The sequence below is a fragment of the Sapajus apella genome, unplaced genomic scaffold (assembly GCF_009761245.1).
Source record: "Sapajus apella isolate SASKATOON/1434 unplaced genomic scaffold, GSC_monkey_1.0 scaffold49, whole genome shotgun sequence".
NCBI lineage: Eukaryota > Metazoa > Chordata > Mammalia > Primates > Cebidae > Sapajus > Sapajus apella.
The window spans coordinates 17,771,998-17,844,086 of NW_022436989.1; the positions used below are offsets into that span (position 1 = coordinate 17,771,998).

General features: G+C 45.9%; 1 long non-coding RNA gene and 1 pseudogene across 1 annotated transcript; both read right to left on the minus strand.

The window, feature by feature from the left end:
* Positions 1-20,973: 20,973 nt before the first annotated feature.
* On the minus strand, positions 20,974-42,627 carry LOC116526186. Its single transcript, XR_004258007.1, has 3 exons — positions 42,598-42,627; positions 39,181-39,186; positions 20,974-21,102 (listed from the first exon to the last, which is right to left on the minus strand). It is a non-coding gene; the product is annotated as an uncharacterized LOC116526186 (long non-coding RNA).
* On the minus strand, positions 37,255-37,655 carry LOC116526185 (annotated as a pseudogene).
* Positions 42,628-72,089: the final 29,462 nt, after the last annotated feature.

Below are 72,089 nucleotides of genomic sequence, written 5' to 3' on the forward strand. Positions count from 1 at the left end.
ACGGAAAAGCTGGTACTTTCTCTGACCTGCTGCCTGAGCTGTCATCGGGATTTTGAGGACTGACTTAATGAAAAAAATATAAAGGCTTAGCATGAGCCTGGGATATGCATGGTGGAAAAGAATAAATAGCCCTTTGTACATCAAAGATACTTTCTGGGTAACCCAATCTGAGAAATAGCTACTTCAGCCACATCTGCTGGTAGGAAAGGCTGAGAAAATAGTGACTATAAAATGAAATGAGGCTTGTAGGTGAACCACATGAAATCCTGTGGACCGGGGAGAAATAACCAGCTATTATAATGGAGTCTAGCCAAGAAGGGGCACGTGGGGGTGGGGAGATCATGAACAATCAACAGTGCAGTTTGAAAATGTGGGTTTTCTCCTGGGAAGCTCTGCTCCCTGGGAAGGAAGAAGCTATAACCAAGGAGGAGCAGTGAAGCTTTGCCTGGAGAGGATGCCGCTAACATTTGCATGTTAAATGAACTGAGGCCTCAACTGGCATCTCTTGGAGGGCTCTTAGAGGAAGCTCTAGCCTCATATAGTCTCTTGCCCACATCTTACTCTGGTTCAGAGCCCACAGCCCCAAAGAGAGCCTTGCACACAGCAGGTGGTCAATAAATATTTGTATTAAATTGCATTTTGAAAGCCAATATCTTGAGTGATCCTTTCCCTGACCCACCTCCAAAGAGTGTCCTCAGATATCTCTTTGTGCGTATCCTGTATTTAAGCTACAAAGAGAGGCTTTGGCAAGAGAGAGAAAACCCAGTCTAAAAGCTTCATTTGTGTCAATTTCCATTTTATTTCTCGCCTCCACCAGCCTTTAGATGAACAGGTCCTAAAGAGCTATCCATGGAAACAGCACCATGGAAACAGCACAGTGAGTTTCAGACTTGTGTGGCTTGGCAGGGCAGCCTTGTTTTTAGTTGTGGTGACTTGCCAAAAAGGCTGGCTTTCCCTCAGCTAGCTCCCCTAGGCACTGTTACCTCTGGTACAGCCTCTTTACTCTGAGGGGTGGTCCCCCTAGGGAGGGTCCCTGCTTGGCAGCTTTGTCTGGCTCATATACCCAGTCTACCCCCAGGGATGCATGAGGCTCTTGGGTGGCCTTCATTTTTACACACCTGCGTACACCTGTGTCCAAGTACCACCATCTACACACTGCCCAGGCCTCTAAGTCCACATGCTCGGATTCTGGTTGCTTTTATTTATTCATTCATTCATTCATTCATTCATTTATTTACTGGACAGGGTCTGATGATGTCACCCGGGCTGGAGTGCAGTGGTGTGGTATAGTTCACTGCAGCCTCAACCTCCTGAGCTCAAGCAGTCCTCCCACCTCAGCCTCCTGAGTAGCTGAGCCCAACACCATACCTGGCTAATTCTAGTAGCTTCTGATAAATAAAATTCTCTTTCTGCTTACTCAAAATATAGATATAAAATGACTGGTCTGGGCCAAGCATTGTTCAGGTGCTGGGGATGCAGCAGGTATGAAACAGATAAAACCGTCTGTCTTTATGGGAGTGGTGGGGAGGGGCAGACAAACACAGGTGTAAGCCCCAGTGCCTGGCCAGGTGATATGTGTTTTGGATAAAAACAGAGCAGGATAAGGAGGGCAGGGGAAAGAATTGGGATGTAAAGGTCATTTTGGTAAGCTTTGGGTAACCTTTTGATAAACGTTGGGTAAGCCTTCAGTCTAAGGCAAGTTCACAGCTGTTATGGAAGGAGAGCTGTAAGGCATGAGGAAAAGAAAGGAACCCGGGTAGCTGCCCAGTAGCTGGGGACCCAAATATCTTTACTGAGATGGAGAACCTAGGGAAAGGCTAGATTGGGGCAGGGGCTGTTGGGGGAGCATAAATAATTTATTTTGGATGTTATTTATGCAAACTTCAAAAACAAATATTACGAGTGGGGAGGAAAGGCCAGGCATTGTGGCTTATGCCTGTATTCCCAGTATTTTGGGAGGCTGAGGCAAGAGGATCACTGAGGGTCAGGAGTTCAAGACCAGCCTGGGCAACATAGTGATATCCCATCTCTAATTTAAAAAAATTAATTTTAAAAAAGTGAGGAGGACAGTGAGTGAAGGGAATACAAGTGAGATGGGCAATGGAAGGTAGTCCTGCCCAGACACCGAGGAGAAAGGAACAGAATGATGCCTCTGTCCCCTCTCCTTCTGCCCCCAGATGGGACTCAGGCTCGAGTGGCCCAGAGCTTCTATGGCTCAGCTTGTGGACACTCTGGTGGGTACTGTGTTCTGATGGGGGTAAGGACTCCTCCCTAGGAAGGACCAGGGTGTCTCTTCACATCTCTGTCTACCCCCCAGGGGAAATGAAAGGGCATCTAACATTTATCTCTGGTTTGTCTGTCTCACAGGGGGTCTGGATCATAGTCAAGGTCACTGGATAGTTATTACCTGAGTGAATAAAGTCATCCAGTACTCACTGGCTCCGCTGGGTTCCAACTTGCTGGGCATGACAAGCCCACCAGGGAGCCCTGGATATCCCTCCTCTCTCCAAGCATCTGGAAGCTGGTTACCCTGGAAACCTACTTTAGATGGCAGCATCTTCCTCCAGGATGTCGAGGTGTCTCCTGGACCTTAGAGACTCCAGAATGCAGGACAAAGAGCTCTGAACTGTGGAGAGGAAACCTGGTTCCAGTCTCAGCCCAGGTTTCTCAGCCCAGTCCACAGTCATGGACTTGGCCAAATTGGTCACAAAACCCAAAGGGTGAGGGAAAGCTGGCCCTGCCTGCATGGCAGGGAGCTTTTGAGAAGCATGAAGAGAGTCAGGAAGTGCCTGGGGAATGAAGCCACCAAGCAGTGCAAGGCATTGCTCTCCCACTTCTGCACTGGGAAAAATAACCAAGACAAAGACAGTACAGAGAATACTGTAACAAATACTGCGGTAGTCACCACCCAGAATAACAGATACTAATGTAATAACTTGTGATTTTTGCTTCACATCTCTGTGGCATAAAACCATGACACATAAAGTTTATCCCTTTAACCATTTCTCCGTTCTAATCCCCTCCTCTCCCCCTCTCCCCAACGGCAACTACTGATATGTTCGCTTTATCCTATGTTTTTCATATTTTAGATATATCGTTTATGGGAACGATCATATATAAGAAATAAACTGTTTGTTTTAAAAGTTTGCATAAATAATATTAAAGGAAATGATTTAAGCTTCCCCAGCAGTCCCTCCCCAGCCATCTTTCCCTTGGTTCGCCTCCGTCACAGTAAAGATAATTCCCCAAGCCTGGTCACAGCCCCTGGACTCCCAAAGTGGCCTCAGTGATGAGGATCTCATTCCTTCTGTGCTCAAAGCTCTGGCCTCTCTCTCCGTCCCTGGCCCTGCCCAGCCTAGCCCCACCGTCTGTGATCGGAACCTGGAACCTGCTGTTCCCCACCTGGGGTGCTCTTCCCAATGGCTGGGCCCTCACCTGTCTCAGATTTCTGCTCTAATGACAGTAACTGGAGAGGCTTTGCCTGATGTCCTCTCCTCCTTCTTACCTCGCTTTTTGGTTACACATCCTCCTCCTAATTGCTGTATTTATTTATGTGTTTAATCACCATCCTCTTACTTTTCTAAGGCTCGTCCTGAGTTTTTTCACATCCTGGTATCTGAGCCAGCGGTGATTCTATACCTGGACGCAGCCTGTGCGGCAGACCTGCATGTAAAGCGGTCCATGGAGAGCCCTGGGAGAAGGAACAATAAAGGGGAAAAGGTTGACCTGATCTTTTCCATGTGGGGCTGGAAAGTGGACCAGAGCCCATCATTCCCACCTGCAGGTGCCTAAGGCCCATCAAAACATACACCAGGAAAGACCAAGAGAATTGGGGTGACCCTCCTACAGTATCGGTGGGAAGGGGAGTGGGGAGGAGAACAGCAGTGCAGACCGGCCCCACAGGTGCTCAGCCAGGCCTTCCGTTCTGCCAGGGAAAGGAGGGTGCCTTCCACACAGCTTGAAAACCATACCATGTTCCCATGTGTCTGGGACCTGCTGCCAGCCGGCCTGCACAGTAGTGGATGCCGCCGGGGTACAGCCTGTGCTGACTCCTGACCCTGGGCGGTGCAGCCCACACTGACTCCTGACTCAGGAGTGGGAGGGGGCTGGTCCGAGATGAAATCTCAAAGGTGGGTCAGGCTAGGTCCTGGAATCAGGTGAAGTGTGGGGTTCAGGCCAGGCCTGGGTTCTCTTTGAAGTGAGGCTGACTCTGAGCCTGCCTGGAAACCCCAAATGTCACAACAGTGCCCCAAAGGCAGGTGAGGCTCCGTTGCAGGGAACACGGAGGAAAAAGGGAACATTAGGAATTGGTCTGTCCTGAAGCCTGCACTCCCCTAAATTATATGCTGGTATGATTTGGGCTTGCCCTGGGGTTACTTCGACTTATTTGGGGTCCTTGGGGGAAACAGAGATGGACAGGGTTGATGTATATTTGGGGTTGTTTTGGACTCTAAAGCTCAGACCTTCCTCTCAGGAAAGAGGAGCCTGGCATCTGTCTGTTAACCCCTTGGCCCTGGGTATGGTCTGGGTGGGCAGAGTCACATGTGTGGCCCTGAGAGGCCCATCCTCTGGCCCTCTCCTCCCAAGACATTCTGGAGCTGTGACATGTCTCCCAGGAAGGGAGAATTATCTTTGCCCGTGGCATAAATAAGGCCAGGAATGAGTTCCGGTAATCACAAGCACATACCAGCGTGTGGCGGCCACTCTGACAGCGGCAGAAGGTTCTAGCACTGCCTGCCTTGCTGGTCCTGGCTGCAGGGAGGTGACCAGTATAGTCAGGGGCTGGGAGCAGGTGGGAGGCTCCAGGATTTTATTTAAAATGGTCAGGTTTTTCAAATAAATGGAAAAATAGAACAATCTTGAAAACAAATATTTTTTAAATGTACCCACTTCACTCTAGATCTTAAGAAATATAAATAAAACATGACTGTCCCTCTAGAAACCTGACCCATACCATACAAATCTCTTCCCAGAGGTCACTGCCAACGTCGATTTGTGTTTATTTTTCTCATGCTTGCTTTAATATTTCTACTATATATGTATGCATCTATAAATAAACTCTATGTGACATTGTTTTGTGTTTTAAAATCCTTTGACATTTTACTATACATATGATTCTGCAACTTGCTTTTTTTCTTAGAAAATTGGGGCAAAAAACCACATAGCATAGAACTCACCCTCCCAACAATTTCTACCTGTACAGTACAATATTGTTAACCACAGGCAAAGTTGCGCAACAGTTTCCTACCCTGCCCCCCCAATCCTGCGTGACTGAAACTCTATGCTGGCTGAAAAGCAACTCCTCAGCCCTACTTCCCTAGCCCCTGGCAGCCACCATTGTGTTTCTGTGAGTTTGATTACTCTAGACACCTCTTAGAAGTGGAATCATACACTTTTTGTCCTTCTGTAACTGGCATATTTTACATAGCATAATATCCTCAAGGTTCATCCATTGGGTAGCATGCAGCTGAATTTCCTTCCTTTTTAAGGATGAATAATATTCCTTTTTTTTTTTTTTCTTTTGTGATGGAGTCTTGCTCTATTGCCCAGGCTGGAGTGCAGTGGCATGATCTTAGCTCACTGCAACCTCTGCCTCCTGGGTTCAAGCAATTCTCCTGCCTCAGCCTCCTGAGTAGCTGGGATTACAGGTGGGTGCCGCCACACCAAGCTAATTTTTGTATTTTTAGTAGAGACGGGGTTTCACCATGTTGGCCAGGACAGTCTCGATCTCCTGACCTTGTGATCTGCCTGCCTTGACCTCCCAAAGTGCTGGGATTACAGGCGTGAGCCACTGCATCAGGCCAAGGATGAATAATATTCTATTGTGTGTACAGAGCACATTTTCTTTATCCATTCGCCCGCTGATGGACATTTAGGTTGCTTCCACCTCTAGACTCTTGTGAACAATTCTGCTGTAAACATGGGTGTACAAATACCTCTTAGAGATCCTGTTTTCAACTCTTTTGCGTACATACCAGGAAGTGGGATTGCTGGATCACATGGTAGTTTTATTTTGATTTTTTTGAAGACTCTCCCTACTGTTTTCCGCATCGACTGCACCATTTTGCATTCCAATGAACACTGCACAGGGTTCTAATTTTTCCACATCCTTGACAAAATTTATTATTTTCTGTTTGTTTTTTGTTTTTATAGTAGCCATCCCAATGGGTATGAAGTGATATTTCATTGTGGTTTTGACTGAATTCTCTAACGCTCAGTGATGTTGGACATCTTTTCATGTGTTTGTTGGCCATTTGTATATTTTCTTTGGAGAAATACCTATGTAAGTCCTTTGCCCATTTTTAGTTGGGTTATTTGGGTTTGTTGTTGTTGTTATTGAACTGTAGGAATTCTTTATATATTCTATTAACTTTTTATCTGATGTATCGTTTAAAAATATTTTCTTCCATTCCATAGGTTGTCTTTTCACTCTGTTGTTTCCTTTGCTGCAGAGTTTTTATGCTTGATGTCACTGCATTAGTCTATTTTTGCTTTCATTGCCTCTGCTTTTGGGGTCACATCCAAGAAATTCTTGCGAAATTCAATGTCATGGAGCTATGTTTCCCCCATGTTTTCTTCTATGACTTTTATATTATACTTTCAGGTCTTAACATTCAGGTTTTTAATTCATTTTGAGTTAATAACAGAAATTTATCTTCTCACAGTTCTGAATGCTGGAAGTCCAAGATCAAGGTGATGGCAAGCCAGGATCTGTGGCTCATGCCTGTAATCCTAGCACTTTGGGAGGCCAAAGTGGGAGGATCACTTGGGTCAGGGAGTTTGAGACCAACCTGGGCAACAAAGTGAGATCTGTCTCTACAAAAACAAATGGAAAAATTAAATGGGCATGGTGGTGTGTTCCTGTAGTCCCAGCTCATTAGGAGGCTGAGGTGGGAGGATAGACTGAGCCTGGGAGGTTGAGGCTACAGTAAGCTATGATCACACCTGAGAGAACAGTGAGACCGTGTCACAAGAAAGGGGAAAAAAAAAAAGGTGTTGGTAGGATTAGCTTCTCCTGAGGCCCCTTTCCTTGGCTTGCACCTGGCTATCTCCACCCTGTGTCCTCACAAGGTTTTTTTCTCTGTGCATGTGAATCTCTGCTGTCTCTTTCCTTGTGTTTTAATTTCCTCTTCTTATAAAAACATTCTGTGAGGCTGCCATTATTTCCGATTCTTATAAAAACACTAGCAGATTAGGTTAGGGTACATTTAAACTTTTTTTTTTTTTTTTTCTTTTTCTTTGGGACGGAGTTTCGCTCTTGTTATCCAGGCTGGAGTGCAATGGCGCGATCTCGGCTCACCGCAACCTCCGCCTCCTGGGTTCAGGTAATTCTCCTGCCTCAGCCTCCTGAGTAGCTGGGATTACAGGCACGCGCCACCATGCCCAGCTAATGTTTTGTATTTTTAGTAGAGACGGGGTTTCACCGTGTTGACCAGGATGGTCTCGATCTCTTGACCTCGTGATCCACCCGCCTCGGCCTCCCAAAGTGCTGGGATTACAGGCTTGAGCCACCGCGCCCGGCCTATTTAAACTTAACTACCTCTTTAAATGGCTCCATTTTAACTTTAAGGTCTTATCTTTAATGATCCTGTCTCCAAATATAGTCACATTCTGAGCTACTAGGATTTCAATGTATGAATTTTGAAGGCAGGAGGACATAAGTCAGCTCCTAACAGGGAGACTCAATATTATCAAGATGTCAGTTCTTTCCCATTAGGTCTATGTATTCAATGTAATCTCAGCCCAAATTACAGCAAGTTATTTTGTAGATATTGAAAAAGTGATTCTAAAGTTTATTCAAAGAGGCAGAAGACCTGAAGTTGGAAGACTGACTATAAGGCCACAATAATCACAACAGTGTGGCACTGGCACAGAAATAAACAAATAGATCAATGGAATAGAAAAAAAAGAGCCTAGAAATAGACCCACACAAATATAATCAACTGACCTTTGACAAAGGAGCAAAGGAAATTCAACAGAGAAAAGATAGCCTTTCCCACAGATGGTGTTGGAACAACTGGATATTCACATACTAATTAATGAATCCAGACAGGGATCTTTCGCCTTTCACAAAAATTAACTCAAAATGAATCATAGACCTAAATGTAAATCAAAAACCCATAAAACTCCTATAAGATGACACAGGAGAAAATGTAGGTGACTTTGGGTTTGGCAATCACTGTTCAGACACAACAGCAAAAGTGCCATTCATAACACAGAACATTGGTAGGTTGGATTTCACTAAAGTTAAACATTTCAGCTTTGTGAGAGACACGGTTAAAAAAATGAAACACGACCAGGCACAGTGGCTCACGCCTGTAATCCTAGCACTTTGGGAGGCCGAGGCGGGTGGATCACGAAGTCAAGAGATCGAGACCATCCTGGTCAACATGGTGAAACCCCGTCTCTACTAAAAATACAAAAAATCAGCTGGGCCTGGTGGCGCATGCCTGTAATCCCAGCTACTCAGGAGGCTGAGGCAGGAGAATTGCCTGAACCCAGGAGGCGGAGGTTGCGGTGAGCCGAGATCGCGCCATTGCACTCCAGCCTGGGTAACAAGAGCAAAACTCCGTCTCAAAAAAAAAAAAAGAAACACAACCCACAGATGGGGAAAAATATTTTCAAAACACAAAGCTGATAATGGTCTGGTATCCAAAATAGACACTGAACCCCTAAAACTCAACACTAAGAATATGAACAACTCAATTTAAGAATGGGCAAAAGACTCAGAGACCTCACCAAAGAAGGTGTACGGATGGCAAATAAACATATGAAAAGATGCTCTACATCATATATTAGGGAGTTGCAAATAAAGCAACAAGAGACTACTACACACCTATCAGAATGGCCAAAATCCAAAACACTGACAACACCAAATGCTGATGAGAATGTGGAGAAACAGGAACGTTCATTCATTGCTAGTGAACACAAAATGAAACAGCCAGTTTAGAGCATAGTTTGGCAGTTTCTTATAAAAGTAAGCAGTTGCCATATGATCCAGCAATTGCACTCCTAGGAATAAACCCAAATGAATTAAAAACTTACGTCCTCACAGAAAACTGCACATGAATGTTTATGGTGGTTTTCTTCACAATTGCCAAACCTGGGAGCAACCAAGATGTCCTGTAGTAGGTAAATGGATAAATAAACTGTGGAACATTCACACAATGGAATACTACTTATGATAAAAAGAAAGGAACTATTAAGTCATGAAAAGACTTGGAAGAACCTTAAATGCATAGCACCAGTAACAGAAGCCAATCTGTAAAGGCTGTGTCCTGTATGATTCCAACTGCATGACATTCTGGCAAAGGCACAACCATGGAGACAGTACAAAGATCAGTGGTTGCCAGAGGCTTAGACGGGGAGCGATGAACAGGCAGAGCAGGGAGGATTCTTAGGGTATGAAGCTACTCTGCATGACACTATAATAGCGGATACTGTCATTACACATTTGTCATGATTTGTACAGTGTAACACACAAAGAGTGAGCCCTAAAAATGTATCAATATGGGCTCACCAATTGTAACAAAAATGCACCACACTCATGCAAAATGGGAATGATGGGGAAAGTGGGGAGGGAGAAAATACACAGGACTCTGTATTTTCTGTTCAGTGTTTCTGTGAATCTAAAACTGCTCTTAAAATTAGAGTCTCTGGGTTTAAAAAAATGTAAGAAAAGCAGGTGGTACTGGGAGTCAAGAGGCAACCGAGCAGATGACTGAATCAGAATCCCAAGGCGGATGGGAAGACAAATGATGCAGGTATTGAAACGTCACACAGAGTTGAGCCTGAGGAACAAACATGCTGACAGCCAGGAGCTGGTAACTCATCCCGGCAATCAAACTGCTCAGGAAGGGATTTCTCCACCTGTACTTTCCCTGACCGGAGAAGTGCATTTCAGCGGCAACCACTGGACCACAAAATCATTAACTACACAGATCAAAAAGCTGGCCAGTCTCCGTGGCTCATGCCTTTAATCCCAGCACTTTGGGAGGCTGAGGGGAGAGAATCACTTGAGCTCAGGAATTGAAGGCTGCAGTGAGCCATAATCATGCCACTACACTCCAGCCTGGGCTACAAAGCAGGATCCTGTCTCTAAAAATGTCTTTTTTAAAAAAGAAAGAAAGGAAAGAAAGAAAGAAAGAAAGAGAGAGAGAGAGGGAGGGAGGGAGGGAAGGAAGGAAAGAAAGAAAAGAAGAGAAAGACAAAAAAAGAAAAGAAAGAGAAGGAGAAAGAGAAAGAAAGTCGAAGAGCCTATGAAATACTGTCTCCTAATTAAGTAAACTTTAACTCTGTAGCATTTTTGCCTTGCTACCTCTTTAGCAAAACTTTCCTTTCATAGATAGTTCTAAAGTAAAGTAAAAACAAGCCTCTTGGGGATTCCTGGAGTTCACAGGAGTGAGATTTTATCAGCTCTTCTATACGGAATTGTTCCTTTCCTTAATGATGACAGTTTCCTGTTTTTGAGCATTGTAGAGGACAGGAGAAAAATGAATATAAGCTCCACTAATTCAGCTCTGGGACCAGCCATTGGCCATCAGTAGAGCTTCATAGAGGTTGAAATTGTTTTGCAGGGATTTTGAAACCCTGCCTCTTGCCTCATTGTGCAATACCAAGAAGAAATACAACTAATCATTCTCTGCCACAGCTGGATGAACACAAGAAGGCAAACTTTTCAGCCCAACATGCTGGACCTCAGTGATCAGCCTCTGTGTTTGCTGCCAAAACCTAATATCCATTGGGCTTAAGACCCTTTTAACAATATCTGATAATGAGGTCAAAATACAGACTTACTAATTTTTTTTTGTTACAAAGAAAATGCACATGCATATGGATTTGAACTAAAATTAGCCTTGGAGATGCTCAATCTAGTTAAACTCTTCATTTAAAGAAGTAAATATTCTCAGAGTTTGACTTGTCTAGGACTCAACCAGCTAATATTAAGAATAATAATTGCAAACTTCTTTGTTAGAACGTCGATCTAATGAGGGCAGGACCTAATTCCTTTTTGTTCTTGGACACCCAGCACTTAGCACCTTCCACAAGATAGGTGGTCAATGAATATTTATTGAATGAACATTCAAATGAATGAATGTATGAGCCCATTAGTGGGGTTGAAATACATGCCTCCAGACAACCAGGCTGTTCTTTGCCATTTGCTTGTGTACTTTGAATCCACCAGCAGCTCTGGAGTACTTGCTTTGGTTGTCCAGCTAAGTCTTTGGTGTTGATTGGTATTTTGGGCTCATCTCTTTTACGATCTTTTAAAATCACTATGTTAAAAGAGTTTTTGAGTATGTTTGGCACCTTCTTGATGCTCAGTAAAAGTCTGTTAATACTTGTAAGAATGGATGATTTTCTGACTCCTAATCTTCGAATACTTACTGCTTGCTTGAAGGACAAGTTGGGAAGTTAAGGTAACTGCCACTGATCATTCAACCCCTTATAATTGAAGAACAGAGTCAGAACTGCGTGGTACTGACAATTTCAGGTTCTTCCAGCCAGGAGGAAACCTCCATTGTTTTGATTTATGTTTTGTTTAACATCCCTAGATCTGCCACCACTGGTCCCATCAAAAGTGAAAGTGCCTAGGCACAGTGGCTCACACTCACAATTCCAGCACTTTGGGAGGCTGGGTGACTCTTTCCGGATGGCCATGGGTGCTTACACCCCATGTGCCCATCACTGGGGTCAGCTCTTCCTCCTGTGATCTGAGATCTACTCTTGCTCAGAATAAAGCCACTGTCCTCCCAGCTCCTCCAGCCAGAAATGTCCTCTCCCTTCACTCCTCCCTCCTTCCCCTTCCACACCCAAATGTCTAGGATGTTCTTCACTTCCTTCTCCCTTCTTCTCCCTTCTAGAACAACCCTAGTCCATACCAGCCTTACCTCTCATTGCAGGTTCCTTTGCTAAATGCTGTCAATGAATCCTGTTCTTTTCCATTAGAAAACCGATCTCCATTTATAACAACGCATTCACTGTTGTCGTCAATTATTTTTGGGTCCCCCTTTGAATCGTAAGCTCCACAGAAACAGGAGTCTTTCCCCTTTTGCTCACTGTTTTATTTCTGGTACGTGTACAGGGCGTGGCACATGCTAGGCCCGGGTGTAGTTTATTGAAACAGCTCCTTAACTGCTCTCCTGCCTTTGCCCTTCTCCAGTATCATCTCCCCATGGCAGCAAATACGTATATCTGGTCATGATGTCATTTTATTGCAGAAAACATTTCAACAGCTTCTCATTGCCCTTGGATAGAATTCAGCGCTTGAGATGGCTTCAGATCTGGCCCTGCTGTCTTCTCTCATCACTCTGCAGCAGCACCCCTAGGTGCTGGGAGCCATTCTTGACTTTGTTCCCCTCCTGGCCACCTCCCTTATTTCCAAGCCTTCCTCTCAGATATTCCTGCTGCCTGGGATCCTTGCTCTTCTGTCTCCTTTAACCTGATGATTGTTTCTCATTTCAGCTTGGATGTCACCCAACCAGAATTGGACGCCATCCCTGACTCCCTCCAAAACATCAGCACTCCACACACCACAGAATTTCCTCTGTCCCTTGACTTAGCTTACCATATTTCCTTGGTGCGTGTAATTGCCTGATTTCTTTATTGTATGTACATCATCCGAGAGCAGGAACAGCGTCTATCCATGCACTGAGCTTAGGGCACAGTTCCTGGCTTGGCACAAACCCAGTAAATCTTTGTTGAATGAATGAATAAATACATAGCCCAAGGATAATGTGAATATTGGCTAATACTGCTAGGCTTTAGAAATGGAATGGGAGGTAGAGTACACCCAAGGTTTATTCAGTGAACATACACTGTGTCCTGAAAGTACAGACAGTGTGTGAGCTCAGAAGGGCACCCTGGCTGATGCTTCCGGGGGGGACTTCTTGGGCTCTCAGAAACACCAGGGGAATCTGGGTGTGTGCTACCATTCCCATCCCTCTGCCCTAGACCTGCTGAAAATTTTTTCTTGCTGTGCGTGATGGAAAATTCAATAATCAGAAAATAATGGGATGGGAAAGCCATTTGATTAGTCTGCTTGCAAAAAAGACTGCTCTTTGTTAAAGGCAGCGAGACAGAGGCCCATTGCGGCTTCCAGCAAGTCCAGAATTCAGCCAGCCTCGGTGCCAGGAAGTTTGCTCTTACAGGTGATCTCAATCTTCCCTGCTGCAATTTGAGTTTTTTCCTCTATTTCACCCTCTTGGTGACACACTCAGTCCCTCATTCATGCTGTCCTCTCTCCCTGTGGGACCTCCCTTCTCTCATGACTCTGCCTAGATGGTGTCCTCCCTGAGTACCAGCTACTCAGAGTGAGGACAAGGGACAGGGGACTTCTTGGATCTAAATGATCTTGGGGGAGATAAAAGGAATGAACTTAATTTCAGTTTTTCAACATTGACAGAACTTAAAAACATAACGCTGAACGAAGAAAGTTAAAGAATGAGGCAGACAGTCAATTATTTATGTAATCGAATAGATACAAAGCAATACTACACATTTGGTAGGCACACGTGCATTACACTTACACACAGACGGACATGGGAGGAGGGCAGGAGTTGCTGATCCACAGCAGGAGAGTGGGATGCTGGGAGGGCAGGCCGGGCAGGGATAAAGGGCACAGAGGAGAATGAACGTCTGCACGCGAAAGCCAGCCTCATCTGGCCAGATGATGGTCTTGTGCCACCAGCTGAGGAAATGGTAACTTAAGCTTCCTGAAGTCCAGCCACCCAGAGGAAAAGCCGACTAAAGTCCTGGCCACGACTCTCAGGTTGGCCTTCTCTTCGCTCCTCCCTCCTTCACCTTCCACACCAGACCGCAGTCAGGGTAAGTGAGGCCTGGCTAGAGAAGCACCCAGGTGAGGGGAACCCAGGGAGCTGCGAGAAATGCGGAGGCTCTGGGATTTCTGCGGCTTGGTGCCTCCCTCACAGAAGGAGAGAAAAAGGAAAACTGGGGACTCTAAGCAAGGAAAACGGATTCAAGCCTTCTGGGATTAGAAAAGATATACAGCATGTCCGCTGTAAAAGAACAGACAGGCCTAAAATGGATCTTTAGCTTCAAACACCAGAAATGATTACTTAAGCCATGACTTAGAGAGGGAGTGTTAGATTTAGCACATCTAAGGCAATGTCAGAACAGATTCACAACCCTTGGAAGAAGGACACCTTAGGATAAAACCCAGCCACCGGAGTGTGGCCTTGCCTGGTCGCCTCTGAGCTCCCTCTGCCCTGATGCGGGCTGGGGTGTCCACTCCTCTTCCTTACTCCTTCACACATGCTCTCTCCTGCCTGCAGGCCTGTTTTTTTCCTCTGAACGTTATGTATTTATAAACATTTTATATGATTATTATTAAACATACTAAAACATGATGTGATTATTTTATTTATTTATTTATTTTTTGATGTGGAGTCTCACTCTGTCACCCAGGATAGAGTGCAGTGGCACAGTCTCGGCTCACTGCAACCTCTTTCTCCTGGGTTCAAGTGATTCTCCTGCCTCAGCCTCCCAAGTAACTGAAATTACAGGCGTTCATCACCATGCCTGGCTGCTTTTTATATTTTTAGCAGGGTCCTTCCCCTCATGGGGAGGGTGGAGAACGTCTCCTCTCCTCCAGCTTAGGGAGATGGGCCTTAGGCAGACACAGTGGAGGACTAGTGAGGACACAGCGGACTGGTCTGCCCCTGCCTGTGGAATCTTGGGGGTTGCAGGTGAGGGACAGGGAGTGAGACTAAGGCTGCCCGTGGGAACTTGTCTAGCCTGGTAAGGGATGCACCTGTGTTTGCAGCAGAGCCGGCCTGGGCTCTCCTCCATGTCCTTGCCCTCGACGCTCCACAGAGAATGTCCCCCAGCCGCCCTGTGTGGAGGTGAGCCTCTGACAATCAGGGCTGAAAGGGAGTTGATGGCGGTGGCATGGACGGCGCATCACCCTCATCAAGAGAGCTGGGGTGTGAGGTTCCCAGGAATCAGGAGAGAGCTCCCCAAGGACCCAAGAAGACATTCTTGACAGAAAGACAGTTTTCCTATAGGCCACAGCTAGAGCATGCCACGCTGGATCTCAGGCCGACAAGCACAATCTCTCCCCGCCTGGTACAGCGCTGCCTGTCCCTGCTCTAGTCCTGGAGGTCAGAGTGAGGGAGAGGTGGGGGTGGAAATGACAGCAAAGAGAGAAGCTCCTCAGGCGTTAGGGCTGAATTGGGTTCCTGAAATTCACATGGTGAAGTCCTAACCCCAGCACCTCAGACTGCGACTTGAGACAAGGCCTTTAAAGACCTGATTAAGATAAAATGAGGTATTTAGGGTGGCCTTAATCCAATCTGACTGTTGTCCTTATAAGAAGAGATGAGGACACACACACACACGCGGAAGACCACGTGAGGAAGACAGCCCACGTGGGGTGACGGCCATCTGCAAACCAAGGAGAGATGCCTCAGGAAATCAACTCTGCCAAGGCCTGGCTCGCAGCCTTCCACTCAACCTGGGCCACTGTGCCAGGCAGCCCCAGCCGGCAAACCCACCAATCTCTGCCATTCTCTTTGCGTGCTTCTGGCCTGCAGCAGGTAAGCTTTCACTTTGAATGAAAGTCGCACAAGATATATGAGTACCTGAGCGGTCATCTATGGAGCTCCCATGACTGGAAAACTTCTCTGTCTCATAAGCTGCAGCCTGGCTTCCCAGACCCACGAAGAGCTAGCCCCAAAGCTGGATTTGCAAGAGGCTCCAGACAAACGCAGGGTTGCTTCATGGCCACCATTTAAGGGCTCTGCTCTTTTAGGGCCCTGCTGGCATCCTTCATGAAGGCAGCAGGCCCATCACCATCATCCTAAGCGGCTCTCCCACATTTGGCGGAGGAGTTTACCCTTCCTGGGTTAGATTTTGGCTGCACCGAGTATTCTTTGGAGAAAATGGAAGTTCTAAGTCCAAAGGAATGAAGTTACAGGGACGAAAGCATCCTGCAGGGACCAGGCTCCAACTCTGTTCCCCGCACCCCAAGTCTGTTGAGTGTATTCCACTCTAAAAGGACCTGGCTGCAGGGGCCTCTCCTTCAGATCTTTTTACCAGATTTCAGTCTGTCCGGGAGAATCTCCTTTATGATGTGTCTATTAAGGCTTGTCTTGAATTAAACCTGTTGAGCCAGGCTTGTTGCAGAAGTGACCCCGCAAACCTCTAGAGGTGCACTGTGTCCTCAGTAATGTGAAAGCTGACCAAACAGAGAGGAGGGATCGGTTTGGTCTTATTCTCCAGAGTTGCCAGAGAGAAGCATCAAGGACTCCACCTCCCTAGCAGAATGAAGCTGCAAAATGAATTTATTCATTCTGAAATGAGTGCATTCTTTTTGATCTATCTTAGATGTATTAGCCCCATTTCCTAGACACACTGAACAAACCGAGAACAGAAAACTGAGATCAAATCCCACCACTTCCCATTGACCAGTGCTGAAGTAGGAGCATTGCTTGAAGCCAGGAGTTTGAGATCAGACCTGGCAACAAAGTGAGACCCTATCTCTACAAAAAAATGTTTTAAAAAATTATCTGGGCATGGCGACGTGAATCCGTAGTCCCAGGTACTTGGGAGGCTGACGTGGGAGGATCGCTTGATCGCCCAGGAGTTGGAGGCTGCAGTGAACTATGATCACACCATTGCGCTTTGCCTGGGTGGCAAAATGAGACCTCATCTCTAAAAAAAATTAAAATAAAATAAAATTATAAAGTAATAGTAAAAAAGAGAAGGGGAACTCACACAGAGAGCAATTAATATCCAGAGAGTATGCACAGATCCTGGGGGTGCTATACGAGGCAGTTCGGTTAGACTTGCTTTAACTTTGTAGGCAGCCCAGCCTCTGCTCAGTCCTTGAAAGGGAGCTGCACACTCACCACGCTCAGTAAGCTGAGCAAGAGCAGGCCATGAGGCCACCAAGTCCCCCAAGGAGAAAGCATGGGCCTTGGGGCAGCTGGGCATGTGCTGGAGACAGCTGGCCCCATGTCCCTGAGCTGGCTCAAGGCCAGTGCCTCTTCAATGCTGGAGACTGTGAACTCAAGACTCATGCGTCACCCGGCCCTTGGGGGTGGACCAGGGATCATGACCCTGGCAAGCTCACAGAGTGTCTGAGATTGAAGCTACCATGCGTGGTGGCTGCTACATGTACCTGCAATAACTAACAGGGACCAAAGCCAAAAGCATCCTGTGTATGGGCTGAGGGTGGCTGGAAGTCTGAGGCTTCCACATTTGGAAGTCTGAACTTGGCCTTTTCAGAAACAAAACCAATCAAATAAAGCAACCCCTTGCCATCACCTGAGGACTCTTCACAAGCTTTCTGGTAGGTTCCAGGAGTTTCTGATCCCCCAGGCTGAGGCATTACTCAGTGGTTATTACCTCAGGCAGAGCAAAACTAAATGCAGACCCTGAGGTCCTTTAGGGGATTTAGAACCTCAGCCAAAGTTCCTGAGAGTGGCTCTCAGCCTTAGAAAGTGGGAGACATGCCTGGAGAACTTGTTAAAAGTTCAGATTCTACACACCTGACAGAATGGTGAAAATTCAGAACACTGGCAACACCCAATGCTGGTGAACATGTGGAGAAACAAGAATACATTCATTGCTGGTGGGAATGCACAGTGGTGCAGCCACTTTGGAAGACAGTTTGGTGGTTTCTTACAAAACTAAACATATTCTTCCCATATGATGCAGCAATCATGCTCCTTGGTATTTACCCAAATGAGCTAAAAACTTATGACCATACAAAAGGCTTCACACAGGTGTTATAGCAGCTTTATTCATAATTGCCAAACCTTGGAAGCAGCAAAGACCTATAGGTGAATGAATAAATAAATTGTGATACATCCGAACAATGGAATGCTATTCAACACCAAAATGAAGTGAGCTAACAAACCATAAAAAGATATGAAGAACACTTAAACAAATATGACTAATATGACTAAGTGAAAGAAGCCAATTTGAAACATTTACATATTATGCGATTCTAACTACATGACATTCTGGAAAAGGCAAAACCGTAGAGACAGTACAAAGATCAGCGGTCCCTAGGGGTTGGGGAGGGAAGGATGAGCAGGCGGAGCATAGAGGATGTTTAGGGCAGTGCAGCTCCTTTCTGTGATATTTTAGTGATGGATTCATGTCAGTACACATCTGTCAAGACCCATAGAATGTCCAACATCAAGAGTGACCCTTATGTAAACTCTGGACTTTGGGTGATAATGATGTGTCAATGTAGGTTCAGGGGTTGTAACAAACGTACCACTCAGTGGAGGGGGTGTTGATAGTTGGGGAGGTGGTATGTATGTGTGGCATATGGGAACTCTCTGCTCAGTTTTGCTGTGGGCCTAAAACTGCTTGCAATGGTTAATTTTATGTGTCAACTTGACTGGGTGATGAGGTGCCCAGACATTTGGTCAGACAGTATTCTGGGTGTGTCTATGAAGGTGTTTCTGAATGAGATTGACATTTAAATTGGTGGAGCGAGTGAAGCAGATTGCCCTCCCTAATGCGGGTGGGCCCATGCAATCAACCGAAGGCCTGAATAGAACAAAAAGACTGACCCTACTGCAAGTAAGAGGGATTCTTCCTGCCTGACTGCCTTGAGCTGGGACATCAGCTTTTTCCTGCCTTCAGGCTTGAATTGAAACACTGGCTCCTCTTAGGTCTTGAAGCTACAGCTTTCAGACTGGAGCTTAGACAGACCATCAGCTCTGCAGGTTCTCAGGCCTCTGGACTTGGACTAGAACTACACTACTGGCTGTCTTGAGTCTGCAGATCTTCTGAGCCTTCATAATCGTGTCAGTCAATTATTCTATCTATCTATCATCTATCTATCTTTCTCTCTGTCATCTATCTACCATCTGTCTATTATCTATGTCTGTATCTATTACCTATCTATCATCTATGTCTGTATTATCTATCCATCTATCTATGATCTATCTACTTATCATCTATTATCTATCATCTATCTATATTCTGTCTATCTCTCTATCTCCTATTGGCTCTGTTTCTCTGGTGAACCTTGACTAAAAACATTGCTCTAAAAAAAATCATGTTTTTTTTTTTAAGTTTATACGACTGGGATCTTCTCACCACCCACAAAAAATTTCAGTTCAGCAGTGCTGAAGCTGGGCCTGGAAATGTGCATTTTGTTGACTTTCCTCTGTTTTCTGATGCCAGTGACATGTGGGTCACCCTTAGAGAAGCAAAACCTCAGAGTTTCTCCCCGTAGCTGGCAGAGGCAGAAAGAGCTACAATGTGAGGTCCCCCTCCCATGGGCCTCGCACTTTCCCCCACCCCACCCCAGCCACTGAGATGGGCTGTGTACCCTGGCCTGGGGGGCAATGCAAGAGATTTTGGCTTCTCATGCTCCTAGCTATGGCCTTCCTCTCTTTTGCATCAGATAGATTGTGTTTGGAGTGTTTCACTACCTGGCGAGAGGCTTCCTCCTGGTGGAGGCTGGATGATTGCGATGACCTCCTCCTCCCCGGCTGCTCTCGGGACCACAGGCTTTTCCCCTCCGCTGCGCTTGTTTATACAACTGACCACACAGTCTTCCTCTCACCATTTCGTTACATCACCTCCTTCCTTAAGAACCCTCCCTGCCCCCTACTGCCTGTAAGGTCAAACCTGAATGCTGACCCCTGTGCGAGTCCCTTGCCTGTCCGCACGTGTCCCTCCTTCCAGCGCTCACGTGCCCCGGACCCCCACCGCTGTTTTCCGACACTCCTTGACCCTCGGGGCCCTCAGCACTCAGCTTCAACTTGCCTCTTTCCAGAGCTTCTCTGTCTGGTTCCCAGGTCTCCTCCAGCTTGGTCAGTGCCAGAGCATATTTCAGGATCACTACCAAGGAGTCCTTCTACTTGAATTTGTTCTAGAGTGTGCTCCTACCTGCTCTGCCCTGCCTCGGTGAAGGGGCCGGTGCTTATGCAAAGCAGGAAAGCAGAAAGACCAAGAGCACTGGACTCGGCAGACCTGGGTGCAAGGACACACGCAGCGCTTTAGGAGCTGTCAGACCAAGGACAAATTCCTCAGCTTCTCTGAGCTTTTGTTTCTTTACCATATACACAGGAATAATGATGCCTGTTTCCCAGGACTGTTGGGAAGAGCAAAGTACAGTGGTGCTGGAGGTGAACGTGTGGAAATTATAAGCCACTTCCCAGGGGACAGCAGCTGTCCTGCTCAGCTGCCCAAAGCTGGCTTCAACACTACTGGACGGGCTTGGCTGGTGTATGGGTGGCCAGAGAAGGGACAGAACAGACATGAGGGCCAGAGAAGGGACCACTGTTGTCCTGATGCACAGCCTGAAGGAGGACCTAGAAAACAGCACTCAAATAATGAAGTCAGTAGCGAGGGGAAGAGGTTGGCTTGGAGAGGTGCAGAAGCAGGGTCTGCAGAGCTGAACAGGGACAGAGGCCAGGGACAAGAAAGCAGACAAGGGGAAGAAGGAGGGATGAGGACAGAGAAGGCCACTCCGTGTGGCCTAGGGAAGAGCTTCTGGGACACTCTTAACCCACAGCCGATTCTGTAGCTTAAAACATCACCAGTACAGCCCAAGAATGTGTCCCGAGGTCAGGAGCCCTGGAGACTCCAGAGGCTGACAGCTCCTCTGTTCTGTCTGGGGGTGGTGTGTTCTTGCAGGATTTGAGGAGACTGAATTGTGTAATAATGTGGAGCTTTGGCTTTGAAATGCTTTCTGTGCCCTGGACAATGACATCTCAAATGTTACTGAAGTTCTTGAAGCCTCTGTTCCTCCTCTGTATGGCAAGAATCCTAGTGACCACTTCACAAGGGGGTGATAAGATTTCAGGGATACAGCACAGAAAGTGCTGAGGACAGGGCTGGCCACATAGGAGGTGATGTTTTTTATTTATTTTATTTTTATTTATTTATTTATTTGAGACGGAGTTTCACTTTTGTTGCCCAGTCTGGAGTACAATGGCACAATCTTGGCTCGCTGCAACCTCTGCCTCCCACATTCAAGGGATTCTCCTGCCTCAGCCTCCCAAGTAGCTGGGATTACAGGCATGTACCACCACGCCCAGCTAATTTTTTGTATTTTTGGTAGAGATGGGGTTTCTCCATGTTAGTCACGCTGGTCTCGGCCTCCCACTTAGCACCTGTTTTGGGAATAACATCACACAGCACATGTGGGCTTTTCTTTCAAAGGCTGTCACTTGGGGAGCAATCTGTGTGTCCTCCTACTACATAGTTTGATGTCTTGTTAAAGGAGAAAGATTTCAAAATTAGCATCAACATTTGGGGAGAAATCAAATCTCTTCCATATGCTACTTCACTTGGGTGGCACCAAGAAAAAGGCAGAGCTGAGCCCCAGAATGTGTCGTCATAGCCCCCGCCCCACGGCCCAAGCAGGTGTTTTCTCAGACACGCCGCCTCCACGGTGGCCTAATTTCAGCTTCCACGGCTCCTCCCAGCTCTTCATCCCCACTCTCTTTCTTCCCCCAGCGTCTGGCTCAGTTCCCCTTCTGCTCTTGCTTCCGTTGCTGATGCACCGTTGCTGAAGTGGTGGCATTGTAACTTGAGGGCCAGCCATTCAAGAGCCCCCTCCTCACTCCTGTGCTCTCTCTCCCTCATGCTGATTCTTATGCGGGGAAGGACCAGGAATTGGCCAGCTTGTCTCTGATCTGGCCATACCCTATTCTCCAGGGAGCCTTGCCAGGCCCTGCCTCCCCTAAACATAAAAATGAATGACACTGACCTCAATGTCAAGGCTTATATAGAACTCTTAGAGAGCAAAGATTCCCAGATCAAGGTAGGCACCACTCTTTTACGGACCACTCTTGGCAGTGAAGGATTCTGTTTCCTGACTCATTCATTGGAATCTTTGCAACCCGTCCATCTGCGTATCCTATAGACAGGTCTCTGGGCGTTTCATGGTGCCCTGTTGGCCAGAAAAAAACCTTAACCTTGATCTTTTTTTTGTTTTAACTGAATAATCTCCTGGGTCTCATCCAAGTAAATATTTTTCTTGTTCACAAAAGTTCCTGTGGTGAGCAGTGAATTCTCATACAAAAAATATTAAGCAAGAATTTCTTGCCTTCTAGGAAATCACCATTTTATCCAGGTTGATCTATCTTGGAAAATTACCAACTAGTCTTAACCATAAAACAAACCATGAAAATGCCTCCCTTTTGGCCTTTTGTGCTGCCAGAGCAGATACACTTCACTGTCCAGGGTCTAAGCACTGAGTACTGGCCTGGGGCCCCCCCTGCCTTTTTTTTTTTTTTTTTTTTTTTTTTTTTTTTTCGTACCTTGAGACCAAGGAACACAAAACGAATTTGAAATTAATAAAAATGATTTCATATATTATAATTTATCATATTAATAGGATGAAGTCAAAAATATGTTCTTTTTTACTATATACAGAAAGAAAGACAGTATTCAATATCGATGAGTTCTAAATCATTGGTAGCAAACTTGAAATAGGACAGAGCTTCTTTTTTGGGGCCCTTTGTCTTTGGCTTAGATTAATTCATTGAATCAAATAGCTGACACCTTGGAGACTGTGGAAGTCTGAGGGCAAGGGAATGTCAGTGGAGAGGGAAGATGGACAAAATAGGAGGGGCAGAGGCATGGGGGGTGTAAATGCCACGCTTCCCTTTGGGCTCTCAGGGGTCTCATTGGCATGAAGAAAATCAGATATTTCATTCCACAGTATATTTCTCTGACACATTTTGAGACGGCTGTTCACAGACAGGAGCAGCCCTGCAAGGCCGCTCTTCGTGGGGGAGACTTGCATCTGCAGAGAATCTGATTGACGCAGCCGTCTCGAAGGCCCCCCCTTGTCTGGATCTAGGAAAGATTAACTGGGATTTTGTTTTAAAGAACTGACACCTTTAAAGATCTGAAAGAAACATTCACCACGTTTGCTCTCTGAGGGCTGCTACCTGTGGGTTTCACGTATGTAACACGGCGACCTTTGTTCGCCAGGCCTCCTCTTCTCCCCCTTCCATAACCTGTCATGCCTCCGTAACCTGATGCATCATCATTACTTGTTTTTGGTCATATTCTGAGTCCTATTCTTTCTGTAACCTCAAGATGTACCTCACTGGACCGCTGGGGAATCCCTTTGTGGCTTTCTCCTATGGGCATGCTAGTAACTTTGCATGCCTTCTCTCTAACTGATCTGCCTCTTGTCAGTTGATTTTTCAGCATTTTCAGAGAGTGAAGGGGAATTTTTCCCTTGACCCCTACAAGGTTAAGGTGGCACCGAGACGCTGGCCAGTGAGGCAGCTCTCTTGGCCTCCTGCTTCTTCCCAGCTATCCCGACCTGCATGGTCCCACTCCTAGCTCCTGTTCCCAAACTAGTGGGACTGGGAGAGTGTGGGAGCAGCCTCAAGCCTGTTCGTCTCTCCTGTCCCGCATATGGGCGAGGGCTCCAGGACAGCCAGGCAGGATAGGCTTTGATATCTCTCTCACAGAACAGTCCAGAGTGGGGGGGTACCCGGCAGGCTGGCTGGATGCATGAGGCCATCCATATACTTAAAATATTTTTTCCAGATGAGGTTCTGCTATGCTGCCCAGGCTAGTCTTGAATTCCTGTTCTCAAGTGACCCTCCTGCCTCAGCTCCCCGTGTAGCTGGGATTGCAGGTGCCTGCCACTGCTGCAGCTTCTGTGTTTTGAACAAGCTCTCTTGGTGATGCAGATGCTGCCTATGGGAACTGTGATGGTTAATTTTATAAGTCAACTTGTCTGGGCCATGGTACCCAGATAGTTTGTCAACTATTATTATTATAATACAGCACTTAAAAATTTTATTTTTAATTTAATTTTTTTTGAGACAGGTCTTTGCTATGCTGCCTAGGCTGGAGTGCAGTGGTGTAATAATGGCTCACTGCAGCCTGGACCTCTCAGGCTCCAGGGATCCTCCCACATCAGCTCCCAAGTAGGTGGGACCACAGGCACGTGTATCACCACGCCCGGCTAATTTTTGTATTTTTGGTGAAGACGAGGTTTCACTATGTTGCTCATGCTGACCTCTACCTCCTGGGCTCAAGTTATCTTTCCACCCCGCCTCCCAACATGCTGGGATTACAGACATGAGCCGCCATGCCTGGACAGGTCAAATAAACATTTTTCTGTGAAGGTGTTTTAGATGAGATTAACATTTAAATCAGTAGACTTTAAGTACAGCAGATTATCCTGCATAACATAGGTGGGCCTCATGCAAACAGTTGAACATCTTATGAGAAAAAGACTGAAATTTCCCAAGGAAGATGGAATCCCTCCAGCAAACGGTCTTCAGTTTTGAACTGAAACTCTTCCCGGGGCCTCCAGCCTGTCTGCCTGCCCTACAGATTTTAGATTACCCCAGCATCTATCATCATGTAAATCCCTCTCTCTCTTTATGTGCACACACACATACACACAAACATACACATATACACATACACAAACACACAGAACACAGACACACACACATACACACACATACAAAGTTTSTCTTCCTCTCTATGCACACACACGCACACACATACACATACACATGATCGCACACATATATACACATACACAGAAACACAGACACACACACATGTACACATATACAGAAATACACAGACACACACATACACAGAAACATACAGACATACACACATACACATACACAGAAACACACATACACATGCATACACATATACACACAAACACACACATATAAACATACACAGGAACACACACACATACACACACACAGAAACACACACATGCAGACACACACACACACACACACACACACACACACATCCTGTGCATTCTGTTTATTTGGGTTCAAACTCCAGCTCTTCCACTTACAGTGAAATTTTAGACAGGCTATCTCAAATCTTTGCTTCTGTCTCTATAAAGTGGAGATTATACGTTTAGTCCAGTGCCTGGTGCTCAGGAAACTATTAATAAATTAGAACACTAACCTTCATCAGACCATGATTATCACAGTAGCGCTGGGAAAAACTGTAAGTAATTTTGCCCTTCCTGTTCTTCAAGAAATCTTGTCTCTATCCCTCATTCTAAGCAATGAAACCTCACCTTTTCTTGAAAATCTAAAGGAAATGAGATAGTAGAGGTCTTTGCCAGAAATCCAGCATCCCAAAGCTAACTGCCTACAGCTGTGTTTTTAGTCCAGCATCCTCTGCCGAGCACAGCAGCCCCACCCAGCACATGGGGCCCCAGTTCCACCTCTCCCCTCGCTGCCGGGCAGCAGGGAGGAAGCAGCAGAGAGTGTTTCCCAGTCATGACATGCTTGTTGTCAGCTCTTTCCCGGACACAGCCAGCTTTTCCTTCTTGTTTTACTTGGCATCAATCTGTGTATTATCTGTGCAGTTCTCTGGAAAGGAACAGAAAACCAACTTCCTACGTGAATAGCCAAGAGCACTGACCTCCCCTCTGCTCTTGTTATCTTCATGACTAACTCAGAATTCCTGGCTCCTCCTGCCCCTCGTTAGTGCATAGAAGTTAGTGCATAGAAGCCTCAGCTGGTATTGGGATGCTCTGCAGGACCAGGGGTGGTTCCAGGGTTTTTACATAAAAGGTGCTTGAAGGCAGGAGTTTTGTTGGAAGAGAAATTGTCCTATAATTCTATTTGCAGAGCAAACACACTGGTTTTATTTTAGATGATATATTATAGAGCATGAGGGTGACAAACTGGCCAGTGGGACAAATCTGGCCTGCCACCTGTTTTTGTGAATGAAGTCTTTTTGGAACGCCTCCACGCCCATACTATCTCCTACGATGTCTTTCGCATTGTAGCGGCAGAGCGAAGTGGTTGAAACAGAGGCTGTATGTGTGATCTGCAAAGGTCTAAAATACTTACAGTCTGGCCCTTTATGGGAAAAGTTTGCAAATCCTGTAACACGGCAATGAAACAGCACATTTTTTTAAAAAATGCTTCATTTATAACAATGTGCATAAAAATGAGAAAGCATCCTTCGCCCATTTCAAACCATATTTTGTGGATGTCTTAGTGGGTGGGATAGTGAGGACCCTGGCTGGGGAGGGGAGTGTAAATTTTCCTAAGGAATCCGTTTGTGCTGTGACCACAGAGACACTCCTTCCTGGGCCCAGGTCCTCTGAATCTCACGGAATGCCAGCCTGGGGTCCTGAGTTTCCGCTTGTTTTCAGGTTCTGGCCTCTGCCCAGCAGCACAGACTGTATTCTCACCCTGGGTTGTTCTTCAATTTTTTTCATATCACGGCAGCTACGGAAAAGGACATTCATTATTTGTAAAAGGATGCAGCTGCTCATGGCTGAGGAGACAGGAGCTATCCCAGACCCCATCCAGGGCCCCAGGACCGAAGCATTGGCCTCTACACGCAGGAATCCCATTAGCAGCCGGAAGACACTGCAGTGGAGGGCTGGGACGCTCCCGCTGGTGCGCTTCCCCTTGCTGCTGGTGACAGCGCTCTGCATCTGCCACTCCGGGTGTCAAGCAGAGTCGGCTGCACTTTCCTGTTCCTGCTTCAGTATGGGGCCTCCTGTCCCCCAGGGCCCCCAACCTTAACAAAGACCTGAAGGAGCATGCTAGGTCCTGGATGAGCTGTTTTCTCCTACGTTTCATTTAAGCCTAATTAAAGTTCTGGCATCAGGCCAGAGTATGATACTATTAGCTATGTTTTGTAATGGAGGAAATGGAACCTCAGAGCACTGCGGCAAGTTGCTGGAGTAAATGGGCTCGGAGCCAGAGAACCAAGTGCTGGTGGTGTGCTGGGAATGCCAACAACAGGCTCTCCTTGCACAGCAGGGGGTAGGGAAGCCTCATCCACAGCATCTGCCCCAGCCCTTGAATAAATCTCCCACCCGGGGGGCTCACCGCGCCTGGACTCAGATCCCTGCCCCTCTCTGGGCCTCTATTCCCTGACCTGTGGGTTGAGAGGGTGGAGTGCCTGGAGCTCCGGAGCAGACCTGCACAGGAAGTGCTGCAGAAACCTTTGAAGAGTCACAATCTTAGAAGGCATGGGTCGGTACAGCAGAGCAGGAGCCCCAAGCATGAAAAGATCCGGGACATCCCACCTCAGTCACCCGTGTGCGACTAAAAGCAGAGACGACACTAAGCCATATGTTTAAGAAGGCCAGTTTTTCTCATGATGCCTATATAAATCATCAAATTAAAAAAAGTGTTGGGCTCCCTACATTGCTATTGCCCTAAGTATGTTCTTGGCCTTCCCATTGGATGACCCAGCCTGGGGACGATATGTTTGAGAAAGATGGGTATCTTGTATCTTTCAGGGCCCAGCTGGAGATGTAAGGAGAATTAGGCAAATACAGTATCCAGCTTGGAGTAACTTCGATGGCCTGGGACTAAGTTTAGACAAATGGCCTGCAGAATTGTACCTAATTAGTTGTGTAATCACCCGTGAATTGGTTTCTGAGCACCTCTGGCAAGGTGCTGGGGGAATACAGGTGAGATGCACGTCTTCTCTGAGGCTGGGGATGGGGTGAAAAATGCCTGTGGCAGAGGCCGCTTGTAACGCAGGGAGTGCTGCTGCCATGATACCTGGGCAGCATGTGAGGCCCCATAATGGCCAGGTGTGCTGTAAGGGAGTCAAGAGATCTCTGTTGAAGTTGGCAGCTATGGGAGGCTTCCAGGATGGCAGATGGAGCTGGGCCTTGAAAGGCAGGTGGGATTCCAGTAGGTAAAGACAGAGGGAGGACCAGCACTCTCGGGGACCCACCAAGTGGTTTGTCCTTTCTGTCTTTCACTTGGATGCTCTTGATTCTCGCTTCCATTTTCTCTCCTGGTTTGGCCCCTGAATGACTTCCTCAGATGTCATTCAGAGGGCAGCCTTGACTCCACTGTTCTGGGGCTGGTTATCAGGCTTGGTGGGGGTGGAGAGGGGGGTGACTTCCTCCCAGAGGCAAGAGTAAGGTACCCAACCAACACTCCAACTCTCCTTAAAGGCATCTTCACATTCCTTTAATGAGTTTGTTTTTCCATTATGTAGCCTAGAGGTGTGTGATTGGCTAAAATTCAAAGAACTAGTATTTGGCCACCTTTAAGCACCTTTTAGCAATTATTTCAAGAATGTCCCTATAGAATGTGCAGGTGCTTGTTAAGTGTTCTTTTTAGCAAAGATCCTAGCACAACTGGAGAAGTCCTATGTCATATCCTGTTATGTTCTCTATGTTCACCTGACATCCTGCCTATATGACTGAACGTATTTCCAATGCAATTAAAAAATAGTATGCAACAACTCAGCGGGTGCCGATGTGCAGCTTCCTCAGTTGCCTGGCCCGTCATTTTCATCAGGTTACTCTTGGGGTGTTCCATGACCCATAACACTACGACTGTGTGACCCATAACATAAGACCAAGGCCTGCTGGCCTGTAGGGCAAGATGCTGTTACCAGCTTACTTGATGACCCTGGCACATCTCAGACTTGAGGTCTCTTAACTCCTTGCTTAGAACCCTTTCACAAGGTTCTTTTGTCCCCTAAAAATAAATAAATAAATAAATAAATAAAACAAAAAGCAACCCAAAACCAAAAGCCTTGAGACTCACTTTTTGATTTGGATTTTTAATTAACCTAATGTTCTTTCATCTCAACAGTTGGCTCTGGGACCCACTATGCGGCTGAATCCTCTTTCATCAACACTTGTGTATGTTGGTATAATTTGGTATAAAGGAAAATAAAAAACTCTCAGGACCCCTGAAGTCCTCATGCAAAAGGGAAGGTTAAGCCTGGAGACTCAGTCAGCCACACTCTCTTCCAAATGAATAGCTGTTTCTAGCATTAGGCCCTTCCCCACTGAAGGTGAAAGTCCTCAGGCATCTACAAAGGACCTTGCCACAGTACAGAGAGTCTTCAAAAAAATCAAAATAAAACTACCATATGATCCAGCAATCCCACTTCCTGGTATGTATGGAAAAGAGTTGAAAACAGGATCTCTAAGAGGTATTTGTAGACCCATGTTTACAGCAGAATTGTTCGCAAGAGCCTAGAGGTGGAAGCAACCTAAACGTCCATCAGTGGGTGAATGGATAAAGAAAATGTGCTCTGTACACACAATAGAATATTATTCATCCTTGGCCTGATGCAGTGGCTCGCGCCTGTAATCCCAGCACTTTGGGAGGTCAAGGCAGGCAGATCACAAGGTCAGGAGATCGAGACCATCCTGGCCAACATGGTGAAACCCCGTCTCTACTAAAAAATACAAAAATTAGCTTGGTGTGGCAGCACCCACCTGTAATCCCAGCTACTCGGGAGGCTGAGGCAGGAGAATTGCTTGAACCCAGGAGGCAGAGGTTGCAGTGAGCCAAGATCATGCCATTACACTCCAGCTTAAGATACAGCAAGACTCCATCTCAAAAAAAAAAAAAAAAAAAGAAAGAAAAAAGAATATTATTCATCCTTAAAAAGGAAGGAAATTCAGTTAATTCAGCTGCATGCTACCCAATGGATGAACCTTGAGGATATTTAGGGAGGATTCCCTCTGTCTCTATCTTTTGGAATAGTGTCAACAGGATTGATATCAATTCTTCTTTGAATGTCTAATAGAGTTCAGCTGTGAATCCATGTGGTCCTGGACTTTTTTTGGTGGCAATTTTTTTTTATTACCATTTCAATCTCACTGCTTTTTATTAGTCTGTTCAGAGTTTCTGTTTCTTCTTGCTTTAATCTAGGAGGGTTGTACCTTTCCAGGAGTTTATTCATCTCCTTTAGGTTTTCTAGTTTGTGTGTATAAAGGCGTTCATAGTAGTTTCGAATGATCTTTTGTATTTCTGTGGTATCTGTTGTTATCGCTCCCATTTCATTTCTAACTGAGCTTACTTGGATCTTCTCTCTTCTTTTATTGGTGAATCTTGATCATGGTCTGCCAATTTTGTTTAACTTTTAAAGAACCAGCTTTTTGTTTCATTTATCTTTTGTATTTTTTTGTTGCAATTTCATGTAGTTATGCACTGATCTTCATTATTTCTTTTCTTCTCCTGGGTTTGGGTTGGCTTGTTCTTGTTTCTCTAGTTCGTTCAGGTGTGAGCTTAGATTGTCTATTGTGTTCTTTCAGATTTATGGATGTAGGCATTTAATGCTATGACTTGTGTCACTATTATTGTTCAGTTCAAAGTGTTTTAAAATTTCCATTTTGATTTCATTGCTTACTCAATGATCATTCAAAAGCAGGTTATTTAATTTTCACATATTTGGTTTGTTTTGAGGTTTTTCCTTCTGGAATTGATTTCTATGTTCTGAGAGAATACTTAAAATAATTTGGATTTTCCCAAATTTATTGAGACTTGTTTTGTGGCCTATCATTTGGTCTATCTTGGAGAATGTTCCATGTGCTGATGAACAGAACTGAATAATTATTAATTGCCCAATTAGCATCTCGTAGAGCTGAGAAAGACCTTCCCAAAGCCAACAAAGCACGTAGCAGTGAGGGGCTCAGAACAGGGTTTTCCGACAGGGTCTCACTGTGTCACGCAGGCTGGAGTGTAACTGTGGCTCACTGCAGCCTCAACCTCCTGGGCCCAAGTGATTGTCCCAACATTAGCCTCCCAAGTAGCTGAGACTTCAGATGTGTGCCACCAAGCCTGGCTAATTTTTGCATTTTTTGTAGAGACAGGGTCTCCCTATGTTGTCCAACCTGGTCTCAAACTCCTGGGCTCAAGTGATCCTCCCACTTCAGTCGCTCAAAGTGCTGGAATTACCGAAGTGAGCTGTCATACCCAGTGGGCCTTCTTTTTCAAGGCTGCCTCTGCCCACACTCTCCTGCCCGCCCTACTCTGCCCTCTATCTCACTGAGATCCTTTTCTGGCTCCGACTCTGTCTTCCTTCTTTCTGCATTCCCCTTTCTACATTAACCAACCACAATATGAATTTGATGTACATTAGAAATTTATTTGCAGGATTTAACAAGCAGAAGTTTGCATGTCTTGTTTGTTTAAATATTCAATGAGCTTTTCCATCTCTGTCAAGTCCTCCTCATGGTCAAATTAATTCCAGGTGGCCCTGCCTGTAAGTCAAGTCCCTCCAAGAACAGCGGTCTCTTCACCCTTGAGTGAACAAAGGACCACTCAGGTTAGGGTTTGACTCCCACTAAGCTGGTTTTATTTCTGGTACCTCAGTTTACCTACCTGTAAAATACAGGCTTCCTTTTACAGGATGCAGCTAATACATGTCTAGCACTGTGCCCAGCACATGGAAGGACACACACACAAAACCAAAATACCTGTTTTTCATGGGAGTAATAATACTCGCTAAGGGACACTGGGAGATTGATTCAGAGGACTGAGTGTCATTTCCAAAGAAGAAAACTAGTCACAGAAGATAGCTTTGTGCTCTTGCCCATTCTGCCGAGCTCCAGGACATGCTTTCTTGGCTGAGGGCCATCCTTGGGAAGGGAGATGTGCTCGTAGAAGCAGGAGTGTATGGTTGCCAGGCACCTCCTCATTCTCCTGTTGTCGCTGTGTGTGTGCAGCGTCAAGGAGGGAAGGCAGGGACTAGGACCCCTTGATGGTCCCTCAGCCTCTCTCCCCTCCAGTGGTCAGTAGCAGGGAGTGAGGATATGCTCACAAGTGGATGATTATGCAAACAAGTACATGATTTTTACGGATTCTTAGTAACATGGGAAATGTTTGCAGTATGAGATTACATTTTAAAAGTTCACTCCCAAATTGCTTATAATGCAGCATGAACTCCTTGGGCTGCGGTGGTCCTGGTGTGAGCCTGTGAGTTACCCAGTGCTGATCACATGTGTCCTAGAGGGTCTGGTGACCTCAGGCAGAGGAGCACCCTGAGAGGTAACTGCCTGAAGGAAGAGAGCTGTGGTGGCTGGTGACTGGGGCCTGGAGGGAGCAGTGCCGTGGTGGCTGGTGACTGGGGCCTGGAGGGAGCAGTGCTGTGGTGGCCGGTGACTGGGGCCTGGAGGGAGCAGTGCCGTCTTTCACTTGGAGGGGCTGGGTAGGAAGGGTCCGAGAGCCAGTGCGTCTCCAGCTGAGAGTGGGCAAGAGTGCAGGTGGCAGTCCAGGCTCCAGAGCTGCTGTTGAAGAGGAAGGGCCAGGGCACCTGACAGAGCAGGCACGGCTTTGGGAGTGGCGTCACCCTGCAGAAGTGGCTTCTGTGCTGTAGTAACCATGTCTTCCGATGCTTTAACAAATGGGGCCTTGCTGACCCTGGAGGGACTTGCCCCTGAGTGTGCCTTTCACATGCAAAACAATCAATCCAAAGCCCACCCCCGACCCCCTCCTCTATCTGGCTATCATACACAGGGCTACCATCCACCTGCCCTGTCCAACACCTAGGGCCAGGTACCAGACAACTAGGGACAGCCTCTATGCCCTGGTGCACACTGAAATAATTCAAACTAGCCAATCCTGACTCTGCCTGCCCTGCTTCCCTGATCCTTCCCACAGAAAGTCACTAAATCCCCTTGTCCTTGTTTGTCTATGCTCCCTCTGCCTCTTGACCCATGCTGGTGCTTCTCCGTGTGGACCCTGGTGCCATGGCGTGCCCCCTCCTCTTGGAACTATGAGTAACAAACTCTCAGTTCAGTAGCAGCTGTCTCCTGACCTATGGGCCTTACTATCCCTCAAACTTTCTGCTAATATATTTTAGAACACATGTCCAGAGGATGTAATTGCTGCCCTGACAAGGCTGCTGCAGGACTAGGAGTGTCCAGCCCAGGTCGTAAGAGGCAGGGAAGCTAGCAGAGTGGAAGATGAGCCAGGACAGGCCGTGGTAGCATCTGGACTCCAGCACATGAGAAACCCAGCCTGGAGAACCCCAGAAATATAAGGATAGGCCACTTTCCAGAAAGCTCAGGCCCAACATTAGCAGGAGGAAAGTCAGTGAAATGGGTGCCAGGCTACGTATGAAACACAGGAGAAGTTGGCACTTGTGAGCTGCAGTGTGCCAGGGGGAACTGATGATGGGGGAAGGTTTTTTTGTTTTGTTTTGTTTTTTTAAAGTGGTCTGTCTGTAGAGGAAAGATGAAATTAAATCATGGAAGAGTGTGTCCAGCCAGGACCCACTCTTCTGGTCCTGGTCATAACGAGAAGCAGAAACAGGAGCCTCCACACCCAGAGGCAGGACTCAGCTCCCATGTGTCTCTTGCTGATCAGCCTCACCCCGGGCTCCCAGCTGGAGAGATTCACTCTGTCAGGTCAGCGAGAAACCACTTGTTGCTGAAGCAGATGCCCAGCCAACTCCGGAGGTGCAGTGGGGCAGCTGTGTTGAATTAGCTGGGGAGGGCTCACACAGCTGAAAGACAGTGGCCGGGCGCAGGACCTGGAAGGAAGAGGGGTTGCTGGACTTTCCCAAGCTCCCAGCATGAGGGACAGGAACTAGGGTGGGCCCAGGCCGGCTGTCCTCAGCCCCAGGCTGGTGGCTGCTGTGGAAAGTGCCCTGCTTAGGCATCAGGAGACCCACAACCTCGCATGGTGACACCTGCCAGCTGACAGCCTTGAGCACGCCATTTCCCTAGCTAGGCTGCGGTCCACTCCTCTGTGAAATGGGCTGGTTGTGGGCTGGGTGACATTTCCGACTCTGACTTGTGTGAAGTTTCTTTCCCCCAAGCTTCCCCCAACTCCAGTAGGGAGTGAGCTCAGAGCCCTTTGCCATTAGGGTAGCCCCTGGTGGGGAAGGAAAAAGAGATGGGCTCAAAGTCTTCTCAACCCTACTTTCCAAAAGCCTAAGCCCCAGAAAGGGAGAGGATTTGTGGCTGTAAACAAAACATCTTCGCTAGAAACAGGGAGAGAGAGGGGGTCTTCTCTCACACACCAGAAAGATGTTCCCAGTGAGGAAGATGAAAGAAGAAGGCAAGCAGCAACAGAAAGAGAAATAGGCCGGTGAGGGGCCCTGTGGGCAAGATGAAGGAGGTCTCCACCATGACACATGCAGCCCATGAGGCTCCTGCCTGGTCTGATGATCCACAGCTGTGAGCAGCCCTGTGAACAGGGTTGTCCAAGTGGGAAGAGGGTGACTTAAGCAGAATTAAGTTAAAAATTTTACAATCTGGTGAAGTAAGCCTAGGGCATCTTTCTGTACCCATTGAACACTAACTCCCCATTCTGCCTCCTCTTAACCCTTGACAACCGCCATTCAACTTTCTATTTCTATGCATTTGACCCCTCCATATAAATGGAATCATATAGTATTTGTCCTTTGTGGCTGGCTTATTTCAATTAGCGTAGTGTCCTCAAAGTTCATCTATGTTGTAGCATGTGTCAGAATTCCTTTCCTTTTGGAGGCTAAATAATATTCCATCATATGTATCCACTATAATTTTTGTTTATCCACTTATCTGTTGATGGGCTTGGGTTGCTTTCACCTTTTGACTATTATACATGAGGCTTCTATGAACATGAATATACAAATATCTCTTCCAGTCCTTGCTTTCAGTTCTTTTGGGCACATAGCTAGGAGAAGAATTGTGAACTGTGTTATAATTCTGTTTGGTGCTCTTCTTTTTGAGGAGTCACCAAACTGTTATTAACAAGGGTTGCACCATTTTACATTCCCACTAAGATTCCAATTTCTCCACATCCTCACCAACACTTGTCACTTGTTATTTTTATTTATTTATTTATTTATTTTAATGAATGTCATCCTAAAAAATGTGAAGTAGTGTCTCATTGTGGTTTTGATGTTGAGCACCTTTTTATGTGCTTGCTGGACATTTGTATACATTCTTTGGAGAAATGTCTATTCATGTCTTTTGCCCATTTTAAAAATAGTTAACTTTTTTAAAGAAATTGGGTCTTGCTATGTTGTCCTGGCTGGACTAGAACTCCTGGGCCCAAGTGATCCTCCCACCTCATCCTCCTGAGTAGCTGGGACCACAGTTTGGCTTATTTGCCCATTTTTTCAATCCAATTGTTTGGTTTTTGTTGTTGAAATGCAGGATATTAATTCTTTTTTTTTTTTTTTCTTTCTTTTTCTGAGATGGAGTCTTGCTCTGTCGCCCAGGCTGGAGTGCAGTGGGATGATCTTGGCTCACTGCAACCTCCACCTCCCGGTTCAAATGATGCTCCTGCCTCAGTTGCTTGAGTAGCTGGGATTACAGACCTGCGCCATCATGCTCGGGTAATTTTTGTAGTTTTAGTAGAGATGGGGTTTCACCATGTTGGCCAGGCTGGTCTCGAACTCCTGACCTCAGGTGATCTGCCCACCTTGGCCTTACAAAGTGTTGGGATTACAGGTGTGAGCCATCATGTCCAGCCTCCGGATATTAATTCTTTATCAATATAAGATTTACAAATATTTTCTTCCATTCTGTGGGTTGTCTTTTCACTCTGTTGACAGTAGCCTTTGAGGCACAAAAGTTTTTTGTTTTGTTTTGTTTTGTTTTGTTTTGTTTGTTTTTTAAGAGATGAGGTCTCACAATGTTGCCCAGGCTGGTCTCAAACTCCTGGGCTCAAGCAATCCACCTGTCTTGGCCTCCCAAAGTGCTGGGATCACAGGTGTGCACAGAAGTTTTTAATTTTGATAAAATCATATTTATTTTCTCTTTTAGTTGCCTGTGCTTTTAGTATAACATCTGAGAAATCATTGCCAAATCCAAGTCATAAAGCTTTCCCTGATGTTTTCTAAGAGTTTTGTAGTCTTAGCTCTTACCAGTAGGTCTTTGATCAAGTTTGAGTTAATTTTCATAAATGGTGTGAGGTAAGGGTTCAACTTGATTCTTTTACATGTGGATATCCAATTTTTCCAGCACCATTTGTTGAAAACACTGTCCTTTTCCCAGTGACTGCTCCACAAACCCTTGTTGAAAGTCAATCAACCAAATATGCAAGGATTTATTTCTGGGCTCTGTATTCTGTTCCATTGACGTATTTGTGTATCCTTATGGTAGTGCTGCATTGTTTTGCTTTTGTGGTAGCTTTGCAGTATATTTTGAAATCAGGAAATGTGAGAGTTCCAAATTTCTTTCTTTTTCTAGATTATGTTGGCTTTGTGGGACCCCTTGAGATTTTATATGAACTTTAGGATGAGTTTTTTTTATTTTTGCAAAAATCACTATTGGGATTTTTATAGGAATTACACTGAATGGAGATTGCTTTGGCTAGTATTGTTATCCTAATAATATGAACACTTACAAATCTATCAACAAAGGATGTCTTTTCATTTATTTAGTTTTCTTTAATTTCTTGCAGGAATGTTCTGTAATTTTCAGTGTACAAGTCTTTTGCTTCCTTGGTTAAATTTATTCCTAAGTATTTTATATTTTTGATGTTGTTGTAAATGAAATTATTTTATTTTATTTTTTGAATTGCTTATTGTTAGTGTATAGAAATGTAACTGATATTTTGTTTGTTGATTTTGTATCCTAAACATTGCTGTATTTGCTTGTTATTAGTAGCTCTAACAGGGTCTTGCTATGTTGTCCTGGCTGGACTTGAACTCCTGGGCTCAAGTGATCCTCCCACTTGGGGATCTTTTGTATGTGTATCTCTTCTGCACATAAAATCATATCATCTGTGAACAGAAGTGGTTTTACTTCTTCCTTTCCTTTCTTCCTTCTTTTTCTTGCCTAATTGCTCCAGTTAGAGCTTCCAGTACTGTGTTGAACATAAAGCCAAAAATGATAACCCTTGTTTTGTTTCTGATCTTAGGCTAAAAGCTTTCAATCTTTCACCATGGAATATGATACTGGTGGTACATTTTCATATATGAGCTCTACTATGTTGAGAACATTTCTTCTTACTCCTTATTTTTTTGGCATAAAAAAATCATAAATGGGTGTTGAATTTTGTCAAATGCCTTTTCTTCATCAATTCAGATAATCATGTGGGGTTTTTTCTCTTCATTCTATTAATGTGGTATATTTAGTTTCATATGTTGAACCATTCTTACATTCCAGGAATAAACCCCATGGTGTATATTCTTGGTCATGGTGTATATTCTTTTTAATATGTTGCCAAATTTGATTTGCTAGTACTTTGTTAGGCACTTTTATATCAATATTCATGAGGATTATTGGTCTGTCATTTTCCTGTAGTTTTGTTTTCTGGCTTTAGTATCAAAAGTAAAGCTGACTTTATTGAATGTTAGGAAGTGTTTTCTCTTCAATTTTGGGGAAGAATTTGAGAATACTGGTGTTAATTCTTCTTTAAAACTGAGTAGAATTAGCCAGCGAAGCCATCTGCTCCTGGGCCTTTCTTTTTTGTTTTATTTTCTAAAATGCATCACTTTATTTTTCCTTATAAGGCAGTCACACATTAAACAAGTGACAGTCACATGATTTCTGCAGTGAGCCCCAAGGCTTCTGGGGGCTTTCCTGGAGCCTATGGCCAGAAGAGTCCTGAGATTTCAAATATGAAAGCTTTCTTCACAGCCACAAGTTCCTTTGATATTTGGGTTATTGAACACAAACTCACTGGATAATTTGTCGTCAACATAGTCCATTTCTGTTCCTAAAAGTGTTAGCTGTGCTTTCTTTTCAATGAATACTCTGACTCCATCTTGAATAACATCATCAGAATCTCCTTTCATCTTTGTATATTCTAGAGCATAAGAAAGGCCATTACGGCCCCTGGTTCAGACACTGAAGTTTACACCTGCCTGCTCAGGCTTATCTTTAAGAAGCTGTTTTAACTTGTTTACTGCTGAAGGTGTCAGGGGGACGGTGCCCCGGTGGGCTGCAGTTTCCTCTTGCTCACAGCCTGGACAGTTGCCCTGACTAAGGAAGCCGACATTTTCACCGTCTGGTCCTCAGGCCAGAGCTCAGCCACCACAGCCTCTCTCCATGGACACGGCGGGCACATTTCTGGGCTTTCCTTTTTTGGAGGTTTTTGATAAGTGATTCAGTCTCCTTCCTAGTTATAGATATATTCACATTTTCTATGTCTCCATGAGTCAATTGTGATAAATTTTATATTTTATAGGAATTTTAAAATTTCACTACTTTATCCAATTTGTTGGTGTACAATTGTCCATCATATTCTCTTTTAATCCTTTTTATTTCTGTAAAATTGGTGGTAATGTCCCCACTTTTATTTCTGACTTTAGTTATTTGAATCTGCTCTCTTTTTTCCTTAGTGTACATACAGTTTTTTTCAGTTTTGTTGTCTTTTTGAATAATCAACATTTAATTTTGTTAATTTTCTCTATTTTTTTTCCTGTTCTCTGTTTCTTTTAATTTCTGCTCTAATCTTTATTATTTATTTATCTTGTTCCTTCTGTCAGCTTTGGTTTTAGTTTATTCTTTTTACAATTTCTTAAGGCATAAAGTTAGGCTGTGAGTTTGAGATTTTTCTTCTTTTTTAATGTAAGCATTTAAATCTACACGTTTTTTCTTAGCACCATGTTTACTGCATCCAATAAGGGATTTTTAATTATAATTTTTATTTTAGATTCAGGGAGTGTATGTGCAGGTTTGTTACAAGGGTATTTGTGTGTTGCTGAGAGTTGGACTTCTATTGATTTCGTTATCCAGATAATAAACACAGCACCCAATTTTTTCAGCCCTTCCCCCTCTCTCCTTCCCTCCTTTGAGTCCCTGGTGTCTGTTTTTTCCATCTTTATGCCCACAGGATTGGTATACAGACAAGTGGGTTTGCAAATCCTAGATCCTTTGTGTGTGATGGAAGGATCTGGAAATTCCAGTTGGGGTGTTCTACTGTTAGAAATTTATCAAGGTAGGACTATGTCTAAACATTTATCTCTGGAAACAGGCCAGCAAACAGAAATACCATGTGTGAATTTCTTGTTTGTTCCTTAGCTCAGGATTATTGGTGGTTCCATCCTTACTCCACAGTACACCCCTTCCATCATTTTTTCTTTCTTAATTTTTTTGAGGCAGAGTCTCGCACTGTCTCCCAGGCTGTAGTGCAGTGGCGCCGTCTCAGCTCACTGCAATCTCCGCCTCCTGTGTTCAAGCAATTCTCCTGCCTCAGCCTCCCAAGTAGTTAGGACTACAGGCGTGCACCACCATGCCCAGCTAATTTTTTTGTATTTTTAGTAGAGACAGGTTTTCACCATATTGGCCAGGATGGTCTCCGTCTCCTGACCTCATTATCTGCTTGCCTCAGCCTCCCAAAGTGCTGGGATTGCAGGCGTGAGCCATCGTACGCAAACCCATCATTTTTTCATACACATTTAAGTAGAGAATTAGTCAAAACTGATTTAAAAGTTATGACTCGGAGCACAGGGCCAGCTACCTGGGCGTGGGACAGAGGGTCCTATACTTGGTTTAATGCTTGGCTATTGCTGTCTTGAAATTCTTAGTTTTTGGACAAGTGCCTATATTTTCATCTACCACTGGGCTTTGCAAGTTATGAGGCTGGTCGGGTTGGGATATATGACTTCCAGTTTCAGCTCAAACCTGTGACTTTGGCCAAACTTTACTCTTTCTGAGACTCTGCCCCACAAGGGCAGTGGCTGCAGTAGTTACTTACCTCTAAATTCTCAGCCCTTACCATGGTGCCTGACACATGTAAGTGCTCAATAAATACTTGTAGAATAAATGAATTGATGTCAAAGAAAACTTGCTGCTTAAAATTTGAGAAAGGATGCTGAATTACACAAGTACATATAAAGACAAACATATTGAATGGCCGTTATGAGATTAAGATGATGACAGTATCACAGCATCTATTTCCTGATGGCTACTCTGGTAATTTATTAAACAGTGGATGCGGAGTAAAGAAAACAGCCTTCAGTAGATATACCTGGGACCGATGCCAGACAGCTCATTGGATCTTATAAATTCTTCATCGTTACATAAGCGTTCATGGAAAAAGGCTTCTCAAGCCATAAAGAAAGCTGCAATGAAAGCTCTGGATATTGCATTTCAGGCCAAGGTCTAGTTCAAATGCAGTCTGGGAAAAGTCCCATTTGGAAAAGCTGTCTGCTTGCAGAATTTTATTCCCCATTAGTATTTTGGTATTACTCAAAACACAGGCAGAACTGAAAGCTGGGCCTGGAAAGCAAGAGAACGTCTCCTAAGGATGCCTCCGGGCGAAAGTGTGGGTTTGGACCGGACAAAAATGAAACATCGGCTCCAGCAAATCTGGGAGGCATTTGGTAAATGGCTGAATTGAACCCTGCCTCAAGACTTCTTCAATATTTTTTCTGCCTCCTTTCCTGCCTCAGGGTGTGTCTCAGAGATGGAATTCAGGGTGAGCTTTACCCCTCAGCTGCTGGGGGATGTAGGCACAACCCCATCTGAGGTGTAAGCATGGAGCTATGGTTAAAGCATCCAAGCTTTTCCGATTCAGGGCCACACTTAGAAGGTGAGGCCAGAGATCACAGTAGCTACTATTTCTCACTTACCATGTGTCACAGGTGCTTCATGTGTATCACGTTTACTTCTCAAGAAACCCTAAAGTAACTATTACTACACCCGTTTTAAAAGTGTGGAAAATGAGGCTCAGATAGGTTAAGTCATTTGACTTAGTTGATGCATTTATTAGTGGTAGATCCAGGATTTGAATCCAAAGTGCTCAGGGTCTAGAGTAAGTGCTCATTCTTACTACTACTTGTCTCTTTGATTTTGGGTTTGGCCATGGCTTGCCAATGGGATGTGGGTGGGCACAATGTGGACACTGGCTCTAAAAGTGCTTGCCTTGAGACCATGAGTAACCGCTACCCCTCAGGCTCAGCCCCAACTGGGAGATGTAACAGACTGGAGTCAGCTGTGGAGCCTGGAGAATCTCTGCGCTGTGGGGTCATTTGTTACACAACAGCATTGCAGCAATAGCTGATTAACACAGCTTGGTTTTTCACTGGCAAAAGACAATCAAGATGATATAAGTATCAACTTAATAAATGTTTATTGATTACTCTGTGCCAAGCCTGGGCTTGGTTCTGGGGAACACAATAATCAGTGAGTCAGACACATGCTTCCCCAGTCTCGTTTGCTGAGTTATCCGTCTCTACCCGATTTTTAAATGTTACTGTGAAGGCTCCATTCTAGACCTTCTTCTGCCTCTATATTCTTCCTTAAGTAATCTCATCCATCTGTGTCCATGACTTCAATTCCAACCATGTCTGTAGCTCGCTCTTCCTTTCTGAGCTCTAGATCGGCATAGCTAATCCAGTTTTAACTGTCTGCTGTCCGTTGCCACTGGGCATCTCTAGCCCCTTTCAAGCTCAACAATTCCCAAACTAAACTCATGCTCTTCCTCCCTCTCATTTGAGGCATCTCCTGTTGGAAGTCCACAGAGGAAGTCCTGTCCCCATTATCTGCAGTCAGAGTAACTCATGTTTGTCTTTGGTAGGGCTTGCCAAGGTTGTAATTAAATGCAACTGCTTAGGTAGTTAGTTGCTTGTCTCTCTCGTGAGAATGTAAACTCCTCCAGAGAATCCACAGATCTGCATGTGATTGTGAACGCTCACCTATGGAATAAGGTCCAAACTCTCACAGCTTTCAAAGCTCACTGAGGGCTGGTCCCAATTTACCATCAGGACTTCATTTCTCTGCTCAGGCAACTAACGCCCTTTACCTACTATTGCTCTTTCGCTGGATAGGGAAAGACACGCATGTGTAGGAGGAACATGACCTATCACTGAAAATGCACCAAGAAGCTGGTGTCCTTGGCCTTGCCTGCTGGCTCTGAGAAGCTGCCCATTCTGAGTCCCTTCTTTAGGAACGGAGTACTTCGGTGCTCCTCTTTACCACACTGTCTCCCATTTTCCCCAGCCCTTTCTCCTCTGGCCTGTTCCTCCCACTTTCCAAACTATCCCTGTGCAACAAAGAAAGAGAAAAAGGAAATGAAGCAATTGAAGTGGAATTGAATCCTGGAAATCTGCAATTGCAGAAGGAAAGGTGGGGCTGTGTGCTCCAACCCCCTTCTGTCAGAGTTCATGGTGATCCCCTGAGGCTGGTTTTTTACCTTTTATCTTTTCAAAATTTTAATGCACTGCAGATTCTAACCTTCTTATCCACTCCTGGAAATCCCCCCATTTTATTTTCCCAATGGGCCCATTTAAATCTTGGCTTTGCCATTATTAGCAATGTTTGAATCTGAACAGCTTTAAGGTAAAGTGATCCCTGGAATGGTTCAAGTTAACATTTTCTTTTGTTTCAAAATTTCTTGCTTATTTTTTCCGGTTCGGACCCTGTTCCAAACCCCACATTTCAGATAGCACATCTGAGCTGCAGCCTCAGAACAGTGAGCTCATGTGCAGTGTTTGTCTTGGCTCAGCCTGCCTGACCTGGGCAGCGACTTGGCGTGTATGTAGGGGAGAGGGAGAGTGAGGGGTTGGGAGTGCTGCGGGCAGTAGATTAGAGCCATAATGACAGCCTAGTCCTAAACCCTTGTTAGGCACAAGGCCGGCCAGCCTCTGGGGGCTCCAGGACCTCCTTCAGGGAAGCCCAGCAACACCTTGCTGGTCCCTTTGGCCCTGATTTGCACCTCTGTGGTTTTTGATATAGGCTTATGTTCTTTTTTCTTTTTTAGAGACAAGGTCTCACTGACACCCAGGCTGCAGTGCAGTGGCATAATCATAGTTCACTGTGGCCTTGAACTCCTGAGCCCAAGCAACCCTCCCATTTCGGCCTCCCAAGTAGCTAGTCCTACAGGCCCGCACCACCAAGCCTGGCTCATTTTTATTTTTTGTAGAGACTGGGACAGGGTCTCACTGTTGTGCCCAGGCTGTCTTGAACTCCTGGCCTCAAGTGATCCTTCTGCTTCAGCCCCCGCAAAGCACTGGGATTACAGGCATGAACCACTGCACCCAGCCCTGGCATACGTTCCTCTTCTGCTCAACCAGGACAATGGCGGTAGGTAGTTGGTGACAGTCTGAGCAGATGGGGAGGCAGACGAAGAATCTGATGCATCCTGAAGGTCTCGCTGCACAGGTGTCGTGGCTGTACCCAGGGTCCAGCCCAGGCCTTTGCTCACAGCCCATTTAGCGCCTGCCAAGTACAAGTCTCCCAGATGTATAATAGGACCTATCACTAGCTGTCCTTTTCTGTGGAATCTGCCTTCCCACCCCTGTTTGAGTGTTCGTTGACATCCATACACCAATCTAGAGGCCTCTGCTGCTGTGGCCAAGGAATGCCCAGAGCCCCATGAAGGCCCTTCTTGCCCCTTCCCACTAAAACCTCTGCCAGTCCCACAGTAGCAGGGGCCTCATTAGCCAATCTCAGAGTGAAGCAGCTTTATTGTCTAGGGAAATACCTGAGGTTCGTCTCCTCCAGCCGACCAGATCCACAAAAGGGACACACACACACAGAGTGGATTTAAGGAGCGGAAAGTTTAATAGACAAAAAAAGAAAAGAGAGAGACAGCTTCCTCATGCAGAGGAAGGGGGTGTCCAAGAGGGTTTCTGGGTTTGCCGGATGCAGTTGATTATATAGAGGGGCTTGAGGAGGCGGTGTTTGATTTACATAGAGCCCAGGGGATTGGTGTGACCAGGTGCGCATCTACATAGTTGTGAAGAAACCGGCCCTACCACCTTAATCTTTTATTATGCAAATGTGGTCTCAACCTGGTGGTGCCATGACACCTGCACACGTGGCCACTAGGAAAGGGAGGGGAAGTCACCACGTTGGGATGTACCTGGCTTCCAGGTGCAGGTGCTGGCATTTACACACGCAAGCTTCCAGCCTGCTTATCTGCTCTTGCAGCGTGGCTTTTCAGGCTGCTTTCTGTTAAAAGGAAATTCCACCAAGAACTCTTTTACCCTTGCTAACAGCCTAAAATAATTTCTTAATAACGCCTATATCATTCATGCTGGCTCCACAGACTCAGGGTCTCAGGACACAAAGAACTTGGGAGCCCATGGTGCCCAAGCCTCTAGATTCCAGGTCCCGAGGGCAGTTGAGGACAACTGCACTTGGGCTGGAAATGTAATGCCATTCCTACAGCAGTTTGAAATTTGTGGGCTGGCGTGGAAAGCCATCGCATGGGCCCTCTCACATAGCACTCAATCAAGCCTAACAGTCCTCATGATAACCTTTTTCTACATTTGTATCTTTCAAAGACCTTCCATGGAACTCTTTGGAAATACTAAAATACTAAAATAGAGATCATTGTAAGGGGCACTGCACTTCAGTCTGGGCAACATAGCAAGATCCTATCTCAAAAAAAAAAAAAAAAATAGAGGTCTTAGAATCTCAGGGCAGAGTTCCAACTGGCTCTGTCACAGCACAGTGTGACCACATCATGCACAACTGCTCTGGGTCCTGCTTTTAAGATGCATACAATGAGTGGCTTGCCTAGAGTTGCTGGTTTTCTAATAAACCCTGACCATACCGTGATGCCTGGGGCGGAGGAAGGGAGGGAGAGCTCTGTGTCCTCCTTCCATCTCCTACAGAAGAATCTGTCTTAATCAGGCCTCCCCATAAGCTTTTGTGGGGGGGAGGGGGAGGGAAATAGTTTTGCCCTTAGAAAGTAAAGCCCAAAAGCCAGAGGACTAGGAGAGAACCAAGATCTTCCCAGCGCTAACATTCTGGAACTGGGCTTGGCCACAGCCTGGCATATGACAAGCACCTCAGCCTGGCATATGACAAGCTGGCATTGCATGCTCCTCAAAGATGTTACTTAGGAAAAAGCTGACTCATTCATAGGAGTTAAATGGATTCTTCTAAGGGAAGACAACACCAGGAGCTAACTCATCAGTGAGCAGGCTGAATAACACTGATTGTCAAAGGAGCACGTCTACTGGTCGCAAAGTGCCATATGGCTGATTACATCTAATAAAATGAGCTCATGTTGAATCGACAATCTAGATGTGCCTCTGTTGTCCCCAAAAAGGTAGCTGAAAATGATTGCGGGTTGCAAGTCTTTGGTGACTGCACCATGGATACGGTAATTTAAGTCAGCTGTCACAGAGCTTGTGCCAGATGTGGCCCAGCAGAGACTTTTGTGTTGACAGGGCGTGTTTCTTGGTGTGGCTCACTGCAGGTGATGGGGTCAGGCCCAGCTGAGGAGTCCACGTGGACTCCCCGCAGGGGCAGTGCAGAGCTGCCCACACATCTGTAAGTCTTCATTGGTTCCTTCTGTTTCCACGCCTGCCGGTCTCCTCCCACCAGATACAGTGCCAGGTGGGGATGCAACTGAGGACAGTGGAGGGGGGGGGCTGCAGCGGCAAAGCCCCCTGACACAGTCTGCTTTGTGACTTGTGGCTGGAGGACTCCACCTAGGACCTTCCTTCCGAGCTGAGCCTCAGCCTGGGCCCCAGCCTGGGCCCCAGTCGCCCCCAGTCCTGGTGAGAGTACAGAGCTGGTGCTCAGGGTGGTAGCCGCAAGCCCCGGGTGGTTACTGAGCATCTAAATGTGGCAGTGAAAACTGACACTGGATTTCAAACCCTCCGTACCAGATAAAAGAATACAAAAACCTTACAAATTTTATACTGATTACAAATTTATACTGTTGAAATGATAATGCTTTTGATATGTAAAGTACATCGCTAAAGTTAATTTAACTGTTTCTTTTTACTTTGTTTCAATTAGCCACTAGAAAATGTAAGATGACGCGTGTGGCTCACATGATAATTCTGTTGGACGCCACTGATGTAGAAAGAATTCGATTTGTAAAGGGGCCCAGATGGACCATTTCAGGGGATTCGGCAAGTGTTTGCCGAGCACCTTCTGTGTGCAGCTCATCTGCCGGACAGATGGCTGTCTGAGCTGCTGGGGGAGACGGGAGATGGAGTCAGAGCAGGGAGTTGCCCCGCTGGGGGAGCATGGGGAGCAGCACCCATCCCTGACGTGAACCACGGACATCTTCCTCAGGCAGCACTTCGAGTGTCTGGGCCCTGCACAGCCCTAAATCCTCCCAATACCGCTAAGGTTACAAGTAATTATCTAAGGCCTGTGTTATTCCTGTGCACCAAGCACCGCCCTCAGCATCTCATGGGAAAAGAGAGTCTTATCTCCAAGATGCACTTTGAAGTTTAAAAAGAAAAGGTGGGGATGACCAGTGCAGTGCTGGTTGGCCTCAGCCCAAGAGGGCGGCTTGAGAGAGTTTTCTTCTCTTTCTTCCCTTCCTCCCTCCCTCCCTTCCTCCCTCCCTTCCTCCCTCCCTCCCTTCCTTCCTATCTTCCTTCTCCCTCCCCTTTCTTCCTTCCATTCTCCTCTCCTCTCTTTCCTCCTCTCCTCTTCTCTCCTCTCATCTCCTCCCTTCCTTCCCTCCTTCCTTCCTTCCCTCCTTCCCTCCCTACCCCCCTCCCTCTCTCCCTGCCCCCCTCCCTTTGATGCTTGAAATTAAGCCCAGGAAGAAAGCAGAGTTCCTAGGAACATGAAAGCTGAAGATAAACCCCAAAGCCTCCTTTGTCTTCCCTTAATCTGCTTTAAGCTCCCACCAGCTCAAGCCTAATTGAGTTAGTTCTTGAGTGAAAGGGAGCTTTGGTGATGTTAAACTGTTATTTAATCACAAGTGGCAGGTGGGATGTGGGGCAGAGCCAGGAGAAGAGGGTTTGTGGGAATTTAGAGCTAAGCAAAGCCTTCCTTCCTCCCCTCGCCTCGGGGAAGGCCTGCAACGCCCTTTCATTAGTATTTCAGCCAGTGTTTTTCAAACGGGCTGACTGTAAACCGTTAGGGGATTGGGAAATCAGTTTAGTGGATTTCAGTGAGAATTGTTGAAATGTGGGGGTGGTGTGGCCTGGGAAGAGTAGAAGAGAGAGTAACAGAAGGCTTTGCATGTAGTGAAAGGAAGTATTGCTTCCTGAAACATTTGACTTAGATGTGAGTGTGTGTGTGCACGTGCGCGTGCATGTGTACACTTAACTGCAGTAGAAAATGCACTTTTTACTATGGGTCACGAGCAAAAAAGTTTGATACCTTCTCTCTGATCTTCCTAGAAATAGAGTCCCTGCTGTGCATGGATCAGAAGAAATGATAAGCTACAGGGGAGGTGGAAACAGGAATCCTTGGCCCTGTGATAGAAAAGGCGGCGGGGTGCTGGGAGGTAGCAGAAGCAGCAGGCCCTGAGTGCCCGGCCTGGGCAGCCTGTTAGACTTGATGACCCATGGTCTGTTTGCTGCCGCACCTGTAGCAGGGAGCAGAGGCCAGGGCCCAGGGGACACCTGGCTGCACATTCTGAAAAGCAAGTTAGTGGACGAGGGAACGAAAGGCCTCTTTGAGGGGCTTTGTGACACATGTATTCATGTGGGATCCGGGGAGGAAGAACGACAATGGAGAGCGTGTTCTGGAAGTCTCACCTGGGTAGACTGTCTGGCGGGGTTTGCAGAGGCTCAGCGTTGCAGAAGGTAACCTTTCTATTTCCATTTTTAAAGGACCCATCTTGGCCGGGCGTGGTGGCTCACACCTGTAATCCCAGCACTTTGGGAGGCCAAGGTGGGTGGATCACGAGGTCAGGAGTTGGAGACCAGCCTGGCAAACGTGATGAAACCCCATTTCTACTAAAAATACAAAAAACTAGCCAGGTGTGGTGGCACGCGCCTGTAATCCCAGCTACTAGGGAAGCTGAAGCATGAGAATCGCTCGAACCCAGGAGGTGGAGGTTGCAGTGAGCTGAGATTGAGCCATTTCACTCCAGCCTGGAGACAGAGTAAGACTCCGTCTCAAGGAAAAAGAAAAAAAGAACTCATCTTATTCTTTTGTCTTTCCTCTTTTATGGGTATAATAGTCAAAGTTTATTATGATGAGCATTGGGATTCATACTAACGCATTTATTCTATCGCTAAAACAATTTTGTTCACTGAACTTTTTCTTTTGGTTTCCCTTAAATAATATCACTATTAAACCCAAAAAATCAGAAAGTGAGCTATTTGGGAAAAAACAAGCACAAAGATGAACTCAACCCTGGTTGAAATACAGGCCTGGGGAAGGGAGCGACTCGGTCTCCCAAAGCGCGGAGGCCTTGCAGCACTTTGATCGTCTGGGCTGGCGGCAGCTCCGAATGTTCCTGATGCCTCTAAGGTTACAAACGATTGTCTGAGGCCTACGTTACACCTCCACACCCATGCACAACACTCAGCATCTCGTGAGAAAAGAGAGCTTTATTGCTAAGATGATCTTTGAGGTTTAAAACTAAAAGCAGGCCCACTATTTCCCAGGGCCGCTGTTGAGACTGTGCAGAATGGGTTATTTCTGGACAAATAATCAAGCATCTTACAGGCTGACCAGCTAACTGCCATCTCAGGTGGCTGCAGCTCTTCCTCTGAGGCCTGCCCAGGTGAAGGGGCATCTACTTGGGTTTAGCATATTTGTAACCGAGGAGAAATTTTTAAAAGCATTTTTTCTTATGGAGAAAGGGAAACATTTAGGCCAGAGTACAGTGGCACGATCTTGGCTCACTGCATCCTCTGCCTCCCAGGTTCAAGCAAGTCTCCTGCCTCAGCCTCCCAAGTAGCTGGAACTACAGGCGTGTGCCACCACATCCACCTTATTTTATTTTATTTTTATTTTCATTTTTAGTAGAGACGGGATTTCACCATGTTGGCCAGACTGGTCTCGAACTCCTGACCTCAGGTGATCTGCCTGCCTTGGCCTCCCAAAGTGCTGTGATTACAGGTGAAGCCACCAGGCTCAGCCTATTTTACTTTTATGTATTTATTTATTTATATTTTAGAGACAGAGTCTCACTCTGTCACCCAGGCTGGAGAGCAGTGGCGCGATCACTGCAGCCTCTACCTGGGCTTAAGGGATTGTCCCAGGAAACTGTTGATTTCAGATGGCAGGGAGGTAGAAAATGCTGATGACCCACAGTGCTGCTCAAGTTTAGAACGCAACAAAGGAACAGCCAGTTGTTGAGAAATTATTTGCCAGTTGTTACACACAATGACAGGAAATTATTTATAGAGAAAAACCAACACAATTTATTTCCCCAGAGTCCCAGGGGACGAGCTGGGGAAGGCAGTGCAGGAGCCAGACCGGCAGTGAGCTGTCACCTGCGGCACTGCTCAGCCACCTGCTGTGTCTTCACGGCAGGCATGGGCCTTGTATCTTCCTGTATCCCAGCAGGATGAAAGCAGGTCTGAGACACGTTTCTGGGTCCTGGTGTTTCTCTCTGACCAGCCCTGAGTTTAGGATGCATTCATCCACACTAGCGCTTGCTCCTGCCCCAGGGCCTATGTCCCACCACCTTTCTTGGCCTTTACCTCCCATGGCATGAAGGAGGGAGAGGCCCAAAGAAGCGAAGGCCCGGCATGAGCCAGGTGGCTGGGTGAGGGGGTTGAGCAGGCTCATAATTAGGAAGATGACAGAGAAGGATGCTAGCCTCTGTCACACTGACGTGCTGTGTAAGGTCCAGCTCACAGTGTGACCCTGTCACCCCCAGAGGACCAGGACCATTGAGCGGTACCTTCAGACTGGCACAGCTCCTTTGAGGCTCTTAGAGGTGTAGATTTTCCTCCAGGAAAACCTTGCCTCTTCCTGGAGGGGAAAGTGCTCCCATCCTCTCTAGCAGTCCAGGTCTGCACAGTGGGCTGGTGGGGCCCAGTGTTCTCAGGTCACCGCTCCCAGAAGAATTCCATTTCTCTGCTGCCTATGGTAGCTCCTCCACCAGGGCCCACCCAGTGCCAGGAGGGTGGAGTGGGTCCTTGAGGAAGGAAGGGGCAGCAGATCCCAGGAGAGCTGAGCCTGAAGGGACCATGACCCATCTTGGGAAGGAAACAGAGCAGTAGAGAGGCTGGAGCCCAGGCATGGGTCTCAGAGCAGGCGAGGGGCTGTATCCTCAGAGGGGTGGGAAAGTAGGATCAAGGCTGAGTGAGAGCACGTTGCCAGGAAGAGCCAGGGGATGGAGAGGGAGCCAGAGAAGCAGAGGACTCGTCTCCTGTCCTGGGGACCTGCGGGTCACTGCTGCTGGATCACAGAGCTGCCTAGAAACTGCCTGGCTGAACCCAAGAGCAGAATGGGAAGGACCAGAAAGGAAGTGCTTCTCAGGGACCCTGGAAAAGGGTTGTGGGCATGGCTGGGCCAGGCAGCACCACGAGCGCATCAGCCTCAGGTGGAGCAAGTCCTGGTCAGAGAGTGCCATGGTCCAGGCCAAGCTACTAGAGCAGAGCCCAAGGCCCCCAGCAGTGCGGTGTGGGCACTGTCAGCACACACTGGCCTACATTCTAGACCCTTCTAGCCACATCACCTTTATCAGTTCGTTCACTTCTCACAGCAACAGGTGAGGCAGTGACTAGGGTGCTTTCACTTTACAAGTGGGCAATGGAGACCTGGAGACTTGCCCGGAGGCCCTGGTCCTCCAGAGCCCATGCTCCCTAATCCCTTCCTGGAGTCTGCAGTGATCAGATCCTGGAGGTGCAGTCAGGAGACCTTACCATGCTTGCGTTGTTAAGGGCCCAAACCGAGCTAAACGGCCAATCAAAAGACAGATAAATTCCAAGGATGTGTCCTTAGATGGCAATGCCATTGCTGGTGTATTTTAAACCTCTGAGTAAGTACATAAATGTTTTTACTGTGCTCATCTGAGGAGTCCCCAGACCCGCGACATACGGAAGGACTGCGCAATTTACTGTTTCTTTAAGGAGTGCAGCATCTGCCGCCATTCTGTGTCTGGCCACTCTCCCAGAACCTGGTGCACTGACAAGGCCTGGCTGTGGCTCAGGCCCACATCCCAGGAACTACCCTGACTGGGTGCATTGATGGCGATGTTGGGTGTGAAGGGGGCTGTGGGCCTAGTGTGCACACTCTGCCCTTTAGAGAAGTGGATGCTGGGAGTTTTGTGTTGTCCCATGCTCCTTCCGGCAGGACCCAGCCACCTGGCTGCTGGTGTGGCCTGGGCCGACCAAGTAGCCGTATCAGCTGCTGTCCTAGTGCTCTAAGATTTGCCAGTTCCCTTCCTGGGCTTGTGGACTGCAGGCTGTGCCGGCTGCCTCCATGGGAGCAAGGCTGTGGACTGCTGGGTGTCCTGCAGAGGAAGTGGACTACCGAGGTATGTGCTTACAACAGCCTGTGGTTTCTCTGTAGGCTGCAGCAGACCCAGCAGACAAACCAGGGACACTCTCCTTGCATCTGCTCAACGCCCACCACCATCCTTTGATTCTGTCCACCTCACAAATGAGGAAACTGAGGCTCCCTGAGGGTCAATGCATTGATCAAGGTCCAACTGCTTAGAAGTGGCAGATCCCAAATTCAAAGTTAAGCTTTTTTATGCAAAAGCTGGTGCTACAATGTTGCACCAAGTACCTGTTCTATCTTGTGGGTAATTTCGCTTCAGCAGGACAGACCAACAATCTAGAAATCGTTTATCAGTGATGCTGAAGGTCACCATGGTGGTCTTTTCTTTCATGACCAGAATGATATGCCTGCCCCAGGGAGCTCCTGACCTCTTCCTGGACTAACCAATGGTGTTTGCAACAAATTATCCCACCCGGCATTTCCCTCCCCAAAAGAGGGGTTTTGCAGGGGCTCTGCTGTTTGGATAAGGCGGTGAGTCAAGGTAAGATTAGAAGCCTCTTGGTCTACAGAGAATATTGCATTGCGGGCTCTGGCTGCAGCCTCTGGGGTGGGGAGCCAGGCGCCTCCTTTTCTGTATTGCTTGTTTGCAAGGAAAGGGCTTCTATGTCGTCCAGATAGACCCAGCAGCTGATGACAAGCGTCGTGCTCCCATCGTGGGTATCTCTGGCCTGGACAGCCAGGAAGAAAATGATGATTAACTTTGTGCCAGGTTTCCTTTCTCTGGTTGATTTGGCAAAGATGCTGTGACTTTCCCTTTTGTTCTGTTTGAGGAAATTTTAGCAGGAGGAAAGATTCCATCAGGCGGAATGGATCCAGTTGTGTTTCCAGGGCATCCAAGCCTCTCCCTGCGGCCCTAGCCCACCTCCGCCCAGTGCACCAGTCCCTGGCTCCCCGTGCTCCTCCTGCCACAGGCCCAGGCAGCAGCTACAATGCATGCTTTGTTCAGGGAGCCCTGGGGAGGCAGCTGGCTACAAAAAAGTTCGTCCACTAACTGGTCCTGTCCTTGACATCTGGCTTCTGTCCTAGGACCTTACTTTCCCCAACTTAAGTAGGATTTTGAATTAATGAAATTATAGTCCTTTGAACTGACTTAAGAATTCTCTCCCAGGCTCAAATTACCTCTCCACTCGGTATGTCTAGATGGCTCCAACACTTTCGTAGATTATCCCCACCCAGCCCTAAGAGATCGTTTACAATGCTGTTTTCTAGTTGTAGAAGAATGTGATTCAATAGAACCTACTGCCTGAGACAGTGATAACATGTGTGCATTTATTGAGAGCAGTGTGCTAGACATTTTATACTCATTTTCTCTAAAATTTATCACAACCCACAAGGTAAATAATATGCAGTATCCCAACTTTTCTGACAAGAAGACCAAGGGTGGCAGAAGCTGCATTTGAGCCCATATTCCTCTAATGCTAAAGGCTGTGAGGCTCCATGGTGTCCCTCTGAAGCACAAGTTGTCTGTGAGTGTATATTTACAAACACATGTGGACAAAAATTTCTGATAGTAGTATCTACAAATGTCACACTGAGATGTGAAACGAGCCTGTAATAAATCAGATTGGGATGTCATATGTCTTCCTTGCTTCTCACCTGGCATGATGCTGGCTCTGTGGCAAGGTGCAAATATGTATAAAGCTGGCCCCCTACTGCTGCCATACAAGACGCTTTTACATCCTAAAATTGCTATTACTTGAGTTAAAATACATCACATAGTCTACTCCAGCCTGCTTCAGGTCAACATTGTGGTTTTCTCGGGGGCTAGCCTCAGACGTAGACAGAATTTAGACCATTCAGTCTCGCCTCCAATGTCCTTCTTCTCTCACTGGGAGTCTCCCTTTGAAATTCCCACCCACTGCCCTTCCCCTGGCTGGAGTCATGTCCTCTGAAGTATCTTCCATTCAAAGGTCAGAATACAGCAAAGTCCAGACTGGGGAAAACCATAGGACAAATGACCTGGTTTCTTCTCCAGTAAGAATTTGTAAAGGGCGGGGAAAAAAAGGCCAAGTGTAAGTGCCCAAACCTGTAATCCTAGCGCTTTGGGAAGCTGAGGCGGCAGGATCGCTTCAGCTCAGGGGTTCAGCCCGGGCAACGTGAAACCTCATCTCTACTAAAAATTAAAAAAAATTCACTGGGCGTAGTGGCACCCACCTGTAGCCCCAGCTATTTGGAAGCCTGAGGTGGGAAGATCCCTTGAGCCCAGGAGGCTGAGGCCGTAGTGAACTCTGATTATGCCAATGCACTCCAGCCTGGGAAACAGAATAAGACTATTTAAAAAAAAAAAAAAAAAAAAAAAAAGAAGAAGAAGAAGAAGAAGAAAAATAGGGGAAGGATTTATAGAACATGTAGATGAAAAGAAACTTCAGAGACATATCAACTAATCTCAATATTTGAATCTCTTATTAAATCCAAAATCAAACAAATGAAGTAAAAATTATAAGACAATTGGGAAATGCACAGTGGCTGGGTATGAGATTAAGGACTAACATTAATTACTTAAAAACTAAGAATAATGTTATCATAATCATATATTTTTAAAAACAGCCCTTATTGGCTGGGCATGGTGGCTCACGCCTGTAATCCTAGCACTTTGGGAGGCTGAGGTGGGTGGATCATCTGAGGTCAGGAGTTCCAGACCAGCCTAGCCATCATGGTGAAACTTCATCTATAAAATAAAATAAAATAAAATAAAAATAACCCAGCCCTTATCTTTTAGAGCTATCAACTGAAATACTTAGATATGCGATGATATGGTATTCGTTCATACTAGTTTTGTTATACTGCAGTCAGGGTAGGCAGCAGTTAATCGCTGGATGTATAGACAAAATACTATCTGCCATGTGTTGATATCTGTTGAAACCAGGTAATGGATATGTTGGATTATTAAATATTGTCTGTAATTTTATATATATTTGAAATTTTCCATAATAATAAGTTAAAAAAAAAAAGCAAATGAATATAAGGGCATACCCTTCTGTGCTCCGTCCCCAATAGGTGGCCCAAGTGGAGGGTGGAGAACTTCGACTCTGGATTCAAGTAGGCAAGCCAGGCTCACTGTGCTCACCATTGCCCAACTAGGAGCTCTACTGGTTGGAGCGCTGGCCTGATGCAACCATGCCTCGCTGAGGACCAATCATCAGAAGGAGAAAGAGCTAGCACATTTAGAGGGCAAACAGGAGAGTAACAGAAAGGAATTACCAGCAGAATAGTAATCTATGAAAAGCACTTTGTAAATTGGGAATTAATAAATTCTTTTTAGTTACAATTCATGTATTCTTAGAACCAGGATAGCAATAATCACAAATCCTCTTCCAAAGGAATTTAGAAAATATAATTAGAGGATGGTGGGGAATCACAAGGATGTAAATGATGTGGAAATGCCAGCGAGACAATGGATGATGGATAAGAAACGGAGGAATTACCTCAAGCATGCGTGGACCATGCCTGGTCCCTGGCTCTGTGGCTTCAGGATGCACAGGATAGGGCTGTCCTCCTTCCTGCCTGGCTAGCCTGTCTGGCAAGGCTAGCTCTTCATGGAACCAGCTCAAGAATAGAGATTGCACAAGTATCTCAGCCAAGTACTGCCACCCCGCAAGACTAGGATGTCAAGAAAACTAGAATAGCCATCAGGAACAGAGAAGTCGTGTCAAAGTGAAAGTGGGGGAGTGCCTTCGTCTGGGGGTTCAGCTCTCCGTCAGTCTGTGTATGCTGGGCGGATAGGGTCAGGGTGGGCCAAGTTGGCTTTTCTTCTTGCTGCCTCCAGCCCTTGCCTTGGGAGCTGCCTCTCTGGTCCTCAGATATCCCAAGAAGGGAGGACAGGGAGGGGTCAGGTTCCCCGTGGTGGAGCTGGGAGGGGAGGACTTCTGATTTGTCCATTCAGGCAGGCTGGTGAAGGGCTTAAGACTGCTCTGGTCAGCCGGGCGCGGTGGCTCAAGCCTGTAATCCCAGCACTTTGGGAGGCCGAGGCGGGTGGATCACGAGGTCAAGAGATCGAGACCATCCTGGTCAACATGGTGAAACCCCGTCTCTACTAAAAATACAAAAAATTAGCTGGGCATGGTGGCACGTGCCTGTAATCCCAGCTACTCAGGAGGCTGAGGCAGGAGAATTGCCTGAACCCAGGAGGCGGAGGTTGCGGCGAGCCGAGATCGCGCCATTGCACTCCAGCCTGGGTAACAAGAGCAAAACTCCGTCTCAAAAAAAAAAAAAAAAAAAGACCGCTCTGGTCATGCAGGGCTGATGTCATGCACTCAGGGACCAGATTTGCATCCTAGCATGCTTCCTATTGGTTTCTGTCCTTGGACAAATTATTCATTTACCTCATTTGTAAAATAGGGATCTTTCTCCTGCTATCATAATTGAGATTATTGTCACATATTTCCAGGTAGGGTTTTGAGAGAGAGAATGAGCAGAAGGCAGTGAGGTGCAGGGACAAAACTTGGACTCCAGGGACAGACAGAGTAGAGAGGGAAATCCTGTTTCTCTTCCTGCCAGCACTTGGATAGGATTTCTGGAAATTTACATTTACCCCTTGTTCAAAAATAGTTGTTATTTTCTTTTATATTTTCTGGACAAATAAGGAAAAGTTTCTTCTGCAATCCAGCTTCTCTCCTCCATCAATGTTAGAAAGAAAACCAGTAGTGCTTGAGAGCGTGGATGTAAGGCATGATGTGATTACGTGTGAGAGCTCTTGAGAAGCACTCAGTGTACTGGAACTTTCTTTCAAAGAAAGCAAGTGAGAGAAACAAGTGAAGGGAGTGCTATGGTCTGAATGTTTGTTCCCCCTCACCCCAACGTTCATATTTAGAAATTCTAATGGCCAATGTGATGGTATTTGGAGTTGGGGCTTTGGGGGGTGACTAGCCATGAGAGTGGAGCCCTCATGAGTGGGACGAGTGGTCTGTAAAAGGGGTCCCAGAGAGCTCCCTCATCCCTTCCATCATGCAAGGACACAGGAAAAAATGAGCCCTCAGCAAACATGGAAACTTCAGCACCTCCATCATGGAGTTCCAGCCTCCACAGCAGTGAGGATGGAGTTTCTGCAGCTTGGAAGATGCCCAGCCCCAGGCATGTTGTCATAGCAGCCAGGATGGACTAACGCAGTGCGCACGCTCCCTTTGCTTTTGCCGAAGCGTCAGTATCAACCACAGCAATGCAGGGTTTTGAAAGCCGTCAATAAATGAGTCACATAAAATCACAGAAAATAATTCTCATATGGAAAAGTCATCTGTCTCCTTTTGCCTCTGGGGAAAGGCTGTCTCCTCTGAGCCTCCTTCTGGTGATCGGGCACAGGTGTCTGCTAGAGATTCACCCTCAGTCTGGCTTTATTCACATCTGCTCTATCAGAGCTCAGCATTCAGTAGCCAGAGCCCACCAGGACAAGGGACAGCCACCACCTGGCGGGCAGGGCTGGGAGCCAGAGGGCACCCTTCTCTCTAGGATGGGACCACCACAAGCCTGGCTGTCTCTGTGCTGGGCCCCCGTCTCTCTCTGCTGAAGCTTTACCGGAAAGGTTACTGGCTACAGGGAGATGGAGATGTGAAGCCACCTTGAGATCCTCAAAAGAAAGTTGCTCTAACATGACCAAACTCGGTATCTTTCGGAAAGAGACCACTTACTGTTGTGGATGGGAGCCCTAAATGGTGACCTGGAATTGCAGCCTGATGGAGAGGCTGCCCCAGGGATCTGAGGCATGCAAACTCAGCCGCAGAGATGGTGCCTGAATTGCCTTCTGTCCATGGAGGGGCAACAGCAACGTCCCCATAAGGTAGTAATAGGGACCTGGCTGTGGGCAGACTGAGACAGGACCTGAAATATGCCAGGGAGTGGCCAAGTGGCAAATGGGAGCTAGAAACAGAGTGATCTGGGGAAGGGCAGCTCAATCCAGCACAAGCGGCGCTTGCTGTGGCGTGAGGCCACGCCTGTGGCACCCAGCTCCCTGCACAGTGGGTGCTCCTGCCTCTCCCTAGGCCCCACATCAGCGCAGTCCACACCCTGCTGGCTCTCCATCCTTTGCAGCACTGGAAGATTTCTCCCAACTTATTACTGACCAAGAACATTTAGCATGTTGCCCTTCCCAGAGGCAAACACATTTTGCAAGATAGTTTTTTTCTTCTACTGCTCTTTTTTTTTATAGAGACAGGGCCTCGCTCCGTCACTCAGGCTGGAGCTGCAGTGCCGTGGGGTCATCACAGCTTACTGAAGCCTTGAACTCCTGGGCTCAAGCGATTCTCCCACCTCAGCCTTGCAGTCGCTAGGACTGCAGGTGTGTGCCACTACACTCAGCTAAATTTTTTGTAGAAAATAGGTATTATTATTTTGCCCAGGCTGGTCTCACACTCCTGGGTTGAAAGGATCCTTCTGGCTTGACCTCCCAAAGCACTGGCATTACAGGTGTGAGTCACTGTGCCCAGACAAAAAATAGTTTTCATTTATTGTACATCTATCTGTGTGGCATAACCTGAAATTTTTTTCAAATCAAATCACTCAATCCAACTTTTATTTTGTCACGCGTGTTTCCAATTCTCACCTATTTGCATAAGCAAGGTTCATTTAATCATTTCTCATTTGACAAATACTGAGTGCCTGCTATGCCCTCCAAGAGTTTCACAGTGTATTTTATGCCACTGAGAGCTCTGAGAGGTTCCGCAGTAAAAAGCAATCTCTTCCACATTAGCTCATCATCTTTCTTCCTTGGCACAAATTCTGGTGGATTAATGCGACAGAATACCTTACAACTTCAGAGTCCAGTGTGGACCCTCAAGACCCCTGTGGCAATCCAGCACTTGAACTGGGGCTAGTCTGAACTGAGATGTGCTGTAAAGATAACATCCACGTCAAGTTCGGAAGACATGGCAAAAAGAAGAACATAAAGCTCACATTAACCATTTTTTTTAAGACAGGATCTCACTCTTGCCCAGGTTGGGCTGCAGTGGTACAATCACGACTCACCATAGCCTCAACCTACCCGGGCTCAGGTGATCCTCCCACCTCAGCCTCCTGAGTAGCTAGGACCAGAGGCACCCGCCACCACACCCAGCTAATTTTTGTATTTTTTGTATAGACAGTGTTTTGCCATTTTACCCAGGCTGGTTTCAGAGTCCTGGGCTCAAGCGATCCTCCCTCCTCAGCCTCCCAAAGCGTTAAGATTACAGGCATGAGCCACTGCACCCAGCACTTTAATAATTTTGAGGGTGGCGGTGGAAAGGGCAGGGAGGATGGGAAGCTATCTATCAAAAGGTACAAAGTTGCAGTTATGTAAGATGAATAAGTCTAAGAGATTTAACGTATAACAGGAGGACAATAGTTAATAATATTGTGTTATATACTGGAAATTTGCAAAGAGAGGGATTTTAGATGCTTTTAACCCACCCACACACACATACACAGTAGCTAACTATATGGATAATGGTCATTAATGGGCACGTTAATTTGCTTGACTGTAGTAATCACTACATATGTGTATATCAAAATATCAGGTCGTACACTTTACATACCGTAAAAACAATTTTTATATTGATTACATGTTGAAACGATAATAGGTTGTCTCTATTGGGTTACTTAAAATGTTGTTAAAGTTAATATTATTTGTTTTTTTCTTTTCTTTGTTTTTAAGAGACTGGGTCTCACTCTGTTGTCCAGACTAGCCCAGACTCCCCCCTCACCCTGCCTCACTCCCACTGCCAGGATCTGACTTGTCCTTAAATGGCCCACACAGTCCTCCCAGGTATCCGCAGCTGCTGCCAGAGCCTCCTTCACGCAGGCAGAAATGGGGTTTTTGGCCCTGACACGTGTCCTCTTACATTCTCCCTGAGCTGGCTGCTAGAACTGGGTCAGGTCTCTGAATGCCCTTCAGTCTTTCACAAAACAGGGCGCGAGGGGTGTGTGAAAGTTCAGGCTGTGCTGATGGGAACAGCCCCTCCCGTCCTTTCCCTTTGCTCCTCCCAGTGTGGGCTGAAGCTCTCCTTTATTCACTGGCCGGGTTATCTGGTAAAGAAGGCGCTAGCTTACGAACTCAGTCAGCACACAGGTGAAACAGACTGAGATCATTTGAAGCTGGTTTCGGGGCTTTGTTTCCTCTTTCAGTTTCTCTAAAGTTACTAAAGGAGGTGCGTCATTCAGAGCAACTGAGAATTTTCTAGTAACTCTTTTTCTTCCCCTCCCACCCCCATCAAACAGGAGGATTTTAGATAGGAGCCACTGCTTATCACTCTCAAGTGAGCTTGCTCTTTTGCTCAAGGGTAAACTATAGTCAAATCTTATCAGTTTTTACTCAAATAATTTGAAATGACATAATTCACTGTATTAGGATTCTCTAGAGGGACAGAACTAATGGAATAGATATATCTATAAAGGGGAGCTTATTGGTATTGACTCACACGATCACAAGGTCCCACAATAGGCGGTCTGCAGGCTGAGGAGCAAGGGGAGCCAGTGTGAGTTTCAAAATTGAAGAACTTGGAGTCTGATGTTCGAGGGCAGGAAGCATCCAGCACGGGAGAAAGATGTAGGCTGGGAGTCTAGACCGGTCTCCCGTTTCACATTTTTCTGCTTGCTTATATTCCGGCCACGCTAGCAGCTGATGAGATGGTGCCCACCCAGATGAAGGGTGGGTCTGCCTCTCCCAGCCCACTGACTCAAATGTTAATCTCCTTTGGCAACACCCTCACAGACACACCCAGGATCAATACTTAGTAATTGTCCTTCAATCCAGTCAAGTTGACACTCAGTATTAACCATCACATCCACACAGGGCCTGGATGGAAGTTACTGGTCCTTGTCAGCCGTACGTTGGGAAATACCTGTGACACAGCAAAAGGTCCCAAATTTGGAATTCCAGTCCCATATTTGGAATATGTGGTTTCAACCCCGAGCCAGACCAAGCTTTCCCAGGGAGGCCACTCATCTCTTAACCTTAGTTTCCTCTCTGCAAAGTGAGGATAATAGTAACAGCACACCGTATACCGAGTTGTAAAGATTCACCAAAACAATGGAAGTAAACAACCTTTGTAAAGTGCAAAGCTATGTGAACAGAAATGATCATCGTTGCCAACAGTGTGCACTCAGAGTACAAACAAGATTGGGAGAAACAAAGTGTTAAGACCGTATTTTAAAACTCTGTAAGATTCTATCATTCTAGGATCGATGTGCTGATTCCAACACTTTGTATTATGACCAGCTCTCTAATGACCTCTATTTGAAATCAGACCCTTCTCAATGTGTTACCTCCTGGAGACCCTGCCAGGAATGGCCAGAACAGAAAGGAGACGGGTCAGGACAAAGGCGGCAGCTTCTGCAGAAGCAAGGCTTGTTTCTCTTGGTTTTATTCACTGCTTATGAGGAGAAGTTAGCTCCTGAAATCCCAGTAATTCACTCACCATCATTTTAAAAGTTTGATTTTTATATGGAAAAAGAATGTTTTCCTGACAAAGTAGAAAAAGATGAAACAGCATCTAACCCACTGCAGAGAGAGTTCTTATGAAATGCAAGGGCCGAACCCCGGCTTTCCTACAGGACGATTGTAAGGATTAAATAAAGTACATGGGAAAGCTTTGTGCTTTGCAAACGTTAGGTGTATAGTCTAGACTATCTAGGACAGCTCTTTCTATTCTGTGAAAAGAAAGCCTGTCTTGGTCAAATTAAACATAGGCACTTGCAGTCCATGTGGTCAGAAGGACGGGCTGCGGGTGCAGCCAGCATGCTTCTTCCTTCTGCCGGCTGCTACCTGTCACCCCCAGCAGGTTCACTCCCTCCCTTCCTCCTCCCTCTTCCTCCCCTCCCCCTCTCTTTGGTAGTATTTGTGTCTACTTAGCCACACATTATCTAAATCCTACTTAAGATAAACAGGAAAAGGGAAATGGGATTTAGGAGTTAATGTGGAAAAGTCCTTGAAACTTTCAACTCTGTGTGAAAACAAGAGGGTTAGGTAGGAAGCCAAAAAAAAAAAAAAATGCGGAGATTTTTAAGAACTGAATTGGAGAAATATGTGCAAGCAAATTATACAAATGCGTTAAAAGCTGGACCCCACCAGAAGCACCTTTGTGGATAAGTAGGAAGCGCTTCCTATGAGCTGATGTAAAGGAAGACAATTTTAAACTTGAAGTTTAACAATTTTTACAGATTAAAATTTGGGAAGGCAAATTTTGGGGGTTACAGGCATTAAGAATGAGGAGTAGGGATATCAAATGAATCTTAAGAAAATGGCATAGTTGTTCAGAAGGAACTTCCAATGTGTTTAATTAATCCTGGATACTCATAGGATTAGAGATCTGTGATGCTCCAGCGTTTATGAGCTTCCACTCAGTCTTCCTAACTTGTAGCATGGGTCCCCTCCCACTGCCTGCCCCAATTCCTTCAGGGTTCTGCTACAGCCTGTGCCTCCCCTGAGCATCTCCATCTCCTGGGAAGGATGTGGAGCAGGAGGAGAGACGGGCAAGGAGGGAGATGATGAGGCCACCCTGAATTGTCTTTTTATAAACAGAGAAAAACATTAAATGACTGTCTTAGTCTGTTCTGGCTGCTGTAACAAAATAGCATAGGCAGGGTGGTTATAAACAGGAGAAACTAATTTCTTACAGTTCTGGAGGCTGAAGTCCAAGATCTAGGTACCAGCAGGTTCTGGGTCCAGTGAGGGCCACTTCTTTGTTCCTGGGTGTTGCCTTTTTGCAGTATCTTCCCATGGTGCCAGAAAGTGGGGGCTCTCTAGGGTCTCTGATAAAGGACACTAATCTGATCAGGAGGGCTCTGCCCTTATGACCTAATCACCTCCCAAAGTCCCCATCTCTCAATGCCATCACCTTGTATTGAAATAGGATATTAAGGATATTACTAGGATATTAGGACAGGAAAAGGATCTCAACACAGGAATCTGGGGGGACTCAAACATTCAGACCCCAGCAAGGACATTCCACAGGTCACACAGCAAGAAGAAAGGAGAGCCTGGTTTTGCTTCTCCATTTTTCAGCCGAAGAAGGGCCACTTCGACTGAGGTTTCATAGAGAATTTGTCAAGGGTGTAGGGAGTCAAAGAACAACAGAGTTTTCAAGATAGGACTGATCTCAACTGTTCTGAGATTGTTCCCATTCTTGGGGTTCTTTGTACCTCTCCCTTCAGAGGCTGTAGGGAAAGATCTCCTTCTGACTGCCTGCGTGGAACTGGTGCATTTTCTCTCATTAGCTTCTTATACCATCTTAAGGGTCCCCCAACCTGGAAGCAGAAAAGAGCCACCATCAACCCCTGGCTGAACTGGCCCCGTTGTGTTGTTAAACATGGCCGATTTTTAATCAGTTCCTTGCTGGTGCAGGTGTCATGAGCCCAGAATGAAAGATGGGCAGAGGCCTTCCAGATTCTTCTCACATTGTCCAAATACAGCCAAAAGGAAGCAGATGTGAGTTTAGACCCCTTCCCAGCCTGCTTATTTTGTGAGGCTTTGGTGTTTACACCATGGAGCTAAAGCCAATCAGTAGGATCCTTTTTCCCAAAACTAGACATGTTTGACACCCCAGCACCTCCTTTGACAACAGGCAACCCCAAAAGAAGCAAGATGATTGCAGTGAATCCGCATGAAGCCAAGAAGAGCAATAGTGACTTAATTTTGTCAGTGCACTGAGCAGGTGTGTTTAGACAAACTCAGCCTGCTCCTGGAGGGTGGTGCTGTCAGGGTCAGTGCACCCCTCAGCGGATGCAGGGAGCCTATAAGGGGGGACACACACTTCAGTCCCAGCCCCTGCCTGCCACCAGAGGCCACAGGCTGTAACTCACCCATGCTTCCCGTCATGATAGCTTCAGTCCAAATCGGGGACCCCGCTGGCATCTCTAGCTGGCCAACACCCAGGGTCAACACTGAGCCTCTGATCTGAGGATGTCTCCAAATCTGGGGTCCCAGTTTGTCACTGTTTTGAATCAATCCTGTGCACAAGCAGGGTCCAAGAGTGAATTCCCTTTGAAGGAGAAAGGGTTGGGCTGAAGTAATCAATCCCATAAAATTTTGTGCTGTGACCAAGAGGAAAAGGAATGGTTCTATAGTGGTCTTAGAATTAAAATATCCGCCTTCCAGTCTAATGTATCTGCTTACTACCTCTGTAAATTTGATCGAGTGCTTACCTTCTCCAAACTGGAGTGTGTCCACTGATAAAATGGGAACAGTGAGTTCCCTACAAGATGATTGCAAGGATTAATTAAAGTGACATGGAAAAGCCGTGTGCTTTGCAAACAGGTATATCGTCTAGACTATCTAGAACATCTCTTTCTTAGCCTGGCATAGGGTGCTATGTCCACTCCGTGGCCTGGCTTCTCCTCCGTTCACCCTCAGCCCACCCCTCGTCCCTGCCCCCACCCCCATTCTCACAGTGCTGTGAATATCTCCGGGCCATAATTCTGTTCCTATAACTTCTAGATGCATGCATTCATCCCCTCTACCGTATTTGGGCTGAGGTCGTGGACCCTTAATTGGTTTGGCCCAGACGTCTTGCTCTCCTTCAGCCAACCACACACCTTCCTGGCACTGAGCTTGGCTGGGAGGAGCCACAGTCACATACAAGGGGCTGAACCGCAGCCCCATCACCTCCGCATGCTCTGCCGGGGGGAGCCTCTGCAGGCAGCTCCTCAGCTCTGGCCAGCTTAGCAGAAAGCAGAAAGCAAGTTTGGTCGTGCTACCTCATGGTAAGTGTAGTCAAGGGAAATCAGAGACGCTTCGTCCAAACCAAAAGGAGCTCTCTGAGAAGTGGGACCACAGTGATGGCATGTGCTGATTTATTCCCTGAGCCGCATGTCATGGATGCCTGCTATCAGGCCTGGCTTAGACTGGCAGAGGCCTGTTGCTGAAGGAGTGTACAGTGGGCAAGTAAATACATACAGCACTGTGCTGCCCAGGAGGGAAGCAGGAATGTACTAGAGACGGTGAGTGGGGCCCTGAGGGTGAGGTGTTCACAGACCGTGAAGTAGGGAAGGAGGTCCAGGCAGAGGAATCCAGGCAGAGGGGCTGTGCAGGCCAGAACCAGAGGGACCACAGGGCAGTGTCTGCCTCTGTCGCCTCTGCATCCCTTTGGGGTCCAGCCATTGGGTGGTTCTGTTTGTTCATCAAAGCTCTGGCTCCTGGGGAGTGACCTCAGCTCTTGTGGTGGTGTTTCACAGTTCTGCAAACATTTGATTTGTGTTTCCCTGTTTTTTTAATTGTAAAATATTTCAACTAGACAGAAAAAGTACAGAGAATAATGCAGCAAACATTATGTATCCATCAAACAGATTTCATAAACGTTAATTTCAGAAAATGTTAAAGATTTGAATGTATAGATTCAGATAGATCTCTTAACAAGAAATTTATATCTATGTTTTCATTTTCGTTTCTCACACACACACACACATCTATATTCAATATATATATTTTAGTTATGAAAAGCCATACACACTGTCTTAGACTATTTTTTGCTGCTATAACAGAATGTCATAGACATAGACTAGGTAATTTATAAAGAACAGATTTTTTTTTTTAATCGTTCTAGAGACTGGAAAGTTTAAGATCAAGGGGCTGGCATCTTCCAAGGCCCTTCTTGCTGCATCTTCGCATGGTGAAAGGCAGAAGGGCAAGAGAGCATATGTGAGCAAGAGGTGCTGAACTCATTTTTTTTCTTTTCTTTTTAATTACAATAATAATTGTACACATTTATGGGATATAGAATAATGCTTCAATAAATGTATACAATGTGTGATAGTCAAATTAAGGTAGGCCACAACCAGAGGGACCACAGGGCAAACCCACAACTAAACCCATTCTCACAATAACAAACCCACTACCAAGATAACATTAATCCATTCATACCAGAGCACACACTCAGGTGGGCTACAGGCAAAATTTAGACAAACTCTTCAGACTGTTTTTGTGTTAACCTTAGAGTAAAGCTTCTCTTGCCCTTTTGTGCACTTATTTAGACTTTCTTAACATGAGCCAATGATTAGAAAGCCTGTAGCTCTATGTGTGGTCACTTATGTCGATTTGTCCAAGTGACAGCAGCAAGATGACAAAAGCAGCAGTAGAAAACAGCAGGCAGGAGCCTAGACTCCAGGATGGGTCCTTGTGCTGTCATTCTCTGTCCATGAAACCTCAGTCATCTCACTCTGCCTCAGTTTCTTCATCTGTAAAATAGTAATCATATTACCTCATAGCCTAGTTGTGAGAGTTAAATAGCCAATTCATGCAAAGAGGGCTTTAGAACAGTGCTTGGCCCTTCATAAGGCCCAACAACCACTGGCTATGATAGTTGTTAATTCATATTACTGTTATTATTAGCATTGCACCTGCTTGGCAGATGATCTGATCAAGGCATGACAGTGGTTTTCACGGTTATCATAAATTTTGCACGCTTTTTGTTTTACTTTTATATTTATGAATGCTTTGTATTCAGGGAAAGTAGAACCATGATTAAAAATTAGAACTTGATTACTTGTTTAAAATGAGAAATTAAATAAAGGACTTCGTGATACATGCAAAGACCTTGGCTAGGCTCATGGCAGAAAGACATCATACCAACGTTTCAATCAATTCTTATTCAGTTGCCACTCACAAGGACAAACTATAAGACAGAAAAGCAAAGGAGGGAAAATGGCCCCTGGAAGTCCAGAGAGTGAGGTCATAATTGCCTCTCTGGGCTCATCACTTATCGTGACAAATATCATCTCATTCCCTTAGTATGGTTTGTGCTGTTCCTGCCAAACTAAGATATCTTTTGAAGATAAAACAAAACATAAAAATAGGGCTTTCGTCTTATTTCAGTGCAAATGGAACATTACTGAAAAATAGATGAAAACAAATTATACCAGAACATAAAATACATGCATGGGTCTGTGCAACAGAAGTTACCTCTATTACACACATCAACTGAAGTTATACGATGAGAAAAAGCATCACTTGTTGGGGAAACTTGGCATGAAGTGGATAAAATGAGCAGCAAAATATGCCACCGTCTGATAACAGAGCCCAGAGAAGGATCTGAGAAGGTTGGCCCTGACTTGATGGCTGAGATGGAAAGCTGAGATTGGGACATCCTGCAGTTCATCTGGGTAAGAGTGCCTACATGCTGAGTTTCTTCATTTTAATGATTTTTGCAAAATATGTTCACGAAGATGAACAAGATTTGTTGTATGTAAAACCTGACACATTCACAAGGGCCAAAAAGCAAACACTCCATTCAGCTAGTTTTTAAACACACCATCAAGTAAATCGGCGAAAATGTGGCAGTTTCTATAGCCCCTGGGCAGCAGTCCCAGGAGGAACCACGTGGGTTTCTCATACTCGATGGGCCCTGAGCTGCACGTGTTTCCACGTGGTGAGGTCGCTGAGTGGGTTTACACCTCAGGACTGCCAGGTTGTGGCCTGGTGGCGGTTGTCACTGCCTGCCGTCGCACACTGAATCTGGGGGAAGAGTCCTGAGGACAAAAGAAGTCCATTCGAGCAGCTGCCTCTTCCTTACATGCAGCGGCTCTGTGAGAAACAGTGATGGCTCTAAATTGCCAAGTGGTTCAGAAGATTGGGACCTTGTGAAGACGTTTCATGAACATCTTAACCACAGTGCTCTGTGATTTAACATTGTTTTTAGTAAGTTTAAAAAGTACTTCCGACAATTATAAAATTAACATTCGAAGATGTAAGAAAGTGGTCTGGCCTTAGTGGTGCTTAGGATAATGGTGCTATCTTACAATGGTAAGTTGCACAGATAAGCACTGTACTAGGATCCTTCAACTTGGCATTAGATGTTGCCATGGAAATTGTCAATTTTATTAACAATGATTTGTTATTTGTTATTAACAATAACCTACAATGTGTGGTTTTATATTAGGGGTTTGGCTCAAGATTTCATTAAAAAAATGTAAAGATATGTAAGAATTTGCCTTTTCATAATAAAGTTTGATGTCTATCTCTAGAGCAGATGTAATACTGGTAGGAATATTAAAACGGCACTATGCATATATAGTGACACTAAATCATTATATACATACCTACATACACACACGTATATACAGTTATGCATTGCTTAACAACAGGTGTATGTTCTGAGAAATGTATTGTTAGGTAATTCCATTGTTATGTGAATATCACAGAGTGCAGTTACACAAAGGTAGACGATACAGCCTATTACACACCTAGGCTATATGGTACAGCCTGTTGCTCTCAAGGTACAAACCTGTACAGCATGTTACTGTACTGAATCTTATAGGCAATTACGACACAATGGTAAGTATCTAAACACAGGAAAAGAGGCTGGGCCTGGTGGCTCACGCCTGTAATCCAAGCACTTTTGGAGGCCAAGGCGGGCAGATCACCTGAGGTCGGGAAGTTCAAGACCAGCCTGAGCAGCATGGTGAAACCCCATCTATAAAAAAAAAAAAAGAAAAAAAAAAAAACCATAGGAAAAGGACAATAAAAACATCATATGAAAGATAAAAAGTGGTACACATGTAGAGGGCACTTACCATGAATGAAACTTGCAGGCCTGGAAGTTGCTCTGGGTGTCAGTGAGTGGTGAGTGAATGATACCTAGATCATGATACCACTGCTGACGTTATAAACACTGCACTTAGACTGCACTAAAATTATTTCAAAGTGATCACTCTACAACTTTATGACAGCTAAAATATTATAGGCAATAGACATTTTTAATCTTACAGGACAATAGACATTATAATCTTACAGGACAATAGACATTATAATCTTACAGGACAACTGAGTCTCACCACATTCTATCATTGACCAAACCATTGTTCTGTGGCACATGACTGTACATATATATGTATGTATATTTTCCTTTTACAAATGTAGGAACTCTACCCAGCTCAATACCTCCAGATATAATATGGTTGCTCCAATTTGCATGTTTTACTGATATTTTTAATGGATGGAACAAATTCAATTAAGGTCATGAAGGTTGCAATGTTATAGTGATTACAACTGCAGAAAAAATTTTGGCAATTTAAAAAAAAAAAAGAAAAATGTAAACTCAGCCTGAAAGATGAAACAAATTTGACTTTCAAAACTTTGCTTGAATATTTTGCAAAGATGGACATTATGGTATCTAAGTTTTTTTTTTAATTTTCATGACATTGTTTAATATTCAAAATGTTTCAAAGATATATTAAAAGAACACTTTTGCCAGAAATGGAGAAAGATTCTGTGGTTTCTTCCAGATCTAATATTTACTAATTAATGGTTTGAAACATTTAGAGCTTTTTTTGATTTATGATTTATTGTTGGAACAAAAATACTCTGTTACTCTCTTAGGCATTTCCATAGGGGATTAGCAAACAGGAGGCCAGAGCCACGCTCACTTAATGTTTTTGTATGGTTCATCAGCTGTGAGGAGTATTTACATTTTTAAACAGGTGAAAAGTAATAAAAAGACAAATAATATTTTATGAAATGTGAAATTGATATGAAATTAAAATTTCTGTGTCTGTAAATAAGTTTGATTGGAACATGGCCCAGCGTATTTGTTTACACGTGGTCTGTGGGTGCTTTTGAGATAGACAGGCAGAGTTAAGTAGTTATAACAGAGACCATAAGACCCACAAACCTAAAATATGTACTACTTGACCCTCTACAGAAAATTTTGCCAATGCTTAATCCAGATCAATTTGCTGAAAGAGCATCTTGAGGTTGCAAAATGAATTATTTAAAAAACACTAGCATGCACAGCTGCTTATCTGAGCGCCCCAGACCTTTCTCACAGTGCTGCAACTAAAACAATGCAGAGAAATAAGCTGGTCGGTAGGGCTATTATTAGTATTCCAAATTCTTATTAAATAAATAACAGTTCTTAATTCAGTAAATAAAATTTTTATTTAAAAAGTTGTGATATTTTTTTCTTTTTCTTTTCTTTATTTATTTGAGATGAAGTCTTGCTCTGTCACCCGGGCTGAAGGGCAATGGCACGATCTCGACTCACTGCAATCTCCACCTCTCGGATTCAAGCAATTCTCCTGCCTCAGCCTCCCAAGTAACTGGGATTACAGGCACGCACCATCATGCCCAGCTAATTTTTGTATTTTTAGTAGAGACAGGATTTCACCTTACTGGCCAGGCTGGTCTTGAACACCTGACCTCAGGTGATCAACCCGCCTCAGCCTCCCAAAGTGCTGGGATTACAGGCATAAGCTACCGCACCTGGCCTTATTTCTTGATTGAATCTTTAACTACTGTTGCAGATTTGAAGTCGCATAAATTTGTATCAATGAAATATCAATGTGTGGTTAATATTAGGGGCTTTGGCTCAAGGTTTCATTAAAAAATGGAGCTCACTCCTGTAAAAACGTGAAATTCATCAGAACATAAGAAGTAAAAGTTAAAGAAAGTAGGGTCCCTGAGCACTTAAGTCCTATTCTTTTTTGTTGTTGTTGTTGTTCTCTGTCACTTAGGCTAGAGTGTAGTAGCGCCATTAACGGCTCACTGCAGCCTCAACCTCCCAGGCTCAAGTGATTCTTCCACCTCAGCCTCCCAAGTAGCTGGGACCACAGGGGCATGCCACTGTGACCTGCTAACTTAACTTTTTTTTTTTTTTTAAATAATGGCTATGTTGCCCAGGCTGGTCTGAAACTCCTGTGCTCAAACAATCCTCCCACCTTGGCCTCCCAAGCTGCTGGAATTAAAGGTAGGAGCCACTGAGTCCAGCCTTAAGTCTATTCTTCAAGGTCCATTTCAACGCCACCTTTTTTTTAGGTGGACACTGACCGCATCAGTTCCAATGTCCTCTTCTCTGGGTGTGCTGGTCTTGCTACTCTGTCTGAGGCACTTCTTTGAAACCTGTTCCTCTGTTTGAGTCTTATCTCCCTGTAGAGGTTTTCAGTTCCTGAGGACAGCTAAAATGTCTACTCCCAATATTAAACTCTTAACTGAGCTATCCCCTTTGAAAGATCTACAATTAATTTTTATTTTTACACCTTCCCCAACTTACGGGTTAAGCCAGGGAGGGAATCTAAGCTAATGATGGTCTTAGGATATTATAAATGACTAGAAATTTACAGTTAAGAAGCACCTTTGCATGTACGATCTCAGCTGAGTTCGGAAGAGCTGGTCATAATTCTGTAAAGGAGGTCAGTGGCTTGACCAAGGCTTGGGTACCTGGTGAGTGCTGACTGCAGTCAGGGCCGAAATGTGTGGCTCTGGGTTTAGTGTTCACCACTGGCCTTTCAGCTCCAGCACTGATGCCTCAGGCAAGGTAAGACCCTTGGGGCTGAGGGGAGGAAAATGGGCCATGAGCGATGTCTCCACCTGACTTAACGTGTCTGTGGTCTGCAGAGACACACAGGCTGGGCGGCTGTGAAAGGGTCCGGGGGTCAAAGGGACTGAGCCTTTACTGAGTGTTTCTCATGTGTGTTCTCATTCGTTCCTGAGACAATTCCATGGAATAGGTTCTAAATCCCCATCTCGCAGATGTGGAAACAGAAGCTTTGTGAGTTCTGTAATCTACCCAAGGTGACACCGCCGGGGCGCTGTGGAGTCCCAGTTTGAGCCTGTTGTTTGTTTGTGGGGTCTGTGTCCCTCCAACTGCCTCCCATCAGTCTCCCTCTCATCCTGCCATGGGTGCCTCCTGTACATAGGGCTGATGGCCACTTATTTGAAGCCAAGGAAAGACCCAGTGCCCTCCCAGGGGAACTGACGTGGGTGACATTCCCCAAGACAAGGAATTCCAGGCAGGTAAAGAGGAGATGGAGCAGCTTCCAGTCAAAATAGCATTATGAGGTAGGGAGAGGGGCTGTGCCTTCTGGGCCCCAGTGCCAAGGAGACCTGGGGAAACCCAAGGAGCCACGTCCACGTGGGGCTGCTTGTCTGATGCTTTGGGGATGCTCAGTGCCACCATCTTCTGCTCCAGGACTGTGGAAAATGGTACAAAACCTGCCATGGTTACTCAGAACGCTGAGGCTAGTGGATCACTTGAGATCAGGAGTTCAAGTCCAGCCTGGACAACATGATGAGACCCTTTCTCTAAATAAATAAATAAATAAACAAATAAATGAATAAATAGCCTGCCATGATTTTTCCATTCCTGGTTGCAAATTCTTGGTAGGCAGCTGCTGCTCCTCTCCCTTTCCAAGCACATTCTAACTTTTCCTCTGCTCATTCTAAAATGAGAGTGGAGAATGCTTTTCTGCTTCAACGGGAGTGAGCAAGTTTTGAAGCACATATGCTGGATCACACTTATCCAACCTCATGGACCCTCCCTTTGGCTAAAGGGAGAGTGAGTGGTTCCCTGGGACTCCAGGTGGATCTATGTGAGACGGACAGGCCTCTCCACTCAGGAGACTGCTCAATGGGATTGACCACAGCACGGTGCATGCCAGCCGGTACACACTGCCTGGCTCCCTTTGCTTGCCAAACATTTATTATGCACCACCTATATACCAAGGCCTATAACAGGCCTTGTGGATACAAAGACAAATTACAAAATGCTTCTGCCTGAGTCATGGCTCCAGCAGGTTGCCCATAGAGGCATCAGCTCCCAATGTGTCACACGGAGCAGAACACATTTTCATCACCCATGTTTCCTCAAGCCTCACCGCAAGGAGGCTGAACATAGGGTCACCTTGATCATAGTAAATAATGTTTTTCTGGTCCTCCTCCCCTGGAAGGATCTCATGTGGATTGTGAATGAATGTCATCCTTTCCTTGTGACCCAGGCGCAGCCTCCCATTCCACCCTTTCCAGCACAGACTCGTTCTAACTGAAGCCCACACAGGAGGGGAGCTGGAGACCAGGAGGAGAACTCGCTTACCTGACCGGTGCCTCCACTGCTCACCAGCCACGGACAAGCACATGCCAGAGTGCCTGTGAGCATCATCCACTTCCTTCTTCCTCGATGAGCTATTTGACCCTAGAAGGCACTGAGCTCTCTCAGAGCCACCCGGCCATCCACGTGGGTTGCTGACATGAGGCAATACAGTCAGCAGCAGCCACAAGCAAAGCAAGAGGACGGCAGCTTCCAAGGCAGAAGCAGTGCAGGGTGCCCCCACAGATGCATGATTATCTCAGGGTGACTGATGCCCTCTCTTTCCTTAATGCCACACATAAGTCCACACCTTCAGAAGAAAAAAATATATAAGTTAACATAACCACACAAGAGCCATTTGGGTGCTTACATAATATTATTTTGGGGCCTGCAAAACCCTGACTAGAAAAAATATTCCTTGGTCAGGTGTGGTGGCTCACACCTATAATCCTAGCACTTTGGGAGGCTGAGGCAGGTGGATTACCTGAGGTCAAGAGTTCAGGACCAGCTTGGCCAACATGGTGAAACCCTGTCTCTACTAAAAATACAAAAAATAGCCGGGCATGGTG